The 72,089-nt window shown below is 46.7% G+C and overlaps 2 protein-coding genes across 2 annotated transcripts; one reads left to right on the top strand and one right to left on the bottom strand.

The window, feature by feature from the left end:
- Positions 1-8,502: 8,502 nt before the first annotated feature.
- On the top strand, positions 8,503-9,360 carry LOC120844632 (the record flags this gene model as incomplete). Its single annotated transcript, XM_040216694.1, has 1 exon — positions 8,503-9,360. A coding segment is annotated over one exon (858 nt), but the record flags the coding sequence as incomplete, so codon positions are not given.
- A 54,059-nt stretch (positions 9,361-63,419) lies between these two features.
- LOC120844280 lies at positions 63,420-64,094 on the bottom strand. Its single transcript, XM_040216163.1, has one exon. The coding sequence runs from the start codon at positions 63,954-63,956 to the stop codon at positions 63,420-63,422; it is 537 nt and encodes a 178-aa protein (XP_040072097.1). The 5' UTR covers positions 63,957-64,094.
- Between the last annotated feature and the right edge of the window lie 7,995 nt (positions 64,095-72,089).

Genomic DNA, 72,089 nt, shown 5'->3' on the forward strand with positions numbered 1-72,089 from the left:
TTTCATTCATTCGCCCGGCGGAATGCAACGGATCGACATCCAAATTTCGGTTCTTTCCTTTTATTGGCAGGCTCTGGCAAGAAAATTATATAATGTTATTCCTCGGTGGCTTAAAAAGCTAACGAATTAAATATCTCCACGTTTGAACGCAAACTTTGAGTCAGGCGAAAAAGAAATATGCCCGTAGCAGACAATGCGTACCCTCAACAGTGCTCCGCGCCGACAGCGTTGCGTCAAAACCCTTCCACAGCCCAGAAAGGAAAAATGGCAGCTTGCAGAGGACTTCCGTTGGACATGTACGCACGCACTTGCCGGAACGTCTTGTTTTGGTTTCGTTTTAATATTAGCGACAGGTGGATGTCGCACTGTCGCCCTCATCTGTTAATCCCAAAAGTGACTCAGTCTCGATTTCAAAGAATAATCCTCGAAATCGGAAAACTAATCAATGCTAATAAAAAAAACAACATTTGCGGTGCCATTTTATTTTGTCCTTCATAACGAATTACTCGAGAACTGGTCTTTTTTCATTTTTATTTATGTTTATTACAATGTTATTTGTTACTCCATACTATTTCTATGAAGTATGGTTTAATGGAAATAGCAAAACATGGCAAAACGAAAATTTCGTAGAATCTACTGATTTTTGTGCAAATCTACTGACTTTTTGGGGATCAATCTGCTGACTTTTTTTTTCTCCGTCTGGCAACACTGCATGGCGGCCAGCAGCCGAGAACAGGCGAGGGACGAGCCCAGCCAGCCGCGCCTTTCAGCCGAACTGAAAGCATACAGGACGCGTTCGTTCTCGTTCGATGTCTTTTATGCACAATAAACAGTCTCCGAGCGGCGGACGTAGCTACGTGCAAAGGTACCTACGTGCATCGTCGGCGGTCGGTGGCGTCGGCAGCTACGACAAAACCGCTAGACAAAAAAAAACAAAAAAACAAAAACAAAAACGAATATTGAATTTACATGGATAAATAGCTCAAGCAAACTCTTGTAATCGGGCGGTAACTTGCGCCACCTAGTGCGATTTCTAGCAACCAATGAAAAAAAAGCAGGAGTCGGTAAATACGGGTTAATACGCTGGGAACTATCACGAGTAGACTGCTACTCTCATACATCACAGACAACACGAGCACCACGTAGGACACAGCAGCGACACATACACAAACACAACACCGACACTACGCCCGACACTTCCTACTAACAACGGACTCTCCCCGCGGCGTATATATGCTTGACATGTACGGGTGAGCTCTTTGGTCGCTGATCGTTACCGATTTATAGAAGACGCAAAACACGGCACAATGGACAGCCGTATGTAAGAACTGTTTGCATTTAAAAAGTATGGAGGCAAAATCTGTAAAATTAGTCCTTTGCGAAAAACAACGATGTACTAACAATAAATCTTAAACCAGCCATGAAAAAGTTCAATTTTTTGTTATTTTCATGCTCGACCAGTGTTATGAGCAGTCCGACTCGCTTGAATCAGATAGAAAAACAAATGATTGGGATTTTATCAGTACGTATTCAATAATGAATGGAAATTATACTTGCGCAAGGCATTTTTTATATATATTATTGTGAAGGACATCCGCCCAACACTTCACTTCCGCTAGTTGTAGTACGCGTACGGGAGCAGACGCCTTCACTTTTGGGGCAATTTGATGCAGATTGTTGTCGTATGTCGTGTTGGTGTCGAGCGAAGCGGTGAGGCTTGGGAGTTTGTGACCGGTGTTATTCGTGATCATTAATGTGGCGCTGATGCTTTTTTTTTTGTTTTTTTTTAGATATTTCTATATAGCCACATTGAAAATTCACGAGCCCGTGGCACTGCATTATGCTAAAATCGCGAGCTCCTTCTCTGTTGACGTCGTTTTTCTGGTAGCACCCGTGGATACTGCAAGCGTTTAAACAGTGCACAGTCTCGCCTACATCCGCGGTGACGTAATCGACCCGTTGAAACCTATTGCTTGAGTCATTGTGGAGTACGCAAGGCAATTATCTCGCTGCTCTGGTTTCGGTTATAAAAGCAAGGCAAAACGCTCGTAGTTCCCGCCCTCAGTACACGTTGGACATCTTCCACACTTTGACACTGGATAACTGGATGAACGAGGATTTACATTTACTTCAGAGGTCACACTCGCCGCTTCCTCACCGTCGAGCAGCAGGAACAGCTGGCGACAAGCCGCGTATGAAAGGCTCGAGCATCAACAGCCCAAGTGCACTCGGTGCCGATGCGGGCGATGCGGGTTTCTGTCAACCGCTAGCCCAGCACAGACCGTGACCGTTCCAGCTCTTCGTCATGACGCGGTGTTGCAGAAAGCAGCGTATAATACCACTACACGGACCACCGAAGCGAACGCACTGTTATCGTAAATCTTGGCTTGTGATTGCGCCTAAATTTGTAAATAATCTTATTCTTTTTTCTGGAGACGCAAACGAAGGGCATAACAAAATCGTTTGCATATTCCGCATACCTCGCAAAAGCATCAGTCACCTTGCGATAAGCGCAAAACACGGTGTCCGCACCGTCCTGACTTCCCAGTCTTTTACCTGCTTTAGAGCAGTTTGTACCTGTTAGAGATATGTCTACTGAAACTGCAACTTGAAACTTGGGGCAGTGCCAGAGGGAAAAGAGACAAATTCGGGCCTCTTCCCAATGTAAAGAAAAACCACTATGTTCTCTACGTAAAAAATTGGTCTCAGTTCATGCATCTGTGGGCAGGTAGAAAATCTTGCCCTAGTTTATTCACACCGCATGATAAGCGCAACAAACTCACACGAGTCACACGAGATTTACAGGAAAACATCGGTGGTGACTTAAGTTTCCCTGAAATTCTGTATAAACGGTCGTTTACGGGACCGAAACATCTACTCGAGCGGTGTGCGTCGCTGTGCGAACACGTCGCTGTGCAAATGCAGTCTAACGACACGAAGCATAGAAACGGCAGATTTAGGGAAACTATCCGAAGTCCCTTGTTCAATTAAAACGACGTAATTTTGTTGAAAACGTCCGCAGCATTTTACTCACGGTATGCGTCGGGAATCTTTCACATTTTGAAACGGAACGAAGGAAGATTTACTTTTAAGAACGCTCGCTGCGTCCTCCCCGACCAGCTGGACCGGATCAGCTGACGACGACGGGGCTAAACCCGTTAAACGCAACCCCACAACAACCAATAGGAGCTCCGCGTTAGTGCGGGTTTCTACCTACAAGCACCGCACCACACACCACGAACGTTTCGGCCCTTTCTCGCATCGCCGTGTTGCCCCAAACAGAACGAGATCGCCGAAGAACGCAGCGCTGTCGTGAACCTTGGCTTGTGGTTGCGCACTCGTGGACCCTATGACTCCCCTCGCTTTCAAAGCACACACGACGAATGGTACTTTCCGTCGTCCGGGAACATCACAGGGGCAATTCTCCGGTCACGTCTTCACTATGTGCTCGCAAACTGCGAAGCTCTATGCGAAGCTTCTCGCGTCCCGTCAAACCAAAACAATAGCGGCTGCCAGAAATTTCTCCGGTCAAACAAAAAGAACGAAAGCCAACCGGCTCTTGCTTCCCCCGTACATCGACGTTGCGCTTGCGCCATGGCCAGATCGGCCATATCGCTTGCAGTTGAAGCAGTTGAAGGTTGAAGCAAAAACGAAACCAACTGCAATGTCACGTGTTCACATCGAAGACACGCTTTTTATATCCATTTTAACTGTTTTGAACGAATAATTGGACCCATGACTTTATTTGTGGTGTGTAAGAAGCTATTATAAAGAGCCCTAAACTAAATGCAAACATGGGCGACATGAGGGAAGCCGCATTGCCATCGACCAGAAAATGGCGGCGAGCCACGGTAAGCGCGGGTTTCGCCAACGTCCCGCGACATGCGTAATTGCTTTTGGTGCTTATCTGTTTCCGAGACATGTTTCTTTCCGCGGCATTTGTCTCGACGGTCCTTTCTAAGTGTGTCCCCAAGCATTCCGGTGCTTCGATAGCCGGCAATGCCGCGGTCGTCGCTGGAGGCGATGCGTGTTATCGAGGTCGGCTACACGGTTATGCGTGTATGACCGAACCAAAACACGTTTTTTACAACCTCGCATGATATCTGAACTTATTATCCGTTACTCATGGTGTAAATTTATGGTAATTTGTGTAAATAGCGTGTTTTTCACCCCAAATATTCACCAAATACACGGCACTTGCTAACAGTGTAGCGAACAGCCGGCGCGTGAAGCTCATGCGATATAAACATTCGCCTCCCAATCGTTCCAACCCGTTACGCAGCAGTATTAATTAACATTGCGCTTGTGAATACCACAAGGGACTTTAAAGAAATCGCGAAAGTTCGGATTTGTAAGTTACAACTCTCTAATTTGCCCGAGTTCGGCTGAAGGTAAAAATAATATTTAAAAATGCAAAAAAAAACAAAAAAACACTTGCCTTAGTCAAAGTTACGAAGGAAAACTTAAAATCCTATGTATTCTAATAAAAAAAAATTGTGGGTGGGGTTGGGAATGCGGAAGGGAACGAAAGTGTTCTCACCTTGCTAACGTTCTCTGTTTTCCTTTATCACCCAAAAAAAACTTTTGCTAGCTTTGAGAAGAAAATGACTGCCCAAAGAACTGTTTTTTTTTAGAGCGGCAAGTTTTTTTTTTTTTTGTTTGTATAAAGATTCACTACCTGGACGAACTTATATGGTGAATTAGTGTCGTAGCTTACAAATTCGGCTTTTACACGCCTGAGGAAAAAAATAACGAAAAAACAGACGTCTACAGCTTGACACACGTCTGTTCGGTTGTTGCGGAACGCGCCGGAGAGCCTCAAAGCTTCGTGTCTGGGACTGACCCGCCGCGCGAAAGCGCCAGCACTGTACGTCACTGGCAGCGCGGCGTAGAGCAACGCCGCTCCATCCACGGAGCAACGATGACAATTTAGGCCTAGCGACGAGTGCGGGAGACCGCACGCACGCCGACAGCTGCCGAGTACGGTACCGAACGGGTTCACTCGTTTTCCAGTCGCTAGCTTTTGGGTATACAAGCAACAAGTACGGCACGGCATAGCGCACGCGCGGCGGCGGCCGCCGGGTACGCCACCGAACGAGTTGACGGGTTTTCCAGTCGCTAGCTTTTGGGTATACGCACTAACTCTTGCTACATATGCTGGATAACTACCACGTATACAGAGTTAAAACAAAATCAGTTTGCCTTCTATCTTTAGACGACTAGCGCAACAGAGGTAGGTGCCGCTTGGACTGCGTACTCGCTGAACGAGGACGATCTTGGCGTCACGTCCACATAGCGGCTGATTTCCAGTGTTGCCGGAACCTCGAGCGGCTAGTTTCGGTTTTGTCGGCCGCGCCCCAAACAAAACTTTGAGACGTCGATATCTTTAAAACTACGCACAATAACGAGAAAAAAATTACACCTTGCAACTCAGGGGCGCTAACTGCACTAAAAAAAGCCATAATCCCAAAATCGAAAGTATGGACCGGAGTTGCCCTTTAAGCACACGCGAAGAGATGCCATCTGGGCCATCTGCTTTAGTTCCGTCGATACTCTTTAGTAACACTTCGATACCACTCACGCTTAGTTCGACTGGCTGCATCATTGGGACAGTGCTCGTGGGTGAAAAACAATGAGCGTTATATTTGGGTAAGAAAACAGATTGAAAGTAATTATTTAGACACGAAGCTTTTTCTGCATCATCTACAATTACCTGCTGGTTATAGGTAATTTCGTTTATTCCTGCAAAATTGGTGCCACATCCCTTTAAGTATTGCCAAAACATTTTAGAATTTGTTTTTATCCTATAATTTAGTATACAAAAATAATTCTCCATCGCACTTTTTATATTCAACTCGTATTCCCAAGTTACCTCAGCAAGTTTCTCTAAGTGATTGTTACTTTTTTTTTTTAAATCTAACAAATGCTCGCCTACGTTTTTTTTGTTTTAATTATTCCAAGGACACGTGAAGTCCCGCATGTTTTTTTTTTCTCGTTTTTTAAGCATCGCCGATTAAATGCTTGGGATATACTTATTCGTAAGTTCAAGTAACTTCCTTTTAAAAACCGACCATAATGCTTGGATATCATAATCTTCAGACAGACACTCAAAGGCAGGTAAGTAGTCAAAAAGTTTACTGGAGAACTACAGTAATCACCTTTCTCAAACAAAAAGACATCTTGATGCACACGACTTCGATTAGTTTTAGCGCTTATGCGTGCCACGACCGCGTGATGATCATTATTACCCGGAATGACGTCTACCGAACTAACGAGATTTGGTGAGCTACAAAAAAAAAAAAAAAACAGAGGTCTAGAACACTCTTATCCCGAGTTGGCTCTTTCACGTGCTGTAACAATCCGAAAGTGTCCGCTATGCTTTTAATTTCAAGGTTGACGCGGCTATTAACCTTGTTTACACAAGTGCCCTCTTGCCAGTCTATTTCTGGCGAATTAAAATCTCCCGCTAGCAAAATAGTTTGGCCAGCGGCCTCGGAGACAATATCGTGCAGTAGCTGCATGTGCCGACATCCGAGTTTGGTGGTGGGTAAAACGCACCAACAACACTTGAAAAATTATCAGTTAAAGTGACGGTGCACCAAATTGACTCGACCTTGTCGTGACCAAGATCGAGTACAGGTGACGTTAGAGAAGAATGAATTAGCAAAAAGACCCCTCCACTGAGGCGGAGCCTACCCTTCCGGTAAGCAATAAATTCCTTCGAAAATAGTTCACTATCGCAAATAGAGGCATTCAGCTAAGATTCTGTCTCAAACACAATATCAGCCTTGACGGACGCGATTAATCCTGCAAATTTATCCACTTTATTTACTATACTTCTGCAATTTACGAGAACAGCAACCAATTAACAACTAACTGTTTTTTTTTTTTGTGGGGCGTCAATGTTTTGGTGCAGGAACAACTTCCTCTTTCTCTTTGTCCGAAGTGAAAACGTTGCCAATAACAATTAGTTTGGCAAAATTTAGTTTTTCCTGATTGTCTCTATCTGTCTTTTTTAATTTTTGCGAATTTCCATAGTCGCCTGCGGATGTCTCGAGTTTCGGGTGAGTAGTCCTGGTCTACGCTCTACGTTGTGCCCTTAAACGTTTTGGCGTTCAACATAATGTCCTGCTTTTCTTTGTAAGACGCAAAATTTACAATAATCACTCTTTTGTTTTCGTGATTGTAACGACCAATTCGATGCGCCCTTTGTACCGATGTCAATTCGATACTCACGAGGGCTTTACAAATGCGCTCGATTATTTTTTCGGAACGATCCCACGTTTCTGAGTGGTTGACTTCTACACCATAAGAAACAAGATTTCGCCAGCGACTTCTATTTTCTAAGTCTACGCTCTTGTCTTTCAAGTCCTTAATTTGTTGGCAGTGATGTGATTGCTGCGCCAATTGCGCCAAACTGCGCCAAGGGGCTAATCCTGATACATCCTGCTACATTTTGCCGAAATGTGGGGAATCTGCGCCAAGTCTGCGCCAAAGCACCGATTTCGGTCGCCTTTCAACACGGAAACTTGTGGGGACCCTCTCCCTGGCTCCCCCGCGCTCCGTGACCTTCCCGGTCCCCGCCGCCGTACCGTCGGACGCTCCTTCGTTCCCCGTGACCTTCCCGTTTTCCGTCGCCGTCCTGTCGCGGAAGGTCCGAGCTCTCCGGGAAGAACGGGGCAAGCGCCCCCTCACCCAGCGCTGACGTCGGAGGGTCGGCTCGCGGCAAGGTTCCCGATTGGACGGTCGGCAGGGACAAGGACTTGGGAAGGTCTTAAAAGGGGAACGGAGACAAAGGAAGGGGTCTTGGGCTGCCGACTTCGAAAGGGACCGGTCAGGGATGTCATTGGGACGACAGCGACGAGCGGCTCTTCAACGACGTGAGTTTGAGTAAACTCTTTTGAACACGCACTGTGTGGGTGACTTCTTGGGGAGCGAGCGAGGCACGTCCCGATCGGGCGTCGATCAGGTAGCGACCCACATAATCTGGCGCCCAACGTGGGGCCCGATCGGTTGGCCGTTGCTTTCGCTCCTCCCTGAGAGGTCGTGCACTTTGCGTTTTCGCGGATTTTGGAGGTTAGCGTGCTCGAATTTTGCGAATTGTGTTCGAGTTGGTAGAAAGTGACAATGCTCGACACCAGGTCGACCACCGGCGCGAGTAAGGACGGTTCGTCGGAGGACGAGCCTGGGCGAGATAGCGCGGGGGCTGCTCCGATTAGCGGAGACTCGGGCTCACGCGCGCCCCCGGAGACTGGGACTTCGCCCCCAGCTTCACCAGCGACGGAAGGCGTGCTAGACGCCGGTGAACTGATGCGCGCAATGACGCGGATGTTGGACGCGATGTCGCGGCAGATGGGGACAGCCCCAAGCGTCGCGAGTGCCGCGCCTTTGCCGATACCCCGCCCGCGGTTGAGCGTGCCTACGCCGACGTACTCGGGGTACTCCGACGGGAAATCGGTGCACGATTTCCTGCAGGATTTAGACGCGTACGTAACCGCTTTGGGGGCATCGGACGCAACAGCCCTGCTGCAGATCGTGCCGATTGCACTGACGGGCGACGCCGCGCGTTGGAGACGGCTGCAAACGCCGTTTCAATCAATGGCGGACTTCTGGGCGCGGTTTCGGGAGGAATTCCTTCCTCCCGACTACGAGATGCGGATTCGCGACGAGCTGGCGAGCCGCACTCAGCACCCGGATGAGAGCCTCGTGGAGTACGTCCGTGCACTCCAGGAGCTCTACTCGCGGGCCGAACCCTCCGCGCCTAACGCGGAGAAAGTAGCGAGAGCGATCCGCCAGTGCCACCTTAGATTTAAGGCGTATCTTCGAGGACGCGATTTCGCAGACCTCGAAGCACTGGCGAGAGAGGCGCGCACGGTTCAAGCGGGCTTGCTCGCTGAGCTGCAGTATCGGCCCCCTCCAAGAGCCGAGGAGTCCTTGGAGCCGGGTTGCGCGTGGACGGGACGCGCCGCGGACGGTTACGTCGAGTCGCAGACGGCGTACGTGGCCGTCGCGGATCGCGGGAACGGCGGAGCAATTCCACCTCGGGCCCTCGACCCATTCGGCTTCGAGCAAAGGCGCAGGGTAGCCAGCGCAAACTCAGCCGGGGCGCAACCCCGTAGGGGGGGCGGCGCGGTCGAATACCGCGGAGACGTGACGCGTTACGACGCTCGCGGCAGCGACAACAGCGCTCGGCGAGGCGGCGCGCCGCGTGCCGTTAGCGACAGATCAACTGTAGCACGCGACGACCGCGCCCAAGTCCGGTGCTTCAGGTGCCACCAGCCTGGGCACATCAGGCGGCAATGCACGTGGGCAGCGGCCGAATCCGGATACTCGGAAAACGCGCGGGGCCGGCGCCAGTAATCGGGTTGCCCGAATCAAGGTTGCCGGCCGCTGCCGAGGCCCCGGGTCAGTTCGCCGACAGGGCGGAAGTCGCGGGCAGCGATCGGGTAGCGTTCGCGCCGTCGGCATGTCGGGCTCAGGACTCGACACCTGAAAGGGGTCCGTACGTGCGGGTAGAGATCGGTGGTAAAGATTATCTAGCATTAGTCGACACCGGCTCAACCCTCTCTCTCATCGGAGACTCCGTGTACACGGACTGCCGCAAAAGAAACCTGTGCATGCGCGAAGTTGCAACTCCGTTGCGTTTAGCGGCGGGATCGGCCGAGGCGCAATGCGCAGTTCGCCTTCACCTCGGCCTCGACGGCAAGCGAAAGAGGCAGCGCTTTGTTTACCTGCCGGGCATGTCAATCCCAGTTATTTTGGGACAGGACTTCGTTTGCCGAGAGGGGATCATTCTAGACCTAAAGAATAACGGGTACCACTACAACCCGCTGACCCCTCTCATCCCCTTTGTAGCCCCACCTAGTTTGGGGAAGGGATCGGGATGTGCGCTCGCTAAGCTGCGCGAGGAGCAGGTGTTAGCTGCGCGGGCCGTACCACATAACGTTGAACAGATCGTGGCTTCTTTCGACGGGCCGGCCGAACAAAGGCGATCGTTAGCGGACGCTTTGTCTAGACACGCAGCTATGTTTACTGAGAGGCCGGGAGTCACGCATGTTTTACAACATGAGATAGACACGGGAGACGCTAGGCCGTGGGGTTGTAACCCCAGACCGCAGAGTGTGCACAAGCGAGCTCTCCTAGATAAGGCTCTCGATGAAATGTTGGACACGGGGCCGTACGGCCGTCGCAAAGCCCGTGGGCATTTCCGGTAGTGCTAGCGCCGAAGAAAGACGGGACAGCCCGTCTTTGCGTAGACTACCGCCGACTCAATGAGATGACCAAAAGGGACGCGTATCCTTTTCCATCTATTGAGTCCATCATGTACTCGCTGGGTAGCGCGAAGGTCTTTACCACGCTGGACTGCAGCAGAGGCTTCCTGCAGATCCAGGTAGCACCAGACGACGTCCAAAAGACAGCGTTCACTTGTCACAGGGGGTTGTTTGAGTTTACCCGCCTGCCGTTCGGATTATCGAATTCGCCGTCTAGTTTTCAGCGGCTGATGGACATCGTGCTGGGGGACGCGAAGTTTAACTTTGCCATGGCTTACAGGGACGATGTCGTAGTATTCTCGAACTCGTTCGAAGAGCACCTAACTCATCTCGAGATCGTTCTGAGTAGAATGTGGGAGGCTGGGTTGACGATCAACCCAGATAAGGTACAGCTCGCAGCCTCGAGGGTTAATCTCTTAGGCTTTATCGTTGACAACGGTACGTTGAAGCCGAACGACGATAAGTTGGGGGCCATCCTCAATTATCCAGCGCCGTGTGACGTAAAGAGCCTTCAGAGGTTTCTAGGGATGGTCGGTTTTTATCGGCAGTTCATTCCGGGATGCGCGGAGCTAGCACAGCCATTGAACCAATTGCTGCGGAAAAACTCAAGGTGGATCTGGAGGAGGGAGCACGACGCGGCTTTCGCGTCTCTCGCGAAGGCAATAGCTGATACAGCGAGCTTACATTTACCAGATCTAAACCGGCATTTCGTCGTACAGACGGACGCGAGCGACTACGGTGTCGGAGCGGTGTTGTTACAGGAGCACGATGGGCAGTTGCGCCCTGTGGCTTTCGCGAGCCGAACGCTTACACCGCCCGAGCGCAACTACAGCGTAACGGAGAAGGAGGGGCTGGCCGTCATGTTCGCTTTGAAAAAGTTCGATCTCTATCTAGACGGTACGACTTTTGTCATTCAGACGGATCACGCTGCGCTAGCATAGATCCAGAGGTTGAAGGAGCCAGCGGGAAGGCTGGCTCGCTGGGCTCTGACCCTGCAGCGCTACTCCTACACTGTCGAATACCGAAAGGGCTCGAGCAACAAGGTTGCGGACGCGCTCTCTCGTGCGCCCCAGGACGGTGGTCGGGAGGAGGAGACGCGACCGTTGGGGGGCGAAGAGCGCGGGAGAGGAGGGAGAATACCTCCGTGCGCGGGGGAGAAGCCCCCCGCGATCGCGGGAAAGCGAGAGAATGGTTGGGAGGAGGGGAAGCAGCCGGAGTTCGTAGCAGCGGTGGGTCACTCTACGAGGGAGCAAAGGATCGTGGCTTGGGGGGAAGTGGTAAGCAAGGCAGAGCTTGTCGAGGCCCAGGGAGCAGATGGATTTTGTCAGCGGGTGTTGGGAAAACTTGCGGAAATTGCGGTTGACACCGGGAACACTGACGGACGAATCGGCGCGCCGTTCGATTCGTATCTGCTGGGCGAAGATGGGTTATTGCTCCGCTATATCCCCGCGATCGACGAAGAGGAGGGGAACGACCCTCCCTTCAGGGTGGTGATTCCTAGGAAGCTACGCAGGAAGTTTATCAGATACTTCCACGACTCGGCTCTGGCCGGTCATGGCAGCGGCAGCAAGACTTTTCAAAAGTTATGTCGCGTCGCGACCTGGCCGGGAATGAGGCAGGACGTATTTCGGTACTGTCGTAGCTGTCCAGCTTGCCAGAAGGCGAAACCGAGAGGCGGGAAACCTCCGGGGTTGATGCAGCCGGTGATGAGTCACTACCCGTGGGAGATAGTCGCGTGCGACATCGTTGGCCCGCTGCCGAGGAGTCCTCGGGGAAATCAGTACCTTTTGGTGGTCACTGACCATTTCTCGAAGTGGGTGGAGCTGTACCCCCTGAGAAAACTGGTCTCGGAGCGAATCTGGGAAAAGTTGTTAGACACTTTCATGCGTTTCGGAACGCCCAAGTGTCTAGTCAGCGATAATGCTAGTTATTTCACTAGTAAAGTCTTCGTGGACTCCTGCTTGGCCCTCAATATTAAGCACAAGAGGACGACACCGTACCATCCTCAGGCCAATATCACTGAGAGAGTGAATCGCAACCTGAAGAGCATGCTGATCGCGCTGACGGAGAGACACCGGGACTGGGACGAACACATCGTCGAGATGGGTTTCGCCATTCGGACGTCAGTGAACCGATCAACCGGGTTTACACCAGCGTTCCTGAACCTGGGTAAGGAGCTCCCGTCTCCACTAGAGAACGGGTTAAGAAACAGCGACGGGGCATCGGGTCGCCCACTCTCTACGTACGCGGCCGGGCTCAAAAGCCGCTTGACGGGCGCGTTGCACGACGCTAGAGAGAACCTCGATGCCGCAAGGATCGAGCAGGCGGCGCAGTACGACAAGAACCGTCGCCACCTGGAGTACAACGTCGGAGACCTGGTTCTGAGGAGAATGCACCCACTGAGTAATGCAGCTTGCGGATTCGCAGCATCGCTGGCTCCGAAGTGGGATGGGCCCTACGAGGTAAGTACGCGAGTGTCGCGGCTTACGTACAGACTCACTCGGCCGAACACAACCGAGGAGTCTGGCCCTGTTCACGTGACCGATTTAAAGGTGTACTACCTTCGCGACCAGGACGGCGATGGACGAGAAGCGGCTGATGAGGACGGGGAAAGCCCCGTCTCGGCCGGACGGCAGACGCAGTCCGGAGCACGGATGGAGCGGACGGTGCATGACACTGAGCCTGAGCCGGACGGTGCATGACACTGTCGGCGAGCTCACTTCTAACAGGAGTTTCTGCCGTCACTACAATCTGCGGCGCAGGGTTTAATCCATTTCTGTGTTTTTAACTGTATTTCCCCCCACAGAATGCCTTTCTGGAACGACGCCGGACGCCAAGCACGTGCCGGCGCTGGACGGGGACGACCCCTCCCAGGAGGCCCGCCAGGCCAGAACGGGGGCGCTAATGCTCCCCCAAGTACCCGGGGTGGGCGCCCCGGGTCGAGGCGGCCCGACTCCCGAGGTCGGCGACCATGGAGGTGGCCCCACGATCGGGCGTCGGACGCTGGGTCCGGACAGCGCCAGGCGGGCTCCGCGGATCCCACCAGCCACCGCGCTGGCACACCGCAGAGTGGGTCGGGCCCGCCTGCGCGGGGAGGACCAGGCTCGAGCAGGCCTCTTCGCCCCGCACGACTTCCTTCCAGGAGAAGAGAGGGACCGTCACCGCAGGGGGGACGGGCCTGGAGCCGGCGGCCATGCCACACCGTGGCAACCTGGACGACATGGGACGGGCAGCGGGACCTCCATTTCGTGTCCCGCCAGCGTTGGCGGGACCAGCCGAGACCGGTCCACGACACGCCCGGTGTCGAGGTCCCGCCGCCCTTCCTGGGGCACACGCTGCCCGCCTTCGAGTTGGCCCCGGACCTGCAGGACCCCTGCTGGCTCTGCCGGGTGCCGGTGGTTCACCGCGAGACCCACGAGGCCAGCCCACGCCACCAGGAGCTGCTGAGGGCGGTGGGCCCCCCCCACGTGCGTCGAGGCAGCGCTGCGGCTCCTCCAGAGGGACCGGCCCGACCTCCTGGCCCCGGCGGCCCGGGAGCTTCCTGAGGAGGGGGCCACCTCTGCAGCCTCCACCGCCGCTGCCTCTACCGCTGCGACCACCGCCACCGCGGTCTCGGACACGCTGCCGCCCCCGCTGGTGCCACTCGCCTGCCCGGCCGAACCCCTCCCGCCTCCGCCCGCCGAGGACACGGTGATGGCGGAGCTGGAGGAGTTCCTGGCCGGGGACCGTCCACCCTCCGCCGACTCAGGCCCCCCGGGGTCCGAGCCTTGAGGGAGGGGAGGTGTGGGGACCCTCTCCCTGGCTCCCCCGCGCTCCGTGACCTTCCCGGTCCCCGCCGCCGAACCGTCGGGCGCTCCTTCGTTCCCCGTGACCTTCCCGTTTTCCGTCGCCGTCCTGTCGCGGAACGTCCGAGCTCTCCGGGAGGAACGGGGCAAGTGCCCCCTCACCCAGCGCTGACGTCGGAGGGTCGGCTCGCGGCAAGGTTCCCGATTGGACGGTCGGCGGGACAAGGACTTGGGAAGGTCTTAAAAGGGGAACGGAGACAAAGGAAGGGGTCTTGGGCTGCCGACTTCGAAAGGGACCGGTCAGGGAGGTCATTGGGACGACAGCGACGAGCGGCTCTTCAACGACGTGAGTTTGAGTAAACTCTTTTGAACACGCACTGTGTGGGTGACTTCTTGGGGAGCGAGCGAGGCACGTCCCGATCGGGCGTCGATCAGGTAGCGACCCAAAAACTAAACTGAGTACCGTAAGCTAGGTGGCGCAAGCGGCCGCCCAACACAAAGTACCTTGCATCAATCGTCCATCTGGTCTTGCATGGTTTTTCCGTCTGCGTATTTTCGGCACCGATTTGAAATCCAAGGGCCGTGGCGAATGACGTCAGGGACGTCAATATACAAGGTTTTATTTTGAAGTTTTAGTTATTTTGACGTCAACAACACGTTTTCTTTGGATGTCGCTGACTGCATTTTAAAATGTCGGTCGCTCGCCGTGAGTGTGGCCGGGTGCTCGGCGGCTCGGCGGTGTCCGCGCTGGTGCGTGTCGTCGACGTTGCCGCCTGTACTCGTCGAGTTCTCAGGAACATCAAACTAAGCGTTCTCCACTTTCAAACTTTGCCCGGTGCCGTCCGTCACTCCTGTTGCAAATGAAGATTACGTGTACCGGAGGCGACAGAGCCCAGCCGCAGTAATTTTGTACGCACTTTTCTGGAGCTGTACTTGTGTGTAATACGACGGGTGGAATACGACCCTTGCATACAATAGCTGCGAAGGCCGTACAAGCGACAAGCGAGTGGAGTAATCTTGATTGGCATGACTGCACCCGCTGCAGGAGCGCTCGTGCCGCGTGATCCAAAGCAACTAGCCTCCGCTTCTAGCACTGTCGTCCACAACATTTTGTTTTGTGTGTTAATTGTAAAAAAGAAATGTCGTAAATATCGCGAAATGCCCCAACAAAACAAAATGTTAAAAAAAAAAAGGAAAAAGAAAGCCTCCACTGCGGATGGAACCTGCGACCACTTGCGTATGAGGCAGACATCTTAACCGCTAAGCTACGCTACTGCTTCGGAAACCTCGTTTTGGCAATTCGTTTTATACGAGACTTTCGGACGGCACAAAACACGGAGTGCCGTCGGTGAAGTACCGTCGGACGGTGGTTGAGCGCTCTGCATGGCTCTGAAAAAGTGCCCTCGGACTGTACTGTAGTCAATACGAATCTTATTTTGCAACAGAAGTGACCGACGGCACCGGGCAAACAAAATTGGAAAACCCTGTTTCTGGATGTCGGCAATTGATACGCGACGAGCGCAGGCGGCACGTCGACACACACCAGCGAGTAGAACGAGCCGCCGAGCACTGGACCACGCGCACACACTCGCCGACCGACCGACGTTTCAAAATGCAGTCAGCGGCTTCCAAAATAAAACGTGGTTACATCAAAAAACACCAAATTGGATCTGGACGTCCGTGACGTCATTGGCCGCGCCCCCTGGACTTCAAATTGGTGCTGAAAATACGCTCCTGGGTTTTCCCGCCGTTTCTCGTTTCACACTCACGTCTCATGGCTCTCGTGTCTCGTCTTTTTTAAATTTCTGTAAGGATAGATGCTAGCGTTTGCGGACGCTCCGACGCTAGCGTTCCGGGTACCAGCCATGCCGTTGTGATGTGAAATGAAACCACGTTTTTTCACGCCGGGAATTACTTTGTGAGCTGAACTACTCGCTCCTGAAAGCAACGGCCGTGGGAAAACCATATTTGGTCCCTGCCTACCAGTCACCGTGGCTGCATGACCTCGGGTGTTGCCGTCCCCATGTCACTGCAGATATGGCGCTTTCTGAACTGACACGTAAGGACTGCCGCAAGGTCACCAACATTCCTGTTCTTGTTCAAATTATATGCTACTACCAAAATCCATCTTTAACTCAAAGACTGCTGTGTCGAAGTATTGATTACCTAGGTTTCTCTCGGTGGGCTTTCTCTTGAGAGGGACGCTAGCACGTGAAAAGTTGGCCGCGAAAGAAAGTTGGTGAAGAAAAGTGAGCTGAGGCAAAAAAAGGCAATGTCTGCACGCTGAACCCGCATGACGCACTTGTTTTTCTCGAGTTCGGTCGTTGCACAAAGCACTCCAAGGTCTCTTTGACCCTGACTCGCAATGTCCTGCATCGATACGCTCAGGTTCTTTTTTTCGGTGTATAGCTTCTACCTCGCCTGCCTCCGTGGCAAACATGCGCCGCTGGACTGTTTTTTGTCATGGGCTGGACCATTACATTTTGCATACAATTTTGGGAACCATACTGCAAGGATAAGTTGACCTAGTTAATTATGATACATTATGGGTGGAACTAGCTTGAACAATGAAGGAAGGAGAAACAAAAAAGATAACCGCTCGCTGGACTACCAACTCTTTCAATCGAACGTCCTCCTCTTCTATTAAATCTTATGCGTATAATTTTTTTTAGTTGTGTTTTTTTCTTATTTCTATTTTTACTTAGCAGAGGGGGCGCCCTTCAAAAAGAGCTTTTCTTGCGGTTGCAGGGTTATTGAAGCGGAGCTCACGCAGCTTCCTTCTTCGTTGTCTATAGCCAAGGCCTCCAACATCTCCCTTGCTAGCTGGTTTTTATGGTGCCCTATGATGCTGGCTTGCTCAAGCTTTGGTTTGCACTTTCAAGTTCGACAATAGGCAGCGAGGTGTCCTGGTCCCGCGAGATTCTTAGCGTTGGCCACATGTTAACGTGCACGGTCGTTTATGCATCTCCCGGTCTGTTCAATATAGCATCGTCCACATGTTAACGGTATGCTGTAAACGACTCCTTTTTGGCACGGAAGGTATTTTGTCTTGTGTCGGGTGTCACACCTGCCTTTCATCTCCGTTTGTGTCTGATTAATCTTGCGGCATAGGAAATAAGCCTTATTGGGGGCCGAGCACACAACTTGAACGTTTTGCCGGTTTCCTATTTGTTTTTTCAATTTGTGGGTGACCCCATGAATGTACCGGATTACTGCGAAGGAGTTCTTTGTTTTCCTTGCTTGTTCTTCACTTTGGGCATTGTTGTTCTTGACACTGCGGCATATTTTGGGAACCAGTTGGCGGCGGAGCGGAGTGCCATGGTTTTGGTTTCGATCGAACAGCCGTCTCCGCTTGCACGACGAAATGCGTGCAACTGCAAGCTGCCAAAGTGCCCTCACGTGCACGCGAACATGATTGCACGAAAGAGGCACCAGCCGGGACGCTTGCAAACCATTGTTTTACGTTTGCTTGCTTTTGACGGAAAGCTGGCACGTCGGGAACCAGTAAAACGGTGGCAAGCGGTTTTTTTTTTTAATTGCACGCCTGCAGCACCGTGGACTTGTGGAATGTCTCTGTCTCTTTGGAGACATTGAAAGTGGACATTCATTACTTGTCGAAGGCAAAGCGAGGCTTGTAGCAGCCTTTCAGGAAGTTTTGAAATGAAAAAGAAAAAGCACCCGCTAGTCGTGCTGCACCTTTTTCTTGTGTGCAGTTTCGTATTGAAATTGAGTAGTTACATGTTTTATCAGTCGGAGGCTGTTTCAATTTATTATATAACTAATCAACTTTATGCTGTGATATTTACTAATAAACTGGTCATATTCAAATATATTTAATATGTGCAGTTTGGCTCTTATTTATCTCTAGTGGGTACATATATATGTATCATTTAACTGAAGCATTGCAAAATGTGTCATGTCATTTGCATTTCAGTTACATGTTGAACGACTCCCAGGTGGTCTAACTTGAGAATAATTTGTTGATTGTGGCGAGCAAAGTGTGCTTCATTTGTCCAGCACTTAAAACAAATATTTTTCTTTTTCTAAGAATATCTGCTCCCAAAGACACTTTTTGCTGTTCCGAAACACTGTTTTGGCTGCTCCAAAAGCCACGTTTACTGCTTTAAAAGACTGTTCTGGCTGCTCCAAAAGCCACTTTTGCTGCTCCAAAACACTGTTTTGGCTGCTCCAAAAGGTGGTCCAAAACGGCTTAGGCCAATCACATCACTGTGTTGGGCTACAGATTTGTGAGAATTAACTTGTTTAGATACCAGTTTGTTAACGGCTTCAACCTGTCCCTCGGCGACTCCAAGTTTATTGTTCATTTCGGCTAACATAGTTTCGTGCTTGGTGAACCTGCTTTCTAAAAAGTCGAGTTTCTTCATAATGTCTGCCTGACCACTCTGTAGACTTTTTAGTAAATCTACTTCTACAGAAATAAGAGGACCCGGATTTAGTTCGATATCCCCAGAAAGCAACATCAATATATTCAGGTATAACACGCGGTTTGCAAAGAGGCGAAATCGTCTGCGTGACAATTGCACATTGATTCGCTTACAACAATCGGTACCGACACTTGGCATGAGAGGAGCCGGCAACGCACAGAGCAGTTTTCGAACGTAAATAGTATAGTACATACTAACCTTCATCAGTAACAGTGGCATGAGCTGCATGTCAGCAAGCGTGCCGGCTCCGAATATCACGAAGCCATTGTGACGCTCGTCTATATAGCCTCCGTCGTGGTCACATGGTTCCTCGAAGACCGGCAGAGCGCCATCGTTGAACGGCTTACCCAAGGGAAGCTTGCAATCGGTGATGACTGGCAGTCCGATAACGCTGGTGCCCGTCGACACGTGCCATCCAGTTGTCGTAGAAGCATCGGGAAAGTACAGGGCTGATGTCGCTTCGTTGCCCACGCCGAGCAAGACAGTGGTTCCGAGCACGAAGAAACCTGCATCAGAAACAGTGACATGAACTGCATGTCGGCAAGCGTGCCGGCTCTTCACACGATACGCCGAGACAAAAGCCCTCCCAAGCAGCACCAGAAAGTGAATTTCGACCGGCCGACGGTTGGCCAGTGTCTGGACAGCTTGGCCAATTTAAGTGCTTGGCCACCGGAGGCACAAACAAGGCCGGCAAGAGTCCGGCCACAAACTAGTTGTTTTTAGCTTGTCCGCCGGAGACATAAACACTGCCGGCAAGCGCCTGGCCAGAAGTGCTGATTTTCAGCTTGGCCGCCGGAGACATAAACACGGCCGGCAAGTGTTTGGCCAGCAGTGGTGATTTTCAGCTTGGCCGCCGGAAACATAAACACGGCCGGCGAGTGTTTGGCCAGAAATGCTGATTTTCAGCTTGGCCGCCGTGGACATTAACATGGCCGGCAAGTGTTCGGCCAAAAGTGCTGATTTTCAGCTTCGCCGCAGGGACACCCATAATCTAAACTTTCATCGCGTTGACGAAACTTTGGCATAACGACGGGCAGCGAGAGAAGCATCATGAGCGAGTGGTTGGCAGGATATTAGTGCGTGCACCGCGCGAACACTGTTAGCGCAAGCAAACGATCACCGTTTTATTCAGTTTTTTTTTTTTTGTTAGACTTGAAAGGCTATTGTCTTAACTAGGGCTGTCGTGTGATATGTTCATTTGGAACATTACCAGAAGTGGGAGAATATTGTGCCCGTCGTTGTTATATGAGAATAAAATACGAAAACAGCGCCCACGTCATTTTCGCGCTAACAATACCGCTCTGTCACTGCGCGGCACTCTTAGCGCGAATACCACATCCGCGATTTTTCGGTTAGTGCTCCACATATTTACTTCCCAACTGCATTCGAAGAAAAAAGGTTGTAGTCGGGTGCATCGTGCGCACATACTCCCCTTTCCTGGAAGACGCGCCCTCCGTTACCCAGCCAGTGTATACTTGTACACCGACCATAAGCCCCCTTCTCTACCTTAAAAACCTATAGGTGCATCAATGCACTCAGCTTAGTAAACCGCCACGCTAGACACGCTTCCCGATCAGCTTGTGCTTAAATTGGATAAGATTGGATATTTCAGGCTTTGTGTTTTGGAAGAGCCTAAACGAGACGTCTCTCATATATTGATTAAACTTAAGCTAGTCTCAGTAATGTTTTATATAGGTGCTAGGATACTGATTTCCTGAGTCACCGAAAGCTAACAGCTTCGGTTAAAACCGCAACGGAAACGTTCAAAATCGAACCACACGTAAAAGAAAAAGAAAATGAACATCTCGACCTAGATGTGCAGAACGCTGGTTTTGTTGTTAACAACGTGGTTGTTGGCGGGTGGTGGGCAACGCCGTGACGCTATTGACGCTACCGTGGTGATTGACGCCAGTCATGCTCGGCCGTACTACACAGTAAAAGTGTTTACACCTTTAAGGGTGTAAAAGGGGTGTTGTAGCAACTTACACCCTCGGCTACACCCTTTTAACACCCTAAAAACTAGGAATAAAACCTCATAATTTTAACGAAAAGGGTGCTGTTTCGTGTTACATCCTACATTTAGTGAAGAATGTAAGAAAGGTGCAGGAAGAGGGTGCTAAATAAATAATGCGAAATGGTTTTGGAAAGCTTATATATGGCTCCGTCCATAATGTACAGGTAAGATTTCTGCTTGAAAAGCAACAGTTGTTAGCAGTCTAGTTTTTTATAATGTCAGTTGTAATTCATGCAAATAGCTGATAATAAAGTGCCTCTTTTGCATACAATTTTTATCTTTGCAATCAAAATTTTAGGGCTGGGCAATTGATCGATTAACTTACCGATTAATCGATTAATGCTTTAATCGCGATTAATTTGTTTAACCCGTTAATCGGCCAAATTTAAACGAACCAAAATTAAATAAAGATGAAATGTTTTCACCATGTAGACACGGACCAGCACACCTATATGAAGTGAAAAATTTAGGTGAAGTATTAACTTAAGGTAAACTGGAAGGGGGAGATTTGTAACTTCAAACAAGTCCAGAAGGTTACACATGTCCCAGAGACTTCAACGCCGTGCGAGTGTCTGTTTAGCGCAGCAGAGACTGCTGTGAGCAATCAAAGGAGGCCGCCCTTTTCGGAAAATATCAACGAACATTTTTGCCTCATGGAGCAGAAGTAATAATATGTGAGTGTGAGTGTTTTTTAACTGTTCTCAACTGTATATCGAAGCTTATTCATAATTGAAATTATTGCGTCGTTTAACACATATTAAGCAAAAAGAAATAAAATAGATGCAATTTTTACTTTTGAGCCATATTATATGCATGGAAATAAACGAGACTGATTAATCGATTAATTAATCGATGAAAGGCTGGCGATTAATCGGGTTAAAAGTTTTAATCAACGCCCAGCCCTAAAAATGTTATATATGAGTTGATATTTAATTTTCTTACAAATCACTCCATGCTCAGTAATTGAAAAGTAGGGTGAAATGCTCTATACTAGCATTTTTTACAAATATTTATTGATGGAAGTGTACAGTAAAAAAATCAGTTAGTCTCGAGTTTATATCTGGCAACATGAAATCAAAATATAGTGAAAATGTTTGACAAATATTCATGACATGCTGTTAAAACCTGTCACATGACCATGTCAACCTGAGTAAAATATTCATTTGAGAATATGGTGACATGCACAAAAACTAACACACATAAAGAGGCAAATCCCATAGTAAACCAGTCCGAGACATCCCATACAAAAATGGCCTATGGTCGTCTATGGAAAATTCAATGGCAGGCTATCACTTCCTGTAGCTTTGCATGGTCGGCCTTAGAAATTTATAGATACAGCTACAGCCAGCTATAGACCTTTTCATTTTAGTAGTTGCCTCACCGGCGGATAGAGGGCGCTGACGCACTCTGCGCCATTAGGTTGCTTCAATTTGGTTGGTTTCGGTTTCAACGTGGACGCGGCTATGTTGCTGTTTTACGTTGTTTTTGCTTAATTTTGTGATACGATTATTTTCCTTGTGGCACACAACCAATTAAACAGTGGCATTGAGCCACTTTGAGGACTACGAGGCGTATTTGGGCCTAAATTGCGGGCTTTTTTTACCAACTCCTTTGATGTATCTGATTATGGTCGGATGCGCAACGCCTGCATGATGTACAGGGAAGATTACCATCGTCTACGGCCGTACCCGATGACACCAGTTTCCAGAAAAACAAACAAATGAAGAGACTAACAATTTAATGTTAAGAAGCATATTGACAGCTTGATTAGCAATGTGCTCAATCAGCCAGAACAAATGAACTCGCGAATTTATTACTCACTGTTTGGTTTTCGTGGGCACACTCAACCTTTAGTGATTTTCGCAGACTAAAAACGTATCGTGTAATGACGTAGATAATTTATATAAACAAGTAGTATCGTCTCGGCCTCTTTTTTTAAAATTCAGTTCTTGAGCATGTTTTCACAGGCCGAGTAGAAAATTTCTTAAATTATCAACCCTGCTAAAGTACTCATAAGCAGCATTTCGCTATATTGATCCTCAGAAATAAATTATTCTATATGAACATTTGCTTACTCAACATATGGTATAAGTGGCAGGCCCGTCAAATTCAATCTGACATTTGTCTTCCGTAAAATTGGCCAAATAAAATTAAAGGGCGCAGGAGGAGAAATACCTCGGAAAGTTTGGCAGAATTCTACCGCTAGGCAACACTTCACAGACCTCCGTGAACAAATATTTCTTTGCTTGAACAGATTCGCATTGCAAATTTCGGCTTCGCCAGCCACCAAAAGCAAAGCTCTATTCGCCATCGACAATCCTGGACTCAAGTAATTGTTATGCAAACGACTTTTTTTTTTCTTTTTTTTTTCGGCGTTAATTATTGCAGATTTTAGATACTGGCAGAAATTAAAACAGCGTACGGAAAAGAAAAAAAAGCGTCGTCATTATTGCGCATGTCCCGAACCCAAACCGCGTTTTGGATTAGCAAATAGAAACGACGTTATTTCTTTGTGCACGCTATTCCAAAACTCGCTACTGTTGTGGCAGTTTCTTACGCGGGAAGTCCCAACTGGTTATCTAAATATAATCAATAAATCACTTAAATGACTGTTGAAAAGGGAGCGAGCACTGTATACGTTTTCTTAAACTTCATAAGTAAACCGACCAACCGAACGGTTACGTCGTAAAAAAAAGTTTGAGAACCTCATACACATACCTCATACACATACCAACAAATCGCTTGATGTTGACGTAGCAGTAGTTGTAGCCTCGGATAAAATACAAGTTAAACGTTCGGTGTCTATCTCCTCCGCGAGTTTCGATCCTCACATAATCAAAATACACAGATTCCGATATATTATAAATGCCAAGAACGATACTTTTAAGAAATACAGATAGTCTCATTGCGCTGACTATTCTTGACGCCTTCCGATCCTAAATGCACGATATAAATATACGCGCTTCTTACTGAGAATGTTCCACCACTATAAGTAAACAAACCTCAGTTGTCATAAGGACCTTTGAACCCTCGTGATCTCTTAGTCGTCAAGTAGACGTATCGGGCTACAGTTTCCGAAGTAAGGCAAGAAAGCGCGGCGAAACGCCATGAAAAACACGATTACAACCAATACAACGCATCCACCAAGGCGCGGAGGGGAGAGCGGAGCAGCAACTTGAAGCAACCTAATGGCTGCCGCGTCACGTGATTCCAAGATGGCAGCGCCCATGCGGAGTAGGGTGAAAAGGTCTATAGAAACGTTTAGGGCCCTGTGCCTAAAGACTCAGGGCTATGTTTCAATAACGACAACAACAATAATAATAATAATAATATTAATCAATAAGTTAGTGTTTTAACAGTGTCCAGGGACATCCAATTGTTCTTCTTGCGGGCGCAGTGCAATAGAACGCACAAACAGACGCGCGCTCGCAGTCGCACACATACACGCGCGCACGCACGTACACACACACACGCATGCACACGCGCAAACCCACGCCCGCGCGCAGACGCACACGCACGCACAACCAGAGACGCACACACGCATGCACCCGGACGCATCCACTCGCGCGCACACAAACACGCACGCGCCCATACACGCACACACACGCAAACAATTACGACGAAGGAAACGTTGCTCAAGTTAGTTTTGGTTTCGGTTTACACAAAAAAGAAACAACCTAAAGTTTAAATAAAACCTAAGAGTTACTCACTTTTTGTAATGTTTTACATTATTATTCTAAGGACATTCTTATTGTTACTAATATAATAATAATTTGCTTAGTATCGTTCTAAAAAATAACAATAAATAAAAAGGAAAAGCGACTCTTGAAGACTGCGCAAGGCAATCGCTATTGCAATCAGCTTCCGTTGGGCTCGGTTGAATGGTCGTTGAAGTTCCAGAAATTTCAAAAATCTTTTTTTTTTTTTTTTTTTTTTTTACGTTTTAGCCGTTTTAGTTGATATTTTAGATATCTTCCTTACGAATACCGTGTTCAAGAATAGCAATCGATAACTGAGAGCTGGGAGACGCTGCGTCTTGCCAACGCCCGTAAGTTCAGAACCGCCCATGCACGGCTCGTGCAAACGCCTGTAAGCAACTTTCTTTTCTTTCTGCGAAGCGGGCTGCTGTTTCAAACTTTGTCGTGTACCGTGCGCTTGCTAAGCAATGCTTGATTCTAACTATGCTTCTGCGCTGTGTTATTTCGTTATTTGAAAAGAGCGTATCTTCTTCAAAACCTGTGGCTCGCTCCGCAGTGTGAGAAAGATTCCCGTGCGGCGGAACCGTGGGCATGTTCTGGGCGCCGTCGTGCGGCGCTCGTCCGACGACGTTTGTGCGGAGCGTTCAAGTGCCGTCTGACGGCAGTTCAAGCATTCAGTCGCCTTCCCAAAGTGTTAATCACAGGTCATGCTAGTTCTGACGTCTTGTCCTGACAGCCGCTCGCCACCGATTTGTTTCAAAGGCGGGAGCGAGAAAAACGTTACAAGAGCGAGCATGCAGCATGATTTTTTGCATAAGCTAATTAATGCCTGTGCCGTAAAGACGCGCGGTCTCTTCGTCATATTTCCGTGGGTAAAAGCGCTGAAAACATCAGACAAACAACGCCCTGTGTTGTTTGTTTCTTTTACTTTTCTGTTGTTTTTAGAGCTTTTACCCTCTGAAATTAGGTCTCTTCGCGTTTACCGAACCGGCACACTTTTTACGTTTACGATTGTGTGATGCAAAAAATAAAAGGAGTTTAGATGTCACGTTTTTTAGTAGTGGCGAAAGCCCTTACAAAAATCAGAGCAGCTGGAAAAAGCAAAAACATGAAAAAAGGCGGAAAAAATTAACTGATGTCAAACCTGAATGTTTGATGGAGTTCAAACACTACCACCGTACCAACTCGCCCGGTTATTCTTTCTGTCAAAGAATAATAGCCAAAAGTAATAAACAAATAAATGTCAACTATTAATTGGTTACAAAGTTGTAATTGGTGCAGTGCAGCCCTACGCTACTCTACTCTTTTGATATCAGGTAATGTGTAAACGTATAGGGCAGTTCATAGCAACCATTTATGCCCGACCCATTATATTGAGTTTTTTTTTATATAAAAGTTATATGAAAAAAACTGCTCTTCCTAAATTAAGCCGAACCACTGTATGTACAATAGCGTGTAACGTTTATGTATGTTCTCAGCAAAAGAAAAGGATGCATTAAAAAAGGCCAATCATTTTGTTTCCTCTCTGTTAGAGCTTCTTTCACGTACTTGCAAAATGTGGGTGTCTACATCTAAAAGAGTGGAATTGACATTTCCTGCAGGGCTGGAAGGCCTGACTCAGTTTGGCTGGCAGCTTAAAACCTATGGGAACCTGGGGAACTGAACCACAAGAGTGAGAGTGACACCCGCCTTGCACTTCCTGAACGATGGCACCATGAGGAAGGGGGAGCTGCCCTAAAGTGAATGCAATAGCAGGTGGGTCGTTCCAGTGAACCCCTATACAGATGATACCAAGCAGAAAATTATTAATAAATGTGTTATTAAAAACATGGAATGTGAATGGCACGGACAGAAAGGAGGAGATCAACACACCGCTGTGTTGTGTTCATATTCTCCGTTCCGATATTCTTCATGATTTCTTTTCAATAATTGGCTACTAACTAGTCCAATCATCAGCACTAGTCAATAAAAGTATGCTGCTATTTAGTAGTATGCATTAACACCGTGCTTGCAGTTGAATCCTACAGTCATTTCTTAATAAACAAAAACGAGGGTGCAAGCTAGCTAAACAGGCTAAACACATAATTTATTAAAGACGGATTCTCTGAAGGACGACACAAACGCAGAGAAGTATCAGACACAGCTGAGTATTAATGGGCAAAAAATGAATATTCGACTCAAAAAAGAAAACGTAGGGGAAGACATGAAGTCAGTCTTTACGATTTCTCTTCCGCTTGCCACCACTTTACAAAGGGAATTCCTTCCTGGGCCTTACAGCGTTTTACTGTTCACAACCCCTGACATACGCAAGGACAGTAAACATAAAAAAGCAACCTACTAACATTTGGGTAAATGTGATTGAACAAACAACAGGGAATGCCTTGAGCTTTAAACCTAGGAAATAAAAAATTTGCACAACATCAAGATTTAAAAAAAACGGACGGACGCATCACACCTGTTTCTAACAAAAATATAGGCCAAAAAACTTCTTCCACTCGATGGAAAAACACAGGGAAGGCACTAATAGATTTCTAGGTTTCATCATTGTTAGTGATTCTTTCAGTATACACATGTGGTCACTCTCTTTAGTTAAAATTATTTCAGTAGTCTTCTATAAGGCCACACAATTATTACATTAGATCACGTGTTTTGACACAGCTGAATACAGATCCTTATTTTTCTGCAATATTTATACTAAGTTCAATCGGTCCTTATTGCAGGGTTTTATCGCATGAAGTGTTCTATGAATCGAGCGAGAATTTCTAGCGGTCCTTGGGACATGTCGTGCTGTAGAGTTATCTATTACTGGCTTTTCTTTGTTACTTTGTGGGATATGGCAAGCGTTATTGAATTTATTGCAGGTCCCAGCTGCACCAAGCGAGTAGACTCACCGTCAAAGACCGCAAGGCGCTATCTTCAAGTAGCGCAGAGTGTTCTATGATGTGAGCAATCATGTTTGGCAGTCTTTGGTACATGCAGTGCGGGGGGTTTATGTAAAACTGGCCTTGTCCGTTTGAACCAGTTTTACTTCAGAAAAAAGTGGACCTCTATAGTGGGATGGTGCACGGCTGCATGCACATGCACCCGGTATTTATTATATGTATATATACATAAATACAAAGCTTTCTATTTTGATTCAAACAAAGTAAAAAAAAAAAAAGAAAGACGGCGTGAGTGTTACTTGGATGTTGACTTCAATGTGTGTTTGTGGGGCTCAGAGGACATTACATAAGGGGAAAACCCTTAGCAGAATGTTATTCAAAACTAATTAACCAAAATTTGTAATAATGGTTTTATGAGGTATGTTTCAATTCTAGTTTCAAAGGCAGTGAATATTAAAGACTAACACAATTGACACAATTCACGAATGGCAACAAGTTTCGAAATATTCAGTGATAAAAATCTGCCTTTTTGTCGCCCAATTCCAAAATCTTGCGCGCAGAAGGCCTCAGGATGTCGTGGAGACCTGGTTGCTTCGGACGCACCTTCACTATCCTGGAAGTATGACGCCGATGCTTCCGCCAAGGACACACTGTCGAGATAGTGACGACGTACTCGGTATGACTAGGGGACTCTTCTGCCCATTATTAACGGCACGAAATCTTGAGCTGAAGCTGAGCACGGTTTTTGCATCCGACATTAAAAACGCAAAAGTTGGATAATGAATACCTCCAAGCCGCTTGGCTTTTTGTGAATGGTTTAAATAGGGATAGCCTTTAATATTACCGGCTTTTAACACTGCAGTTGCAACATGGTCCATAAAGCCATGAATTACAAAGCTAACAGATTTTGGTCAATTAGTCAACGTACTGTGACAGTTATCCCCTTTACTAATGTCCGCCGAGTCCCACGAACACGCAGTGAAGACATCGACAAAACTCTCACGGCCTTTTTTTTTAAATTTTGTTAGCTTCCAAATAGAATGCTGTGCAGAGTGTATACACGTAAAAGGACTTGTAGAATGTAGTCATGCACATAATTGTTACAAAACTTTGCTTTTCACCCAATTAAGTATTGCATTTGTCATTGCAACCTTCCAAACATAAGCAAAGCATCCAGTTTGGTACTCAAAGTGTATTCTATTCGGCAATAAATCAACGGACTACTACTTGGTTCGCCTTTGGCTTCATTGTGAAAATAATAGGCATCTGTGAATCATGGATTTTGGCTTAAAATGGATAATAATTTGAGCTTATTAACTTTTCAGTTGAATGTCACATAGTTTCTGCACCTCTCTCCAAGCCCGTGAATTCTGGGTCCGTTTACATGAAGTCATCCAGCAGCCGCTGGTTACCTTTTGGGCCACCGAGATTGCTCCTCTCTTGACGCAGACAGCTCATTGTATATTTTGTCAGAACACCTTTGTCTGTTACGAATTCGAGGGGTGCATTGAGGTGCAAACGCAACAATGTATCACAGATAGCTGTAGAAATATATTATCACGAGCGCCTTTTAATGTGTAATCACCCCCTCCACCGTTGAAAACCGCAGCCGTCAACCTCGACACGCTGCATGCTGGATTTTTGCTGCACCGGTTGGTGATTGGACGGGGGAGTTCATATGGCCGGCGACTGTATTTAAAATGTAGCTCTTGAAAATTAATTTTTACAGCTACATGCGAAACATTTTTATGTTGGCTGTTTTCTGTAACCTTTATCTTTGGGTTTTTCAGTGTAGAGGAGGAGGCAAAAAAATTAACATTGGCCAAGAGACAAATATTAGCATGTACCGTTATGGTCAGTCGCAGCCCTATACGGTTCATAAATGCAGGGTGGCGAGTTGAGAAGGGTGCGTCTGTGGCAAACATAGATTGTAGCACCTAAGCTCCCCGCCTTCTGTGGGTGTTTGTCCTTTTTTTTGCAACTTGACTTCCCTTGGCTATGTTCGCTGATACCGAAAAGAACCCATTATCGCACCCAATGAACGCTGGCCACCGATGACACCGTTTGACAAAGCGTGTCTGCCCAAACGCCCCTGCTTTTTGCCTTCTTCTTTTAGACATGTTGTTTCTCACCTGTGCATTTGTTTCTCATCTGGGCATTTGTCTTACCCATACAATAACCTCAAATGTACACAGGAAGACTGCTGTCAGCAGAAAGAAAACCGGCCGTTGTAGAAGTTAAAAGTGAGAGCAAAGCAAAAAATCACACATTGCAAAAATAAACCAGTGATGCGTCGGATTTTTTAGTGGCTTTTTCTTATCTCCAAACCTGTCACCTCATTTCTAACAATAAATATAACAAGATACATAAGTCAAGCAGCGTATCATAATACATCGCAAAAGTATTTCACTACTGAAGCACAAATAGATTTCGGAAATGCATTTCGGCACAGAAATAGAGATGCTCACGAGTGCCCCTAAGATTACATGGCAATGCTTGCATGTTGTGATGTTGCCCCGATTGTAATTCTTCATTCGTTTTACATTGCTGCAGACGCCGGTTACTTGTTCCAACATAAGCACTGTATGCCTGTGTGGAGGCTGATGCTCATGGCCTTAACTGCAGTGAATAATAGCAGTTGACAAGAGTCAACATGTTTTGGCCTTCTACATTAAAATATGTTTTGCTTTATCCTTTTAGCTAACGCAGGACGAGAACACCCCACCGACACCATGTGTCCTCTACAACAAGCATGAGCTGGACGATGCAGACTTTCTTTACCTTGTTGAGGATCGTGAGCGCTTGTTTTTCGTTTTTAATGCAGAAGAGGGGCTGTGCATGTTGTTGGCAGCATATTGGCTTTTCAGCATCCAGTACGAATGCAAGGCCTCCAACACACTGGTTGCTCTGGAGAGGATTTTCCTTGGCTTGAGCGACGCCGATCCAAGGACAGTCGTAATTAAATTTTTGAACAATGTTTGCAGAAAGGTATGTGGTTGAAGAGACGTTTTGTGAGCCGTTTTAAAAGTGTATAATCCCCATTTGTTGCCAGTATTATCGGGTTAATTTGTATTTTGCTTCTAGAACGAATGATAGAAAGTTTTATGGGGGTATGTTTTCTTTTTCTTTCTTTAAATGTTGGGCACTTTCTGTGATAACTAATGCTGACCTCCTGTAGACGAGGTGCTTAGAATTTAGCTCTACGAGTTCCTTATCCATAGTCGTCTTCCAGAACTTTATAATTTTCTTTGTACGTGAGCAAGAGGAAAGCGTCTTCTACTGAAACGTTTGCTTTTTCGCCGTAGAGTGCAAGTTCATTCTGTAATATTTTTCATTACGTTTTTGCAGATAGCATTCTTTATCTCATGGAATGGCATACAATCTATTTTCCATTTCTCAAGGTTCAATAAATTTCCAATTTAACACATTCTAATTGATGTCATAATGAGCTTCACCTAATGAAATACTGCTGTGGTTCAGTCAAGCGCTAAACTACCCCCCTCTACCCTGCTTCCAATTAGTAAACAGATGCGCGTAGGAGACAAGTGATAAGCGAAGCGTGGGTTGCCTGCAATCCTCTGAGACAAACAAAACATGTCACTTGATCTCCAAACAGGAAAGCTTTACATGCTTCGTTTGTGGCAGACCATGATGTTCACAATGGTTCAGCCGTGCAGTGCGATGCTTGGGGCCACTGCTTGCTCACTTAGAGTTCGAGAAAGGGAGGTGCTGTAACACTTCCCAAGTGCCCACGGGGTTATGATTACTGTATTACTCTATGCTTATATGTATTACTTCTTCATGAAGTGAGTTGTGTTTAGTGTGACTCATTATTTCTTTATCGCGTGCCTCGTATGTGGTGATGTGGCAATCCCTCTAAGTGAAAAAAAGTGTAAATGTGTTCAGTACACATGATAAGCTGTAAATCATATAATAATAATATAAGAATATGCAACACCATATATGATTTTCGTACAATTTACAAGTTCTGATATGTGTATTAGACACATTCCAATGAAATGTTCACTGGGGTCTATACTCATTTCACAATTCGTCCGAGCGCGGCGGACGCTACCAGCCAATCCAGCGTCGAGAGAGCGTCATGTTACCTTGAACTGCACATAACCAAAACGTCGCATGATACTCTCCCGGCACCAGTTTGGCTGGGGTGGCCCAGCATCCACTGGGCCACCCCAGCAGGTGCCCATTTCATGCCAAGCACCCTTGACCAAGGGTGTTAGCAAGCACCCTTTGTGAAGGGAGCTTGCCTGAACGCCATAAGGGTGTTAGCCCAGGGACAAACTGATTTACACCCTTTGAGTACACCTTTACGGTGTACTCAAAGCTTCTCTTTTTCATTTGTGCCAGTAAGCTTGTGTAAAGTGAAAAATATTGTAACTGAACAGTAGATAGTTTTAGTAGATCGCTCCCATGACTCCGATAACGATACCCGATACTCCGCCACCGCCTCCCTTGCGCATGCATGGTATCGTTATCGGGACTATCGGGGGTATCGGAACGATCTACTAAAACTCTCTATTGTTGCACTGTCCCTTCACCTAAAGTTACTTCTTATTTTTTTTTACTGCTGCACTACCGGGGGATCTTAATGGTGGGACAACAGACCATCCCTGAACCTACGACGACTGGAATGGTGGTCGCAACCAGTGTCGTAAGACTTAGTACTCAAAAAGTCCAATAAATATTGAGCAGCCTTGCAGCAGCTTTGCGTGTCATTACTATGTAAGAGTTTCTGGGGTTGAGTTATAAAACATGACCTCCCGAAACTCTTGACAGTCTTCTGAGGAACACTGAGGCAGTCTGTGATAAATTATGTATTAAGTGTGTAACTACAGCCACTTTCGGCCAGTGACTGGCCGTAAGTCAATGGCCAGTGGCTAGCCGAAAGTGACTGGCCAAAGGTGAATGGCAAGTCACTGGCCTAAAGTGAATGGCTAGTCACTAGCCAAATGTGAATGGCCAGTCACTGGCCAAAGGTGAATGGCCAGTCACTGGCCAAAGGTGAATGGCCAGTCTCTGACCTAAAGTGAATGGCTAGCCACTGGACAAAGGTGAATGGCCAGTCACTGGCCTAAAGTGAATGGCCAGTCAGTGGCCTAAAGTGAATGGCCAGGGACTGGCATAAAGTGAATGGCAAGACACCAGACGAGGACGAAAGCACTTCTATTGCCGAGCACTTTGGCCAAGCTTGGGCCATCGAAAATCTGGTTGGCTAGGGTACAGTTGCCAGCGATGGCCCATTCACAACGTGCTGCTTGGGCTGCCATTGGGAACAGCGGCGGAAGTCGTCGTCGAGTCCATCATCCTTCGACACGGCGCACCTGAAGAGCTGATCGCAGATCGAGGATCATCGTTCATGGCACAGCTGATTCAAGAGGTTCTTCGGCTCAGTCACACCCGCCATCGACGAACCACCGCTTATCATCCGCAGACCAACGGACTAACGGAGCGGCTCAACAAGACGATCGCCGACATGATCTCTATGTACGTCGACGTAGAGCACAAGACGTGGGACAAGTGCTGCCGTACGTTACGTTTGCATACAACACAGCGGTTCAAGAAACCACGGGAGTGACGCCGTTTCAACTGGTACATGACCTGGCAGTTAGCACGATGCTCGACACCATGCTGCCTCACGTGCCGGCCGAAGATGGCAACTATGACGCTCAACTGATCTCTCAACGCGCGGAAGAAGTTCGTCAACTGGCAAGAATCAAGATTCATGACCAACAGAGAGTCGACGCACGCCGGTGTAGCCTTCGTCGCCGGGACGTTCACTTTCAGCCCGGAGTCGCCGGTTATGGATCTGAACGCCAATTCGGCGACGTGGGCTCAGCGAGGATCTTTTCAAGCACTGGACCATACAAGGTTCTTCGCCGTCTCAGGGACTTAAATTACGAGGTGCTTCCAGACGGAACTCGACCATTAAGACGACGCCAGCCGCGACCCGAAGTAGTTCACGTCGTGCGCCTGAAATCGTATTACGAGCGATAGAACTTTGGACTCTCGCCAAACTGCGAACTGTGAACTGTGGCTTGCGATGCTGCTGTACTTTCCCAGGCAGCACAAAATATTAGCCAGCCATCGGCCAATGACCGTTATCAGCCTGGTACCTGGCTGGCCAGCCTGGCCGCCGGCAGGCAACTGGACACCTACGAATAAAATGGGCCCAGTAAGAGACTGGCCACTGACTGGTCGTTTCATCTCTGGCCATGGATGACAAAAATGTGTCTGGTAAGAGGCCGGTCAAACTGTTCAGTTCATTGCTGGCCACACATTATAAAAAGTGACCAGTAAAAGGCTGGCTACTGACTGATCGTTTAATTCCTGGCAAACTATGACAAAAATATGTTCGGTGTGAGGCCGGTCATCAACTGTTCGGTTCGTCCCTGGCCGATGATGACAAAACGTGCCCTGTAAGAATCTGGCCTCTGATATGGTCGTCACCGCCGACAAAAATATCTGTTCGGCAAGAGATCGGTCTCCAACTGTTCGGTTCATGGATGGCCACGGATGACAAAAAAGAGGCCGATCACCCACTGATCCTTTTATCACTGGCCCCCAATGACAAAAATGTGTCCGGTTAGGGTCCAATCATGAACTCATTTTGTTTCATCGCAGACCACAGAATACAACAACGTGAGCTATAGGGTCACCAACCTCTTTTCTTTTTGTCTGGCCACCAATGAAAAAAATATTGAAAGCATTTGTGTTATTGCATATTCCCAGAGCTATAGATGCAGTTGAAGATCGATTTAACAAACTCGGTAAAATCTGCGATTTACATGGTTACATTGAAATTTCTTTCCATCGAAATTCGGTGCCTAGCACGTAAAAAATTAACGAGATGTGTGACGGGTGCAAATACTCACCGGACGCCTGCTGCTTCTGCTATATTACTATCGACGTCACACGGCGTTTGAACGCCCACAGTGCATGCATCGCGTCTTGTTTCTGATGTGCACTGGTGTACCACCCCATCACTTCAATTGCGTCAAGCACTTCATGGCTGCTCGGCACCTCGCAAGGGTCTTCGGCGTCCGCCTCGCTGTCATCATTTCCGATTCGCCGAGCACGTCCTTCACGATGAAATTATCGGTAACTTCTTCCGTCGCGACTACACACGATTCCCCATAGAGAAAGTCCTCCAAATCGACACCACCCGGAACGACTCCGTCACTGTGAACGGACTGCCATGCTCCCGAAAGAGCCTCTGGGTCTTGCTCTTCTTCTTCCAGGCGAGCTTCTTGGCTTTCATCGCGCTCACTTTCTTTGGGAATGGTAGAGGAGGACGAAGCACCTCCGTTTGTTTCCTCGCTGTCCATTGCCTCGAGGGCACTGGCTGCGGGTGTTTCGAACCCAGCTTTCCTCAATCAGTTCTTCATTATCGCCTTCGTTGTGACCTTCCACGAAGCAGAGAGGATCTAGAGTTCTTGAAAGATGTCCACTTTCGTTTGGCGCTTCAAGCGAGATTGAGCAGAAGCTTGTCAATCAGCCGCCACCGATACGAGCACTTGACGCTGTTTATGATGCCCTGGTCGAGCGGCTGGATCAGTGACGTGCAGTTGGGCGGAAGGAACTTTAGCTCCACGTTCGTCTGTTCCAGGTCCTCAATGTGGTGGGCGGAACAGTTGTCGAGCACCAGGCACACACCGCCCCTACCATAAGAATGTGAAAAATATAGTCCTATAAATGCACGTAAAAACTCCCAAATAGATGTAAAATAATAGTCCCATAAATGCACGTAAAAACTCCCATATGGATGTGAAAGAATAGTCCCACAAGTGCACATAAAAACTCCCATTTGGATGTGAAAAATAGTCCCATAAATGCACACATAACCTCCCATATGGATGTGAAAGAATAGTTCCACAAGTGCACAAAAACTCCCATGTGGCTGTAAAAAAAATAGTCCCATAAATGCACGTAAAAACTCCCATATGGTTGTGAAAGAATACTCCCGTGGGTCCACGTAAGAACTCTTAGGTGGATGTAAAGGAATATTCCTGTGAGTCCACGTAAAAATTTCCAAACGGATGTGAAAGAATACTCCCATAGGTTCACCTAAGAACACTCTGGTGGAAGTAACTAAATACTCTCAATAATCTATAAACAGACTCCCGTGCTGATGGGAGTTCTGTACTTACCCCCTTCCACCCGCCAAAAAGCTCTGGCCTTCATGTTAGTTAACTCTGAGCTCCCTTCCCGGCAGAGTATATAAAACTCCCATATGGGAATGCGCTAGAGGACAATCGAGTTACCCTCATCTGGATATATTTTCGTTTAGTGTGTACTAAAGTTGAGGCTTGGGCAAGTTGGTACATCCTTCGAATTTAAAAACAGCGCGAAAAAACGAGGACCAGACAAAAAACTAACACGGGAACAGCGCTGCGTCCGTGTACAGTTGACTGCTTTCTTAGTAAAAATATAAGAAAAATAAAGTGATTCTGAGGCCGGCAGTAATGAAAATTAGTTTAAGACATTTTTTATGGCGGCCGCAACCAAAACTTTAGCTCAGTTTAGCGTAACTATCTGAAGATTTGATATGGTCACATGAGGAGTAGCCAAAAGTGTACAGTCAAAGGCGGGGAAGGGGTTCATTTCTGGCTCGCGTACGGAATTGTGGTTTATCGCCTTAAACGCCTTTGCCCCTCGGAAGGGGCGAAATTCGGCAGTTGGTTTTGCGCACTGTAAAAAAAGAAGGTCCGTCCTTGTTCCAGTTGTCGAAGAACTTCCGTGGAGGGATAAAATGACCCTCTGTGCGCCTGCGGCGACTTCACAATTTATAAATCCAGTGCTTCGTCGTCATCATCGTGATGGCAGTAACCTCTTCCCATGATCTCGCACAAACCATCACTAAAATGGATGATAAATCTACAATCTTGAGCCGGCTGGACAGCGTTGGATGAAAAGTGTTTCGACGATACTGACATTGGTCCCTTTCCTGGGCCTGTAGAACAGGAACGCAAATTGATACTTATCAAAGCTGAATGCTGGGCTAGTTGGTATTGGTCTTGGGTTGCCAAAGGCATCGTAGTGCTTTTTTTGATAGCTTTATGGGAAATTATACCGTTCTATTTTCACGTCACACAAACTAATATGGACAAAACCATATAGCGATATTACTTTTTGATGTAGCCCGGCTTAGTAAAGGCCAGAAAAATTGCTGCAAGAAGACGGGGCCCGCGGCTGCTGTTGACAACAGCATATGTTGCCGTTCTGAAAAAGTTTTGTTTCGGAAACTATTCCAGCCAGTGGAAGAAACTGGTTTGGGCTCATTGAATCCCCTTGAGATGCATTTGCTTGGTATTTCCCGCTGGATTCGTAACCTGTCGCCTAGTATAGTGTGCGATTTCCTAATTTTAGTAAAAACCAATTTGTAAATGAGAAGGAACTAACTGTATTAACAGGAATGAATCAAAGTTGGTTTGCACACTTGCATTGCATTTGATTGAGTGCAAATGCAACCGCTTACAACCTCATATGTAATGGCAAGATGGCAGCATCTGCGGTATTAAGCAAAGTGCAAGGTTGCCAGTACAGTTCAACAGTCAGGGGGGTGTGTATTAAGCCAGGATCGGGGATGCCTCCCCTTGCATTTTAAAACAGTTAATGCGATGTTGATGCTATTGGCATAATCCCACAGATTCTGGCATCTCGTCGTAAGTAAAAGCAGTTGCTGCCGCACTCGGTCGAACTAAACTCCAGTGTGTGAACCAGCCTTTATGAAGTACGATGTTTTCAAGCCCTTGCATACCAATGACATTTCTTAATATTGTCACGAATGACAAATGAGGCGATGAAAACTGAAGCAAACTAAATGTTTAATGGGGCGAACTTGGGCCCAAAACAAAATAGGAAAAGGCTAGCGTCGCAGGCGTCGATGTAGGCGAAACATTCGAACGCTGGGGCGAGGCTGACTGCGGCTTGCCACGCAGATAACATTATGTAGACGCATTGACTTCTGGGACAATCGGCGTAGAAGGTTCGACTACTAGAAAACCCAGACCTCGAGCAAGAAACATAGTTCTTTAATTTACCAGGACATTAAACTGAACGAATAAATAAAAGACGCGTAACTCCCAGGAGTCGAACTCTAGGCCTCCGCACGAAAGTGCGGAGGCCCAGGGTTTGACTCCCAGGGTACGTACGTGCTCACTCGCCGATGCGGGTGCATTATGTGGAAACCGTGTCAGATTAAAAAAAAAAGAGTCAATCACAAAATCTGGGAAAAAACAAAAAAAAGCATTTTTTTACAATGCTGCTTGTAAAACTTTTCTTTTTTTTTTTGCTATACTTCGTTTCAGCTTCGGTCCGAGCGCGGCCGATGTTATGAGCCGAAGGGCCAGTCAAACAGCGAACGAGGCACAACGTCATGGTGTGCTCTTTGCTGTTGATAGGTCCAGCCGGTATTCGCCGTCTCTCTCTGCGCGCTCCTCCGCCGGCTAGTCCTATCAAGTGCAGAGAGCACGCCATGACGCTGCGCTTTTTGCGCTGTTTGATTGGCCCTTCGGCTCATAACATCGGCCACGCTCGGACCGAAGCTGAAACGAAGTATATCCTCGGAGTTCTTTTATGACTTTTTAATTTGTGTCTTCCATTTCTTTTACCATGCAGGTGTTATGGCTCAACTGCTGGACATATTCAAAAGTCAAGCACAATTTCATGCAGGTAAGAAAATATTATTGGTGGTTGACCCTGCTTATTACGAAGCTTACAGCACGTAATAATCATGCAGCATATTGTACCAAGTTGCAAAATAGCTGCTGTTAATTTTGGTTAGTTTTGAGTACAAATCTGAAGCAACGAAGCTATTTTTTTTTGTTGATTACTACAGCCAAGAAGTGAGTCAGTGTTAATAGGCCTGGAGGTAGGCTTGCCCTTTGACTGCTTGCGCTGCGGGAAAGCTGAATGATAGTGAGCGTTAGATATGCAACAGCATTCGCCCCGGCTGGTGTGGCTTTTGAAACTTTCCTTGAAGTATGGTCGAAGTTTGATTATCCGCTTTTCACCGAACCGCGATAACAATGTATCGTAAAATGAAACGCAGCTAGTAATGTCGCTGAGTGAGAGTAGAGAAGACAGGAAGCAACTTTCGCAGAACTGTTTGTTGCATGTGTACCTGAGCGGCCCCAGTGCGCCCGCACTCGCACAAAACCGTTAGAATCGAAGGTGCACCGAAACAAACAACGTATGTATGTCGTGCATTGTTTGTTTGCAACGTGCATTCTTGACTTGCATGTCGTGCTGACGATGTTAACACATACACTGAAATCTATATCAACTCGCGACTTGCATTTGTTTTGGATATTAAAGAGAATTGAATGGGTAGTTTTGTAGGCCTGATTTGAATATGCACCACTGTTTAGAGAACTGGGAACCCCACTAGTGGGTCATTATAAACGAACAAGCTAATTGTAGGTGTGCTTCATTCCTCTGTACCATGCTTCTGAGTGCAGAAGTGGTCTATTGTGCTGGAAATTAAAATGTATCGGGATTGTGCACGTCGTGAGAGTGGGGAAAATCATGCCAAGTGGGAATTAAAGATTTTTTTGAGGCAGCTGAATTGCACATGTGCAATATTCATGTGGCAGTTTAACGTGCAAAAATCCGCGTGCAGTTGTGGCCGAGTGGAATGAACCTCTTTTTTTCTCCTGTAGTACTATAGGTTCTAAAACATGGTACTAAAGGTTTCTAAAAAAACTTTGCAGCAACCGATAACTGCACTAATAGCATCTCCATGTAAATTTTAGATTGGGAATAGCTGCTATGAAAGCCAGCAAAAGGATACACGAAATGTTAATAACGCATTCATAAAATATGCAAGTAGCAAAATTATTTGTTTGCCATAAAATTCCATAAAAAAAGTAAAAATGGGGGGGAAAACAAGAACTGGAACTTCGTACCACATCTGCAGACAGAGGAGACCCGGATCACTCGGCCTTGTCAGCAGGCAAATTTTCATATCTCAAAAATCTATTAAGTGACTGTTTGAGAAATGCTCATGGTGATGCATCCCAAGCTTCTGATAGATGGTGCGCTAAACTACCCAAGCATCAAGGTGCATGCAGCAATTGTAGGTACAGGTGCAGCACGCGCTGGCGTGCAGCAGTCATTTTTTAAAGTAAAACTCTAACTGAAATAAGATGTGCCACGTGCATTCGTCGTCGCCTTTTTTTTTATTTACTTCAAATCTTTCATACATGCGAGGCGAGCACGTGCAACGCGTGTAACTACACTTGCCGTATGCCTGCGGGAGCTTGGAAAATTCACAAATGGTCCACTCCAGCTCAACAGCCAGTGTCATAGCGGCATTAGCCGTTAAGAATGTCAAAAGACCAAGCAGGAACATAATCAGCCACTCTCAGAATTTTGTAAGCTGTCAGGAACTTTATATAATATATTAATCTTTTAGCACGAATCACCTCAAGAATAGCTTTATCGCCCCCTTCAAACAATATTTTTTATCATTTTTTTTTCTATCAAAACGCCTCTCCTAACGTGCACAATTGCGATGATTCGCGCTCGGAAGTGTGCTACGAACGTCGAAACCTCATCGTCTGGTCTGCTACCAACTACACGCTAGCGAGGATGCCCTAATCTCTCTAAGGTCTGCTACAGGCGGAGCAACGTTTCCCTACATCTTGACGTTGCAACAGCTGCAACACGGGCCTCCCGCGTACACACGCCGCAACCGCTGAAATTCGAGTCGCGACGTTTGGTCATCATCATCATCAAAACTGAAATTGTTTCGCTTCATTCAGGTGCAAAATTACGCGATAAAAACGACCTTCGAAATAATTAGATAGCACTTGGAGTACTGATTCCCCTGAACCCATTAAAGCATACCTCCATTCGAAAGCCGCAATCGCTGAAACTCGTGCAAGGGTGGGGACTGCTATCACCGGCAGTGCTCAAATGAGTGCTCAAAAAAGCGTAGCATGGGAGAAAAAAGTGCGCAAGAAGGAGAGGAAAGGAAGGAGCAAAGCAACGTTTCGATCGCACGCCCACCGTTGCGCCGGTTGACCTGTGAGGCGTGATGACGTCATGGAGGCGTTTGCCCAGCATTCCTCCGGTTAGAAACGCCAAAGTGACGTCATGGCGTCTCGCAAAAATCGTCCCAGTTCTAGTAAACAAAACGGACAAAAAACTTTTGGTTTGAAGCGGGCGTTACGAGGAACAAATCCTCGAGTTCAACTTGCTAGACTTTGCCATCACCTTTATCGGAACTAAAATTGTTCCTCCTTATTCAGTAGGTGCAAGCTTACGGAGCACTAGTTATTCCAAAATATTTAAACAGCACTGGGAGTGCTAACTAATCCCTCTGGGCCGGTTTTCTCGAAGCGATGGTAAACCCATTTTGATAAGCCAAGGTGCCTAGGAAGGAAAAATTACCTAGGTACTGTAAGAAACGGCTGGATATAGAACAACAATAACTATTTTTGATTGGGCAGTAAGATGCGCCATCTATCGGTGAAACAAGCCAGTCATTTTGTTTATCCTCTTTTTCCGCTGGTTGTTATCGATCTAGTATGGTATTTTAAGTCAAAATATAGTAATGTTTACTTGAAGACGAATTAATTTGCTTCAGTTGGTACGAAGAAATTTTAGCTACTATGCAAGACTTTGTCGACGAATATTCGAAAATGTAAGAAACATTTCCTACAATATCCTTCGCCATAAGCAACGCATAACTTTTCCGTATGCCTTCCAGTCTGGCAACGCCGGTGCTGTAGTCTCGTTTTTGTTCCTTGCGACGCACGTTTCTGCGATTCCTACTGATCTCAAATGTTTGCCCACTCTTTCCGTTTGCCCAACCGATCCACCGGTGACAAGAAGCTAAGCTTCTCGTCACCTTTGAATTGCTGGCCACCGGGGATATCTAGAAACCTCGATGCTGTCGGCATACTGTCGGCGCACTGCGAACAAAAAAAACAACAGTCCAATGTCCTAGCTGTTCACCCGGAACGAAGACTTTATCGAGGATAACCCCCTTTCTCCGCAAAGTAATCGCTGCTCACGAGTTGGCGTGCATAGTGTAACAAATTAAACGTGTTAGTATAAATATATACCAACACTCGTTCGCAAAACATTATTTTACTCACCATAAAAACACTTGCAAGGCTTATGTACCGTCATATGTTTTGGATCCCGGACTGCTGAAGAGTGATGCGTTCGCGGAATGCTGCCGTCGGTTAGTTTAGTAGTCCCTCTGAACTACCGCTTCGCTTGGCGTGCTAATAGGTTGATGGTGCGTCATTAATATAACAGCCGAATCGAAATGAATGTTCAGCAGAACCAAGCAGAACTATTAGCCCTCATTAAGCGACGTCGCGGCCATTTTGCTTGTAGGTACTGCTCCTCCCTCGGCGCCCCTGCTCTCCCCAGTCACGTGACCTAGAATTCCCCCTTCTAGGGACAATAGTTAACTTTAACCCACGGTTCGCCTTCGAGAAAACGGGCCCTGAAACTATTACCAAGTCAATAATGAACTAAAGAGGTAAATAGAGTCAAATGTTGCCATGGGTGATTCAAGCAACGACCTGATTCCAACAGATCTCTCGAAACCCGGGCGCTGATCTATCTGGAAACAAAACGCGCCCGAGTAGCGAGCCGGACCTGATCGCTGCAATTTGTGATGTTGTGTACCGATCTAGAGAGCAACTCGTCTGCAACACGGAAATCGCAGGGAAGGTTTCTACGTCAGAAGCAGGCCTAAACATCACATATTCACATTAGGCCAATGAAAACTCCCAAGATGAATGTTCATTCAAATGGAAAACAAATATATTTATTCATTTACCCTGTTGTTGGGACAGTTTGCTTTTCCCTTAAACTATACTTCACAATCCAGCCTAAAATTAAAATCGGAACAATTTTCTTTCTCACTGGCTGACATAGTCATGAGAGGGACCTAATTATGGCTAGGGTGCCTCAATGTCCTTCTGTTTAGGGTAATGCCACCCTTTGTAGTACCACATGCCGACAGTACGCGCTCACGGGAAAAATACAAAGAAATCGACGAAAACAAAAATAAAAACGAAAATAAAAATAAACGTGTGTGACAAAATGGCGAGATGCCACCACCCTAAGCAAAGCGCACATGAAGGCACCCTAATTATGGCTATATCCACACATGTACGTAGGTAAGAGGTGTGCAAAGTTGGGCTCACGGGGTGACCTGTGGGGGTTGCGGGGCCTCGGGGAGACGACAGGGTGCCGATGGCGGTTTATGACACCGCTTCAAATGTTTTGCCATCAGCTTCGTAGAGCAAGCATTCTTCAATACGGTGCATGGCCGAACCAGTGTCAGGACACTTCATATACAGATCTACCTCATGCTGTATGAACACCCACTACGAATTCGCTTTGACGGTATTCTGAGTAGTTGACAATGGAAGCAAACAGTAAATGTCCATGAGATTCCTAACCGTCTAAAAGGAATTTGTTTTATCTGAGGCGTGTATGGGAGGGAAGAATTAATTCAGGAGCAGAATATAATAGAGCTTTTCATTGAAAGTGATACTGGGCGTTTTCAAACAAGATCAAACAATCTTGTTTAACGAGCATTTTTAATTTTGATGCTTAAAATTACTTTGCTGGCTCCATGCCCAGAAGCATAAAGCCAAAACTTGTTTCAGAAAAAAAAAATTGTCTTTGCGGAAAAAAAATGTGTAGCACCCTCTCAGTCACGAGCACGTTTAGCTCATTGTAAGTAGTTGCAGCTGCATACTCACTGCAAATGCTTGATCTCCCCTTGGAGGCAAAAAAAAAAAAACAACATATTAAGAGTGGCAACTGTTAATTGTGATTTAATACTCGTACAAAGAACACCATAGATTTTCTAACAATTCTCAAGGACAACAGCAACATGTTGGCAGTGCTACTACTAAATATGTGGCTTAAAGTCTTTGGATTCTACGAAAAAAAAAATAAGCATTATATATGGCAACTGCCGGTTTACAGCTTTAAGCTGCAAGACATCTTTAATTTTGCTGACACTCTTCTCCTTCACGAGTCGAGATGGCATGCACTGCCCTCCCGCCTCCCCATAAATATCTGGCGTACCATAGCCTGTGAGTATTTCACCTTGTTTCTTGTTACTTTTGTAGGTGGACTACTTTGCGCGAAAAGGGGGGGGGGGGGGGGGGGAGGAAAGTACCGGCAGGACGTGCGGGGTACCCTGGCTTTCATTGTGAAAAATGATGTTGCAGGCAAGTGCAGCTGGAAGGGATCGCCCGGTAGAAAAAAACAAGCTTTCTACGACCTGGAAAATATTATGGCACTACCTTTGGGGTATGTTTTCTTAATTTATTCTTTAGAAATTTGTAGTAAATCTAGAAATATTGTCAAAATGCTTTAATTGCAGGATGTCCTAACATGTTTGTTGTTCGCAAATCATTGGAATGTGTTGAGGTTATGGGAAAACGTTGCTTAGTGGTTACAAATGAAGTGATATGCTTTTTGCTTGCCTAGCACCTGGGAAGGTTACTGCTCACTGCTTGACTGCTCAGATACCCTTGAGCTCGAGTGTATCGGAGCCACTGGCAGATACGCCACCACTGGTAGATACGGGTCCTGATTCCAATAAACCATTTTCGAGGCCAAAAAGGGTGCTACATTATTAATGAAAAGGCTGGTCATGCTCTATGCTTTCATAATTCGATTACGCAGATAACAGTGCGAGTAATTATGCGTCGCAAGGGGGACGCATCCGGTGCCCTACTCTACATTACAACAAACGTTGCATGCCTTGAAATTTTTTTTGTCTCAAAAATATAGTTTATTTGAGTGGTTTTTAACGGCTCGCATCGTGAAAATCACGTCATTCAGAGCGAATGAAGTGGCCGGGAATACGAGACTAAACCATTTTTTTGTCATCTAGAAATACAGTGCTCATACCGAGACCATGATTTTGTTTGGTATTCACTGTGATGTTTCTTGCAAATTTGTTTTTGGTGCCTAGTATATTTTTATTTGCAAAATCTGAAAAAGTAATTAAAAATATCAGCATGTATTTTCTGTAAATGGCTTCTAGTACTGTTACCAATTGGCCTTTTACATCTTCTATGGCCATTGAGCAGCTTAAAAGTAAACATGGTAAAGTACAGAATCAAATAAAAAAATGTTTAATAACTGCTGTAAAATCCCGAGAGATGCCCCACCCCCAAGAGATAGCCTACCCCTATTTTTGGCTTGATTTGCTGTATTTCTTTAAACACTGAAAGCTAATCCACCCCTAGTAATAGTAGTGTTGGGAACAATGATGGCCTCGGCGTAAATGTGGGACGCTATGGTGGGATATAAACGAACATTGCTGACTGGGAAGAATAGTCATCTTACTTCGTTGACCCCCCCCCCCCCCCCCGCATCCATAACAAGCTTGGAAGGGGCACGACCTAAAATAACTATTTCTTTTTAACCTTTCTTGACTGTACATTCAAAGTTAGCCCACTCCCTATTCTCAGCCGATTTGCTCTTGATGTTAGGCGGGCTCTCTCTAGGGATTATATGGTAAGCAAAGATTGGGGGATGTCTTGAGCACACAGAGGATTTAATAACATGCGTTTTATATCAAACCCAAGAAGGCAATTAAAGGTTTTTCACTATGCTTTTTTACAGATATTATAATCGGCATGTGCGTGTCATGACTGCTGTTTTATTTTTATTTCTGGTTTATAAAAACATGGAGCCTCTTTGGGGAGTGTGAAAATTAGGCCGGGGAAGTTTGAAATGAAAGCACAGAAATTGGGGTGGTTTGTGAAACTGTACCCTTTTTGCCCTTTGCAGTAGAAAAAATAAAAACAAGATTTTGGGTTGCTATTCGGGGTTTCTCAATAATCCAGAATTATCAATAATGTAGTCGTTGTGCTCTAAAAACACAATGAACAGTGGTAGATCTGCTGTGCCAATTACACCAAACTGCACCAGAACAAATAACCTGCTACATGCTGCTCCAAAGGCTGTATTTGTGCACAATTTTTGCCAAGTCTGCGCAGAAAGGAAGCTGTTCCCGAAAAGGAAACTAAAAGTGTCTGGCACCTGACATTGTTGGCGATGCCACTGAAAATTATTTATTTTTTATTTTTTATGATTAAGTATATGCCTAAGTACTATGTCCGGAGAGCAGGGCTGCGCGAATAATGTAATTTTCTAATAGTAGTTTCAAATAATACGTTACTTGATATTCGCTTCTAAATTAACTGCGACATTCATACTTTTCGAAGTGTTGATTGCCGCGGTTTAGCCCCCTGAGTGCGCTTCTCCTCAAGCACAAGTGCACTGCGGAGAAGCAATATCCGCGGAGCGGACACAGCGATTTTGCGACTCGCTTCACCGCAGCGCAGCCGTACGCTTAGGCGAAATACACACCTTCAAAGCAGTATGGTGCATGCGCGCGCCTGGTATGTTAAAAAAAGAAAAAAATGAAACTGTGTGATTGTTGCTATTACATTGCAGTAAAATCTTCAAAATGTAGCTGTGGCTATTATGCAAGGGTATATGTAGCGACGGTCTAAATCCTGTGTTCATTATTTGTGCTCTTTTCTTTAAAATTCAGAATTGAAGAAAATAGTTTCATATAAGAAGATTTATAAATACCGTCAATTAGGTAAGTCTCAGGTCCCTTATAGGTTTTATATTTATGTAAAACATGTCATTTACTTTTCATTCCAATGTAAGTACTGGAAGTTCTGAGGTTTAAGAATATCAACATAGCTTCATTAAGTTTAACAGAGCTCATGAGTGGGCAATTAGGAACATCCTTTGTGTGTCCAGCTGAAGTTTTGTTTAAGCACTGTGTAACAGTAGTAAAAGGCGTGAAGAAAGACACAAAACCCTTTAACATTCAATTAAAAAATATTCTGCCAAAACCACTGTTCCCCTTGAATTTGCTTCGAACCCAAAATCTATTATTTCCAGATGCCAAACGAAGAGCTAACGTTAGCTTTTTGCGATTGGTGCTCACATCGATCGCAATGAATAGCTATAGTTCATGTGATGAGTTAGAGTAGCTATAGGCTCCACTTAGCTGCTCTATCATCAGCAGCAGACTGAATATGAGCGAGGGCAGCCTGAGACTTTGTTACGGGCTTAAGATGAGCAAGTTAGTTCATTGCTTGTGAATGGGGTCAGCTGAACATGAAAAGACACAGAGAAAAGAAATATAACATTCGCAGCGCTGGACTAGCAACTTCCAATAATGCCTCTTTTTTCTTTTCTGATAATCTTTAATTCCGGCTTTCTTTTTCTTCACACTAAATTAGATTTTTTTAAATTCTTTACACTTGATTTGGGTTCTATTTCTTTACACTTAATTCGGAACTTCTTTTCGTTAAGCGCATTGACCTTTGACCTTTCTGCTGTCGGAATGTTATTATCCCTTTTCTTCTGTCTTATTTAAGCGGTCTTCCTCTTCTTCTACCTTAGCCTGGAACTCATGTAACTCCTCAGGAAAATCTTCTCTGAGCTGCCTAGTGCAACGGAAGGGGCACTAACACCGTCCTCGCCTTTTTCTTCGATGGCTAGGGCTTCCAGTAGTTCACGGGCGAATTGATTTTTGTCGCCCACGATATTAACGTTGCAGAACGTTGCCTCGCATTAGCATGCGCGACAAAATGCGCGACAATGTCCGTCGATGCACGAGTCACGTGCAACGTGCAGCCCTTGGGAAGATCATGGCAGCACAGCGTAGCACTACACTGTAGTAGCATTGAGCTAGATTTCAGATGCAAGGTTCTTCCCAGAAGTGGCGCGCAAAACGTCTCTCGAGCATATTCACAACAATGAATCGCGCCACTTTTCCCAGGGTAACAGGGGATTTACCAATAGCCTGGCTAGAGCGCTACCTTGTCGTCATGAAGCAGCGGCACGTGCTACTACTCAGGAATGCGGAGCGCTCGGTACATCTACGCCCATTAGGGGCGAGATGTTTTGGTGGCGCCCTCCTATGGTTCCCACTCGTGACGTCATTGCCTTACGTTGAGCAAGTTCGATAGTGTTTGTAATTAGCGTGGTGAAAGCTTGAAATTATTGCGCTCTAAAAGCAACACTGCCAACAGCGTTAAAACTGCAGTTCTTACATTACTCTTTTTTCCGTCAGTGATACACCCTTAGCTGACGTCATAAAAAGCAATCGCCCAGTCGTGGAAAACCGACCACAGCGACGCTTTTGATCGCGCACGTCGCCAATTTCTAGCATAGCTATGACGCCAACGCTGCAGGCGCATGTGCGGTCGCGTAGTTTTGAGTGCCGGTCAAACCCGTACACGCGCTCTTCACTTCTTTAAAAATGCCCCGCGCCTCAGCACACTCACTCACGTTGCAGGAGAACAATAAATATAAAACAAATATAAGTACCACAAAAAAACGAGAGTAAACCATTCGTAGCGTTTTGATAAAACGCTAAATGTGGTGCACTTTTTTTTAGTTTACTCTTTTTAGCGCTTATGAGTAGATGCTGAACTATGCTTATACACCGCTTCTATGTTTAGAAACACAGCCTAGACTTTTTTTATTCGTTTTAAAAAGCGAGCAAAGCACCCGCCATACGCACGAACGCCGAGGATGGCACCGGCCAGAAGCTTCGTTTAAAACTGCTCTGCTGTAAAGATCGCACTGCTTTGCATGCGATATTCCCTATTCAGCACGCACGTGTTCGTCCATTCCGAAAACGGGCAAAGCACGCGCCGTTCGTACAAGCGTTGGAAATGTCACCACAGTCAAAAGCTATTTTCTACCTACGACCGTGACTCGTGCATAATCTGACGCTACTCATTACAGGCTCGCATTTAAAGGCCGAACTCAGTGGAGCAAGGATCAACAGCAAAATTTGCGCTGCGAAAATTTAATACAACACGCCGCTGTGTATTTGCCGAAAACGTAATTTAAAAAAAAAAGGGGTTTTACGTGCCAAACCAAAAACGGGAATCTGCCCCGCCTTAGCGGAGGACTGGGCGTTAATCTCGACCACCTGGGGATTTTTGGACGTGCAACTAAAAGCTCGGTTACACGGCGCCTTCTCCGCAATAAGCCTCCGTCAGATTGCGGGCACATCGACCTGGATTCGAACCCACGACCTGGAAATCCGTAAGCCGGCGCTGTGTGTTGAAGCCGCCGGGCCTAACTCCATACAACAAACAAGTGATGAACGCCGCCGGAGCCAATTCATGATATGAAGGCGTCAGTTGCATGAGTTACACATATGTAAATGCTAAAAACCCAACGCACAACATGTCACCAAATAGGGCGTTCACAAGATACGTTTGAATGGTTCGAATGTGGTTCCATTGCGAAGCCGGTCGGAAATATGAGCCATTTCTTTGACTATATTGCTCGTGACCTGTGCCGGCGTTGGGCCCTGCCGGTAGTGCACGACGCCGGGCGAAGAAAACCTACTCGCCTGGATTGGCGGCGAGTAGCCCGTGGCCCGAGCCCACCCCGAGCGCCCGACCTGCATGCGCAGCAGCGAGCATGCAGCTCGTTTTTTTCCGGGAAAAGTCTGCACCATCTATTAGGAAAGGCTAGAAATAAATCGCGAGTGAATCCCCCGCTAAGGGGGGACCGAGTATAGTTTTTTTTGCCTCAGATCACTGGTCATGTGGTACTGGAAACGCTTTAGAACTTTGGTTTCAGTGAACAAATGGACACATTTGCAGTATCTGACGTCTAAAGTCAAGTATTCAACTGGAGATGACCTGAGTGAGAGGCCGTGCTCTCGTAATTTGACTTTTACGCAGTGGCCAGATTGTACAATGCACACTATTTTGCAGGAAACTTGCTCTTCTATACGGCTCGTACGCAGCAGTTTACACAGCTATTGTTGAAGCTTCCATTGGCCTTCACGTTCTTTTGATGAGTTCATCTTAAGGCAAAGCTTCTTGACTTTATTCAGCGCTGATAATGCAACCTGTACTTTATACCTGGAAGCTACTATATTGAAGTTGTGGGATACACTATGAACGTAAGGTACAATTTCAGGCGCAGCTTCTGGCAGTCTGTTTTTGTTTAGTTCCAGGTTGTGTTTCTATCTGTTCAACCGTTTCAAAAACAAACGAACTGGGGTAACAAATTCGTGGTCTTTGCATTTGTGCATCAAAATTGATCCTGGCTGTGTGTTGACATGACTTCGACAAAGTCGCTTTTATGCAGCTATGCATTATTCTACGTTTGATTAGCTTAGAATGGGTCAAGTCATACAGAAGGAGACGTTGTTCGGAGCCTCGTGAGTAAGTCCAACACCTGTGATCGTGTTGGAAAAAAGCTGGAGGTCTAGGAGTTGGAACGTGCAGTCAGTGGTAATTAATTTGTGAAGTTTAATTGGTTCTCGTGCTTGCACCACAAAGGTTGTACGTAAGTTGTTCACTTTTGCCAAGTCACTTAGTTCAGGCTGTTCGAAAGGCAGAACTAAATATTCGTTTATGTATCTGAAGACACGTGTCACCATGGTGGAGGGAAGGTGCTTATTTTCCGGTGACATTGGGCTACAAACATGTCGCATAAAACAGGAGCAACGCAAGAGCCTATGCGAATTTTCTTCTTTTGTACGTAGGTATTGCTGTTGTGTAGGTATTGTTGCTGAATGTGACCACTGTAGATGAATGACAGAATCCCTAGAATGACGGTACCGATACGCCATATTGATTTTGAAAGACACTATTCCATCGGCTTTGGTACAATCATTGTCGGCTTCGAGCAGTTGTGTGTGAGGGACTGAATAGAATAAGTCCTCCTCGTCTAGAAGAAAACTAAACCTTACCGGCATGTTTTTGTTTTATTTCCGATAGTGTAACACCGACTCTGAATTTAGAATCAAGAAACGGTCTTTGAAGCCAATGCTTTTCAAAAGACTAAAAAACTACAGTCACATTGTACCCTGACTTGTGCCTGTCTGTCACTACAAGACGAGCATGTCTTGCAGTGACAGACAGAACTTTATTTGCGGGTCTTCGCGGTAAAATTGATTTCCAATAAGTTAGCTTTGGTAGTTCTGATCTACGTTTGCTGTGTTTAAATTCAACCTTGTTCACATTTGGAAAACCTTGGACTTGACAGATTCAAAGTGAAAAACTGGCAAGCAGAGAAAATTATTTTTGGCTGCCGTAGCTGCCTTATTTATGTAAATATGTGGCCGTACTACAAGGAAACCCCCCTCTTTGTCTGAAATTAGGAGATTTAAGTTACACTCTTTTTAAATGGTCCATATTGCGAGATGTATTTATAGTCTTCGCACTTCCTGGACATTTTTAGCAGCACTTCTACACTTTTATTGAAGTCATGATGGAGACAAGAGCAACGCTCGAACTTGAGTTGAATGAATGAAGTATTTCTCTCTCTCTCCCTCTCTCTCTCTCACACACACTCTCTCATTGATGCACCGAGGTCCATCATCTTCTTGGCTTTTAGCAGCAATGTTGTAAATGTTGGACCGCGTGTGAACTCCTCGCTGTTTGGGAGGAGTGCAAAATTATGGACGCTTATTAGCACCCTGCTAATTCCTTGGTCAAGGAGTTCACCCCAATCCGGGTACTAGAAAAACGTCATAAATTTTTCACTCCTCCAAAACAACAAGAACAAAAAAAAAAAATAATGCCTTTTCGGTTTTTTGGTAAAATAAAAAATTAAAGGAAAAACACACTCACAGACACGCAAACACACACACATACTTTTTATTTTTCTCTAAATAAATAGCGTAGATGGGTTAAGAAATTTAATGACACACACCGTTAACTTATTTTTGAGGCAGCAATCTGTTGGCAAAAAGAATAACCACCCCACTGATCAACACGTTTTGCCTCCAAGGTTGTAACTTTCTTATTGAGTGATGGAAGTGTAAGAATTCGCATTCAAATGAAACTTTGCAATATCCTTCTTTCTCAGAAGCACATGACTTTTCAATATAGTCCCAACCGGCGGCGATGAACTTCCGCTACCTTTGCACTACTCTCCGCATATCGTCGTAAATGATCAAGGGCGGTTGTTGACGAGGCCAACGCCGCGCTGTAGGAGCTGGAGTTCCAAGATCTTTTGTCTCATTCGCCTTACGGCGCGGAGTTCCCGGCATCAAACTTTTGGTTGCTTAACGAGATAAAAGAAGACCCGACGTGTGCAGTGTTTGCACCCGACTACGAGGTTAGCGATGCAGTGCATCGTTTGTGTCGTCAACAGCCGCCCTCAGTAATCTACGACGGCATGCGGAGAGTAGTGTACCGATAGCAGACGTGCATCGCCACCGGTGGGGACTACATTGAAAAGCTCTGTGCTCCTCAAAATGACAAGATCCCAAACTTTCCCTTAGATATGACGTCTTTTAAATTCATAAATAAATAAAAAGGTTACCGCCTAAAAGGCAAAACTTATTGATGAGCCCTCGTACCGTACCTCATTCTGCAGAGGCTGGCCGAGACATTTCTTTTTTTTTTTTTTAATAAAGAAGATCGTGCCATCAAAACCGGCTTATCAGATTGTGTGTCTGCTTTTTTATGAGCATGGTGGATCCTTAACAAGAAAATCCGGATCTCTAGTGACATTCTTCATGTATGATGACACTCCGCCTGTACGCCAATATCCTGCGGCTTCTCTCAGATATCCTGTTTGGAGGCACTGCTTTCTGCCATCTTCGAACTCGAGAGCAAACAATGCAACGCCCAACTGGAGGGTAGGATACCGCTTGCTGCTCAAACATATCTGAAATCGACCAAGAGCACCATCACTGTAACAGCGCACGCAAACGCACACTGACTATACATCCCAACAAAGCTGAGCAGAACAATTTTTTTTATCCATTGAGTGGTATTTTCTCTCCCTCTGCAAGTTCGCAAAAACACGATAACACTTTTTTCACATTACCCAAGCATCAAGAAGACTGCCTGGAACATAGGTAAACGCGCTACGCGAGCTCACCTACGTAGACATTGACAGCATAAAAAACGAGTATATTATTTTTTTATTTAGTGAAGATAGACATGATTCCAATTAAAATCTGCCCGGACTTCGTAAAAAAACCAAATCAGTATATTAAAAAAAATATATATAGTGCGCAGAAAGTGAGCTAATGTTACCAGTCGTGCTACAGGCGCAGGGCCCGAAATTGTATGTCCGGTTATCGCATGCCTTTCTGCATTGGATTTATTATCTCACTGGTTGCGCACATAGCTGTGAAAACCACGGGTGGGGAGAGGAAGGCCTTTTAGAGCGCAGCTCTTAGGCGCCCGTTTCCCGGTTGAACTGCGTCGCCGTCGGCGTCGGCGTAAACGCACGCGTTGCATTATGGGACGCCAGAGTTTCCCCGCTAAAATTAGCGCCGAAACTAGATTGGTGGTGAGGTCACGTGACGTCAATTTTTCCCCGGTAAATATGGCAGCTTAAGTTTCTCCGCTAAATTTAGCGGGAAAATTTCGCTAAAGTTCCCGCTAAAGTTAGCTGAAAATTTTCCCCGCTAAATTGGAGGTGAGGGTACGGAGGGAGAGGAGACCCAGGCAGCACACGATATTGGGCCAACATTGGAATTGATGGGACAAAGAATGGCCCAACAATGGCCCAACTGAGCCATGTGTTTACCAATATTGGAATTACCTGGGCCAATACTGGACTATCATAGCCAATGTTTTTCCAATATTGGTGATGCACTGGAATAAGCTGTCCAATATTGGACTGTGAAAGCCAATGGCTTGCCAATATTGGATAAATGCTGGCATAACCTGTCCAATATTGAACTGTCAAAGCCAATGGTTTTCCAATATTGGATATATGCTGGCATAAGTTATCCAATATTGGACTGCCAAAGCCAATGGCTTTCCAATATTGGATATATACTGGCATAACCTGTCCAATATTGGACTGTCAAAGTCAATGGTTTTCCAATATTGGATATATGCCGGCCTAAGTTATCCAATATTGGACTGTCAAAGCCGATAGGTTTTCGATATTGGATATATGCTGGCATAAACTGTACAATATTGGACTGTCAGAGCCAATGGCTTTGCAATATTGGATACATGCCAGCATTAGCTGTCCAATATTGGACTGTTAGAGCCAATGGCTTTCCAATATCGGATGCATGCTGGCGTAAGCTGGTCAATATTCAACTGTCAAAGCCAACAGCTTTCCAAGATCAACTCATACTGGCATAAGCTGGTCCAATAGTGAACTGTAAAAGCCAATTTGGATTTCCAATTTTGGAAGTATGCTGACTTGTGCAGGTCATATTGCACTGCCAAGGCCAAGGGCTTTCTAATATTGAATGTATGCTGTCATATGCTGTTCAATATTGGAGTGTTAAAGCCACAATTTCCAGTATTGGAAATACAGGGATGAAATTGGGCAAAGCAGCTTTGGAGAAATTTTGGGAGCAGAAAAAAACTATTTTCATGAGCTGCGTTTTGTTTTACGAGAGTCTATCGCGCTATAAAGTCATATATTAAACTCGAGTGAAGTCTCAAGAGGGTTGCTTCGACTGCCAGTGCACATGTCATCAGTGTAGGCAGAGCAACGACGTAGCAATCGCGACGCGAGAGCATACTGCGCCTCGATCTGGCCGGCCGCGCTCGCTCAGCGGAAATGTGAGCGTGGGACTCTCGAGCCCCGTTAGCTTACTGATGCTGCAAGACGCTACTTTGTTGTCGCGAATCATTTGCCCTTCGAACGGTCGCGAAGCCGTTGCGCCCGGCGTACCCTACGCAGCATGTTTCAGAAACCGTTCGCGCAGCATCGCAACCTTCTTACTGCGAGCGTCGGTGATTCATCGTGTGTTGAAAGTCGGACGATGTGCTGTTCGAGGTGTCTTTTATGTGCAACTCTTTCGTAAAAAAATTTGAAGTTTAAAAACGCGAACCTAACAGTGTACAAACAGTTTTAAATTTACTGATAAAAAATATATTTATATATTTATAGATATATTTGGGTACATCGTGCGCAAAAAATAATCGCGCTTAGTTCTTCATTCTAAATTATAATGTAAGTTATACGACGCAAAACATACTGTCGTCACACTTGCCCCGTTTAGAACCACTTTTGGACTGGACAGTTTCTTTAGAAGTTCGAAAGCTGACCTTCAAAGAGCTGTCCTGTTAAATCGGTAATGACAGCAAGGTAGACGCTATGCGCGTTTAAGGCCAATTCTGTCTCCGGTTAGGGTCACGTGACTACTGTTTCAAAGCTGGCGATAAGGCAGAGCACGGAACCTGCCTAAAGCACAAGGTCACGCATAACCTCTACTGCACTATCAACCTTGGGTAGAAGTGACAAATTCTCTCGCTCCGTTCATTGTTGAGATGCCCCTGAAGATAAGCCTTTGTAAGCGCACCCCACCCCCGTTCTGGCCTGCTTGCTTTGTACTCCTCTTTTTTTTCTCTCTCTCCCTAAGCTGAAGGCGCGGTTGCTGTGCGTACTCGCCGGACTTGAATCCGCTCTCTGTGCGCGGGTAAAGCGCGAAACACATGTACGACGAAACCGTCCGATCCGACGTGCGGACTGCCGGAATGACCTTGGGGGGAGAGAGTTTTCGTAGCATCGGAGAGCGTTGAAAACCCTCGCCTCCGACCGTCGTATTGCGCGGTCGGACGTCGGATCGGACGGTTTCGTCGTACATGTGTTTCGCGCTTAACGGCAGAAGTGTGATCATGTGGTTTGACGGATGACACATTACCCGTTGACAAACTCGGAATGCCTGCGTCGCAAGGACCGGACCTAGTTTCGCGCGTGATGCGGCCTGCGGGGTGCAGGCCCGCTGTGGATTTCGCTTCTGTGGTAAATGGTATCTCGTTCGAAAAGTCCTACCCGTGTCGATTTCTTCAAAGAGGCCCAAGACATTCTTGTGAACAGTTTAGTGTCCGGTTCGGCAAATGGCAGCGTGTGCTACATTGTGTTGAATCTTCACGGATCACTTCCTTGTAGTTTTTGTGTTTGAGTGGTTGTTCTGCAGTGCCCGTGTTGACATATAAGTCGGATTACATCTTTCAAGTCCAGTATTTTCAACGTAAGTGTGCTGCAAGCTACTTGATGATCATTGTCCGTTCTTGTATGGGCAATCTTCCGGATAACCTCTAGAATTGGGCATTGCCTATCTCCTGGCAGCTGGGAGAATAATTTTCCCGCAATCTTACCGACAGTCGCCTGCCATTATCTGTCTGAAATAATGTCACAACCGCAGGTAGAATACTGACTTTTTTATTCTACCTGCGTTTCGCAAAAACACGTTTCGTTGCTACCTTTCTGGTCGACATTTACGTTTCATCGACATTCGTTACGCGAATTGCGCGCTGTAGGGGCATTTCGTCGCGCTTGTATTCCTGAGGCGCGTGCTCACCGAACCAGCCCACCCTTTCACGCCGCTTCATGCTAATCTGCAGCGGTTCATTGCAACAAAAAAAGAAGAAACGAAAACATATTTTGAGTTTTTTTTATGAAACATCGCGTGTTGATGAAACGATCTGTCTATGAAATGTAGTTCGATGAACTGATTGCACCGCCAATGAGGGGCGACTATAGATACCCTCACCTCCGTACCCTGTCCTCCTCCTCCTCAAAAGCTACGCTCCAATTTTGCCTAAAAAAGATTTCTAAACGTGTTTCATTTTTTTCTGTACGAATTTTGAGTGTCATTAATCTCCATGTAGCAGAGAAGCGACGGGGAGGGGGAGGTATACAAAATTGGGTCCGAATAAGAAGGGGTTCTGCCCCTTGCCCTTTCTTTCAACTGCTAGTGTTACACCGGGTAGCGCTGCACGTAATGATACTTGTTTTCACATCAAGAACTGTAGTAAGAGGTCCGGCTCCTTGCGGAGCATTACTTATTTCCCTCTTTATGCAGAGACATAAGATATACATAGGTGCATCTTAGATTAGTTTTATTAGCTTACCAAGCCGTACACGTTTGAAAGGCCGAAAACACCGCTCCTTTGTACGACAACTAAATCTAGTTGGAACTACTTCGCGCGGCGTATGAACAATGCACAAAACGTTTTATATTGAGGTGAAAACAGCGTAACGGAAATACTCAGTTGGGAAACTCACCCTTGAAACTCAGACCACTTGCGTCCACAGAGATCAAGCTAAATACAAAAACAGCGCTTCCCTTTAGTGGGCCCCCGTGCTGCTGTGCGAATTATAGCTAATTTTCACGCAGATAGAGTGAGCAGCGGAGTCAAAAGCTGTGACCTGAGTGACCATCTTCCAATTTTTTTGTGTGCTAACTTTCGAGAGACTTAATGTCTCTCGAAAGTTTACAAAACAGCGACCTGCGGGTTTTCAAAACATAAATAAAAATGGCCTCGACGCGTTTAGACAGGACGTTGCAGCTGCACTTGGGACAGGGTGCTAGTGCAAAAAACTGTTGATGATGCCTATAACACATTTTTAGAGCAATCGCTTAGGCTATATAAACGCCACTTTTAATATAAATCTGTAGTGGTATCCAACAAAAGCCGTAAACCATCGGTAACAATCGCTTGCTTAGCACAATTTGAAAGAAAGTTTCGCTATATAAACGTTTCATCAAGACGCGTGACCCAGATGTCCCCAAGGAGTTTAAGTCTTTCCGAAAAAAAATTTAACCTAAGAGCTGAGGAATGCAAAAAAAGAGTTTCTATTCTTCCCTTTTTTTGACGGTAAACGGCCGCACCGACATAATGTAGAAACATTTAGTTTCGCCGGTTAAAGGTGCTCCTGCATCAAATATTATCGAAACATTGCAGCATTGAGGTGTAAAGTTAACCAATCGAGAGTTGGCCAATGTGTTCATTTAATATTTTGTAGACATAGGTGTTACCGCTGGTGTTAACGCAGATGTAGCTAAGGCTTGTAAAGATGTTTGTCTCCATAATTGTAGTTCCATTTTTTTTAACTAACTGATAGTTCGGAAATTCTTAATGTGATTACACACGTAAAAAACAGCGGGAGCTGGGATGCCAGCGGCTTACGAATTCGCCAAGTCAAGTATGTAGTTCACTTAATTGCATCAGTGTTAATATATATTTTTAATCTGTCCTTGGAAACGTGTCTGCTTCCCACAAGAAAGCAAATACCAAAAGTAACTCTTCTATATAAAAAAAGGCGACAAAAACGAGTTAGCTAACTATAGGCCTATTTCTATACTGCCGGTTTTCTCTAAAGCTTTGGAGAAAATACTTTATCAACGTCTAGTAGATTTTTCGAATAATCGGGACCTCGTATTTTCATCGCAGTTCAGTTTCACAAAAAACTGTTCAACTGAAACTGCACTTCTTAATAAAAAAGAGTATATTCAGGAAAATTTTGAGAACAAAAAAAGAGTTTAGGGGTCTCTCTAGACTTTACGAAGGCGTTTGACTGCCATAGTCATGTGGTTCTACTTAAAAAGCTTGAAGCCTATGGCATCCGCGGAGAAGTTTTGCTATTTTTACAGTCCTACCTAGAATATCGCCAACAGTATGTAAATACAAACGGTTATTCATCTACTGTAAGGTTCCTCACGTCAGGGGTCCCACAAAGGAGCATATTGGGACTTTTACTATTTAATTTGTGCATTAATTATATCGCTAACGTAAATAAGCACGCAAAATTCGTGGTTTACGCGGACCGATACGAGCGTATTTTTTTCTTCCGATACTTGCGACGATTTAATCGACATGGCAAATCTTACCTTATCAAAGATAAAAAGTTGGGAAAACAGCAGTTTTTGAAAATCAATATTCAATAAACAAAAGCTGTGATTTTTCGTCCAAAAAACAAGCGCGGTGCTGTCTAATGTACTCACATTTATCTCTACTCCAATCGAAATTGTTCGTTGTTTTAAAACTCTTAGATTTATTTTTTAGGGAGGGTATGTCTTGGTATATCCATATAAATTATCTGATCCCAAAGCTAGCTCGAGTAGTGGGGATTATAAATGGATACAGATCTGTGTTACCAACGAATGTTAAATTATTGCTTTATAAATAATTATTTTTCTCTACTTAACGTATTGCCAGCTTGTTTGAAACATCAACATTTACCAATTTTGAAAAACTGTTTATGTTACAAAACGAAATATTGAGATGTATATATAACGTGCTACGCGACTTTCATACCGCTGATTTGTTTATGACCTTTCAAATAATCCCTATTCACAAGTTATATTAGTATAGGCTTTTTACTAGTTATAAAAGTGGAAAGAAAAATAAGAAGTAGATGTGTTTTGGAAAACCTTGCGTCGCTGAGGGAAACTTCTCCTCCGTATCCTACCCGTAACCCAGAGAAATGGAAGATGGTCACGCAACGAGCAAAGTATGGCTCTCGAATAATAAGGTTCACACTCCGGCATTTGTTAACAGCCTTAGCAGAAATAACTTTGACCTAGAAAGCCTAACCTTTAGAGACTTGTGCTTACCATATGCTTGTGCGTGATAATTTTTTCTCTTAACATTTGCAAAAGGTTCTTTTTGCTTTGTGCATTAATTTGTTACATCGTTGCCTCTAGCACGCTAATATGTTGCTTTTTGTTTGTCTTCCCGCACGCTTTCTGCTGTCCATTGTAGGGGCCCAGGGACTCGTCAAGCTGGTTACTGCAGCTTTTTTTTTCTTGGGCCCCACCATTATAAAGGATGGAAATAAAGTATTATTGTTATAATTATTATTACTATAAGCCCGACAAAAGGGGCAGAATGTTCCGAAAAACTTCCAAACCTCTCACCGGATTAACTCACACACTAGGTTAGAGGCATAGGGGTACGTAGGTGTCAAACTTCCAGGTGAAAACTTTGAAAAAAGGACGAAGCCAATGCTACATTCGTCCGCTCGCTTCGGCGGCTCGCAGCGTGTTTCGCTTAAAATCCCGGGAACATAGGTGCACGCACTACACGGGCTCCCCTACGTAGTCATTGACAACACAAAACACTTCTTCATTAGTTTTTTTATTTAGTAAAGATAAACATGATTCCAATTAAAAAAAAACTTACTGAGATTCATCGAAAACCAAATATGTACATTTTAGTAAAAACAACACAATAAAAAAACATGAAACTTCCAAAACTCTTCACTAATGTTACCAATTGTGCAACATTGCCGAGGACCGAAAATGTGAGTCCGGTTGTTGTGTTCCTTCGTGTATTAGATTTATTCTTTATCTCACTGGTTCCACACGTAGGTGTGGAAGCCGCGGGTGGGAAAGAGAGGAATGCCTTTTTCTACGAAATTTCAGCGACATTTAAATCTCCAAGGAGGAGAGGATATCTTTGGAATAAACACCGGCAAAGAAACTTGGACAAGAGTAGAGGAACAAACACAACAGGACGGCGCTAACTAACAATAACCGTTGTTAATTACACAAAATCGGAACGAAGAAAACAAGAAGCATCTCAATCAGATTAAAGTATAGAGACACACACAAACGTCCCAACCAAGCAGCATACTATGTCGCGACAGGTCCAATCAGTGGCTACGTACTGCCGGTAATAGTCGATCGCAGGTACCCGAAGTCTTCTCAGATAACTCCACTGACGGTTCGCTGACGCATCTCCTGCAAACTTCTGAGATAGAAAGGCCTCGATACTTTCTTGTGTCACCCTGTCTCCATGTCTGTCCAAAACAGTGGCTTCACTAAAATTAGGCGGGCACATGCAGTCCCTGCAGTGTAAAGGTACCAACACCCCCGACTGTAGCCCTTAGGGAATACGAATGCTCCCTAAGTCTATCATTTAGCCAGCGGCCCGTCTGTCCAACGTACACCTTGCCACAAGACAAGGGGATCTTTTAGATTACGCCAGACACAGGCCACAAACGGCACTGTACGTTTTTTGGTGAATTTCTTTCTTGACCGCTTTTCGGCAATAGCACCCACCTTTGCACATATCTGACCCATTTTTTGTGGGGCAGAGAACACAACCGGTACACCATAGCGACCTCCGACTTGTTTCGGGTTATGGGAAACGTGATGAAGATAGGGGACGACCACCATTCTTTTTTTTTTGTTGAGATCATTCTTTCTCTCTCTCCCTTTAGCTTTTTGAAACAGAGAGCTAGCCACCTCGGTCAAAAGGGCTGATGGAAATCCTGACAGTTTTAATCTGTTAACCTGGACGTTGAAGCTTTCGTTCATTAGGTGGACGCAGGAATTTTTTATAGCGGACCCGAGACAAGAGACCGCTATACTCCCCTTTACCAATTTAGAGTGGCATGACCTATAATCCAGAATTGCCTTCTTGTGCGTGGACTAAACAAACAAGAAACACGTTTTTCTTCAACGTGCAACGAAAGGTGCAGGAATTGAAGAACCCCTTCGTTGGGTTCTTCAAACAGGAGCCTGAGTCCCCCACCACAGTTCTCAAAAACAGAAAGTACATTAGCCTACGTGTCGTCCCCATCAGCGCGTTCAAACACAACCAAAAAATTACCAACATAGCGAAACACGTTTTTGACGGCGGACACTGCAAGAGCACTGTTTGCACTCCTATCCACTTCGCCAAGATAGATGTCACTCAGTATTGGGGCCACACAAGACCCAATGCAAACTCCCGCTTTTTGGAGAAATATTTTCTTGTTTCATCCAACCACCATCGAGTTGATGTAAAAACTTAGAAGCTCTAGAAAGTTTTCCAGGGTAATACCGCTAGAATTTTTAAATGTTAGTTCTCCGTTGCGCTGGATACAGGACTTTACTGAAGAGAACAACTGATCATGAGGCAGAGAATAAAAGAGGTCCTCAACGTCTATACTAAATGCCGACAAATGTACTTATTTCTTTCAACGAAATCCGCCACAGCCTCAGAATTAGTAACTCTGAAAGGGTCTCCATTGTCCAATGGCGACAACTGTTTCTTCAGATATGACGACAATTGGCGCTGCCAAGTACCTCTCTCAATTATAATTGCCCTAAACGGGCATTAATCTTTATGTGTTTTAACACTAAAAAAGACTTCTAGGAGCAAACCATCCGATTTTTTAATGCTCTCTCCCAACTTTCTCAAGGTCCGGTTCTCGCACATTTCCATGGCCCGAATCTTTGGTCCCTTCGGCGCAATGTCTACGCTCTTGAAATTCTTTCAAATGGCAGAATTTGCTTTGTCACTGCCGCTGTTTACTCGCAAGATGTTCACCTCAAACCAACTAGCCCAACACGTCACATTGTTGCAGGAGAGAATCCATGCGGAGGGGAGGGGGGTGGGGGTTACAAAAGTGAGTCCGAGTAAGAGGGATTATTTTGCCCCTTGCCCTCTTCTTCAAGTGCTAGTGACACCAGGTAGCGCTGCGCGTAAGAATACTCGTTTTCACTTCAAGAACCGTAGTAAAAAAAGTCCGGCTCCTCGCGCAGCATTACTTATTTCCCTCTTTACGCAAAAGAATCAAGATCTATGCAGGCGCATTTTAGATTAGATATGTATTATCTAATCAAGACGTGTATGTTTCCACAGACAAAAACATGGCTCCTTCCTCGATAACCAAATCTAGTAAGGACTACTTTGCGCGGCGTATGAATAGTGCGCAGAACGTTTCTTCTTGGGGTGAAAACGAGTAAAGTGAAACAGTCTGTAGGCGTTTAAAAGAGTGGCTCCACGGAGCTTTGATTTTGGATTACGGAGGTGCCGCCTGATCTACAGCGTGTTTCCTCCATTTGGAGGTGGGGAGATTTACCAGCCTCCCAGCAAGCCCTATATGAATGCTGCCTGGAAAAATAATTTTAATTTTGGCCGGGCTTGGTGGCTCCTAGCTTTTAATTAATTGTTTTGAACGTGGTAGTTACAGTTGAAAACGAGCGTGTTGGTTAATAGATACAAAACTTGAAAGATGTCCTGTTCCCGTCCTCGTCCTCTCTGTTTTTATACTTTCAAGTTTTGTAACGTGGTAGTGGCCACAGTCACTGACTAGATATTTTTAATAGGCCTGCAAGTGTCATCTCACCAATAATCTTCGAATCAAGAACATCAAGGCGCTTGACACACTCCTCCGCACACAAAACCCCGAAAGTTGTATCACTGGATTCCGGGACAGGCAAGTATACCACGGAACTACCGGACCCGCGAGGCAGCACGAGCGCCGATCCAGAACCCTCCAACGCTACTCGCCGAATCACAGGTACAGCCCTCTTTGTACAACCCATATGAGATCGCCCATAAGGCCAAGATGGTGGGAAAGGCCCTTCTGGCTCAACGTCGAGCTAGGGTGTATTGAGCCACTCCCACCGCCAGTTTACCCCAAAGCACGGCAGGCACTCCTTCATAATCATCGGGCTGGTACACTTCTCTCCCCGGCGCTCCAAACAAAAGTATTCGGGGATGCCCGAGGGCTGGGCGGGCTCGCGCCGCTGCCAGCTGTGCTCAGCTGGCAGCGGTAGGAACGGCCTTTTATCGTTTATCGGCTCCGGCCAACTGCAGTTTATTTGTTACGAAAGTGTGCGGTACGGTACGAGGAACCAGCCGATACCAACATCGCGCAAGTGGTATGTGAATTTTCGCCTCTTTTGGGACTTCGAAAATTCGAGGCGAGCAAGCGTTGCTAGGCCTTAGGCTTAGCGCACGAGTACGGCCACCGGGGCGATCGCCCCCGGTGTTAGGCCTACCCGACGAGTACGAATAAGATGGCGTCGCCACCGACGATGGAGGTGTGCGAGAGCCCGGCAACCAAAGGCCTGCAGGCAACGATAGTCGGCAACGATGAAGGGAAGATGTACGTTCAAGTAGGAGGCCGCGACGCGACACCCGGCGAGTCGAGCGGATGGACCACGACGAGTAGAAGAATGCGCAAGGCCAAGGAGCTGCAAGGTGAGAGACCATCTTTAACCGCGGAACGGCAGTCGAGACCCAAGGAGAGAGTTAACTTTGTCAAGCGAGTTACCGAGAATATCAAGAAAGCAGCCCGTATGCCGGCGGCTATCCCCAGAGACGACCATAAGATCGTGATTAGGCCCAGGGGCGGCCTGAACATAGCTCGAATCGAGACGCCGGTCGTCATGGACGCCATTATGGCGGCCGCGGGGACGGCGAAAGAATACCAGGGCGAAGACATGGTGTGCATCAATGCGGCGCAGAACATCTTAGTCGTGAGCACGCCGAGCGAGCAGAGAGCCGAAATTTACACTAAGATCAGGACCGTCGAATTCGGCAACATGGAATTTGAGGTTTCCGCCTACCGAACCGCGCCCGAAGGGACGGCGAAGGGAATCATCAGAGGTATCGCAATTAACGACTCGCCCGAAGACATAAATGAGGCGGTCGTGACAAAGTATAACCCAACGGCGCTAGAGGCGCACAGGATTGGAAATTCTACAGCGGTCATCGTCCTCTTTGAAGGACAGAGAGTGCCCCGGTACGTAATATACCGAGCGGCACTGCTCAAGTGCGGGCTTTACAGGAAACATCATGAAGTGTTTAGATGTTGCGGAAAAGTCGGACACCGCATCGACGTATGTCCAACCCCGGAGACCAGAGTATGCTTCGCGTGCGGGGAGGCCAACCCCGACGCGGACCACGAGAAGGCATGCAAGCCAAGTTGCAAGCTATGTGGAGGAGCGCATCCGACGGCAGATAGAATTTGCAAGAACAAGTTCAAGGTCCCCTTCGTCGTCACGAAAAGACAATGGGAGCGCCGAGAGGAACGCGAAGAGCAACAGCTCCTAAAGACAAGACCACCAATGACGTCATCGGACTTTCCACAGCTGCCGAGCAGGGAGAAAAGCGAGTGCAGCGAAAGCCAACGGCGCACCGACAGCCGCGAAAGACACAAGAGCCAGCAAAAACACCTGCCGCCGTCGCAGCAGGAAGACGGGAAGCTTAAGTGGTTGGCTGCAGTTAAGGGAAGCAAGTCGAAAGAAACGCCCCGCAGCAAGCAGCAGCCACCATGCCAACACCATAACACCGGAGAACCGCCCGTGACAAGGCGAGAAATATACGACATGATCAACGAAAACAACGAAAGGCTACTACAGAAGATGGAAGAGAAGATGGACGCAAGGATCGACAAACTACTAGAAGCAATAAGGGCGAGTCAAGCGCCACTGTCACTGCCGACCCCGCAACAGGAGCAAGAGGTGGAGCAGATACCCCGCCCATCCTCGAAGAAGAAAATTCCAGCAAAGCCACCTAAGAGGAAGGAGGAACCAGCCATCGCCGAAGAGGAGGCTACCAAAAGCAGCATCGAAAGCGACGAGGAACAGCCAAAGGAGCCCAGCAACAAAAAGAGGATTATCGAGAATACCAAAGAGAGAAAGCTCATGGCCAGGCTCGACCGCATGGACAAAGAGCGGGAACAAATTGCACATTCGATGAAGGAAAAATTCAACAAGGTAGAGATGACGCTGGGAGAAATACAAAGCGGAATGCTACAACTACAAACGCAGATGCAAACGTCCCTGCAGAGTATGGAAGCCAAGATGCAGACATTCGTGCAGAACGCCCAAACCCAGATCACCACCCAAATACAGCAATTATGAACCCAACAGCGAAATCGAACGCCAAGCCAGACAAAAGGGCAGTAACAGACCAGCAGCCGGTCAGGGACCTCCTGATTTGGCAGTGGAATTGTAACGGCTATCACAATAAGAGGGCAACTCTAACACGGCACCTACAGGGAATGGAGAGGAAACCGGACGTCATTATGATTCAGGAAACACTATGCACTGACACACCCCAACTTCAAGGATACAGAGCACACGCCAAGGCGGCCAAGCCCCTAAACAAAAAAAAGAAAAAGTTTGGAATACGCAAGGGCATCGTATTCCTCGAGCACGAGCTGACCACCGGCGGCTGGACCGATAGCAGCGCGGTGGAGGTGATCGTTGTGAAGAAGAAGAGGAAAACCAGCGTTCTCGCGGTCAACGTGTACAGCAGCCCCAGACATAGAAAGCAAAAGTTCCGCACGCTCATGCAAATTGCACTGCGTGCGACGAAGAAAGGCACGATCGTAATGGGGGGTGACTTTAACGCACCACACTACGACTGGGGATACGATAAGACAACCGAAAAGGGGAGAGACCTATTGCAAGACGCCACGGACGCGGGGCTAACGCTAATCACGAACCCGGAGACCCCCACAAGAACGGGTACTTCGGTCGCCAGGGACACCACCCCGGACCTGACGTTCGTCGAAATAAATGGGAACGACACCGCAACGTAGAAAAACACCAAACACGACTTCGGCAGCGACCACATGGTCATAGAGATCCGGGTCCCGCTGGGGAACGGCGCAAGCCAAGAGAAACGAACACACAGATACACGAACTGGGAGGAGTTTCGGCGTCAGCTCCAAAGCCAGCATGGTAACACTGAAGATATAGAAACGTGGTCGAAGGCGATAGTAGAAACGACCGAGGAGGTGACGACAGAGATAGAAACGGACGAAGACATACACGAAATGGACAGCGGATTGGCCCACCTCATCGAGGCGAAGACTGCCCTCAAGAGAAGGTGGAACCAACAACGAACAAACAGAAGGCTCCGCAAAAAGATCGCGGAAATCAACAGGGAAATAGAGAAACACAGCAAGGAGCTCGGCCGGCAGCTGTGGGAGCAAACGTGGAGAGAGGCGGACGGCCAACTCCATCTGGGCAAGACGTGGCGACTGCTCCGGCACCTCCTCGACGACACCCAGACCAAGGGAGAACAACAGTACAAGCTCAGCAGAATTATACACAAGGCGGTAGCGGAGCACGGGGAAGCGGAGGTGAAGAGGAGACTCGACGCCAAATACCTCCCGGTTTCCCCAAAGGAAAAGCACCCAGAATACCAAAGGGCAGAGAACATCGAGGTTGACCAAGACATCGAGGAATGAGAGGTCCGAAATGCGATGCAAGACCTGAACAGGCGTTCGGCGTCGGGCCCGGACCGCGTCAGCAACAAAGCGCTCAGAAACTTGAACGACGCGGCCGTGACGGCACTGACGGCGTACTTCAATAAATGCTGGAGGGCCGGAAAGCTACCACGCCAGTGGAAGGAAGCCAAAACCATCCTCATTCCGAAACCAGGCAAGTCGCCCGACATCGAGAATCTACGCCCAATATCCTTAACATCGTGCGTGGGTAAACTGCTAGAGCACATCTTAATGACCAGATGGCAACAGTACCTCGAAGAGGCAGAGCTCTACCCGGATTCTCTCGTCGGCTTTCGAAGCAAGCTTTGAACGCAAGACGCCATGCTCCAACTCAAGAAGGAGATAGTAGACTACGAAACTCACACCAGCGACAACAGGGCAATACTGGGCCTGGACCTGCAGAGCGCCTTCGACAAAGTCCGGCACTCTGCGATCCTCGCCCAAGTGTCGCACCTGAACATGGGACAGAGATCTTACAATTACATTCGGGATTTCCTGACCGACCGCACGACTCACATCTGCGCCGGGGATCTCCAACTACCAGAGAAAACGCTCGGCAGCGCGGGGACACCACAAGGCGCGGTAATCTCTCCGCTGCTCTTCAACTTGGTCATGATCGAAGTCGCGAACCGGCTGCGGAGCGTCGATGGGGTACGCCACACGGTTTATGCCGACGATGTGACGCTGTGGGTCACCGGCAGCAGCGACGGCCACATAGAGAATACACTACAAGAAGCAGTAAAAACGATGGAGGACCAACTGAAGGGATCGGGGCTGGTGTGTTCCCCCGCAAAGTCGGAGCTGATGGTGATTCCACCCAGGGGAGCGAGCCGCAAGAAGCAAACTATCCGAGACTGCGATAAAATCCGCATACGAACGCAAGGGGGGCACATCATCCCCGAGGTAGCCAAGGTTAGAGTGCTGGGCATGATCATCGAACGCAGCAAAGTCAACGGGGCAATGGTCTCCAAGCTCGAAGCTAAGACCGGCACGGCACTGCGTCTCATACGCCGCGTCGCCAATAGAAGAAGCGGGATGAAGGAAGCAAGGCTCGTCAGACTGATTCAAGCCTTCGTGATGAGCCATATCACCTACGTCGCCGCCTTCCATATTTGGCGGCAGTGCGAGCGGAAGAAGATCGACGCGATGATCCGCAAAGCTTACAAATCAGCATAAGGACTCCTAGGATGCACGAGCACGCAGAAGCTCGAAGCCCTGGGACTCCACAATAGCCTGGAAGAGATCGCCGAGGCACAGCAGACGGCGCAGCTCACCAGACTGTCGGGAACCAGGACCGGCAGATCTATCCTCAAACAACTAGGCATCGGAGCCAAGGAAGACGACCACCGGATGCAGGAGCAGATACCGCGGGAGCTGGGCAAGCACATCGTCGTGAGCCCAATCCCGCGGAACATGACTCCCACATGCCATCAAGAAAGAAGAGAGGCGAGAGCCAAGGCGCTGATCGCGCTACACGCCGGCGATGAGGGAGCCGTGTTCGTGGAAGCGGCCAGTTACAAGAACATCGGCGACGCCTTCCGCGTCAGCGTGATCGGAGCCAAAACGGGTGAGATCAGGATGGCGGCCAGCGTGCGGACCACTGTGCCCAGCCAGGCAGAAGAAGTGGCGGTAGCCCTCGCCATCGCGGACCCCAGAACGAAGACGGTGTTGTGCGACTCGCGAACGGCAGTGCGCAACTTTGCGAAACAGCGAGTGTGCAGTGCGGCAGCGCGCATCCTGCGAAAGGCCGAAGTCAACGGAGTCATCACCAGTGCGGTGATAAAGTGGTTTCCCGCCCACGCGGGCGCGGAAGTGGCGGGCTCGCTGGGGCTCACCAACCACAACGAGACGGCCAACTCCGTGGCGCGTGGACTCGCCGGCCGCGCCCCGGTAACGGCCGCCGCCGACGTGGTGGATTGCCCCGAGAAGGACACCATGGACGCTTACAACGAGGTAACCCTGTGGTACCGGTTAGCCAGAAGAACGATGGCCCTGCCCCATCCCCGTCTGACGCGGGAGGAGGCGGTGGTATTCCGCCAGTTACAGACTAACTCCGTGATAACCCCAGTGTTAGCAAAGCACCTGTGGCCGGAGGTATACGTAACAGACTTATGCAGACTGTGCGGGAAGGAAAGAGCCACGTTGGCCCACATCCTGGAAGACTGCGAATGCGCGAACGCGGACAACAGTGCAGACGTTCTCCCGCCCCTCATGGAGGAGGCGAAGAGATCCGAAGACTACGACGTCCAACACACGGCCGTCCAGCAGATCCTAGCGGCACTCGAGAAGCAGCGACCGGACGGGATGGAAGCAGAAAGGGTTAACCCGAGTACGCTGAAGTCCGCCGCGAGCGGCTCTCCCCGCTAAGAAGACGTCCAGCCACGTCGCCCCAAGAACCCACCTGAGAGGGTGGGACGATAGGGGTTACTGCAGGAGACCCATTAAAGTTGCTCTCTCTCTCTCTCTCTCTCTCGGGGATGCCCCGGACGAAGGTGTGTGAAAGACCTGTGGGGACCCGGCAAACACAGACCATGTGCTCTTGTGCAAACTACAGAGCGCTAACCGCACGGGGGCCCTGCAAATGATCCCCGCACAACATAGACAAGGATCCTTCCAGGAGTACAATCATCCAGATACCAACCCCGAAGACACGTGGAACCCACCCCTAGCCCTTATCGTGGACCGAGCCGCCGGAATCGGTGTATAACTTCTGACAACCCGTCCACAAGAATCCCAAACTTTTAAGTCTGAGCCCTGGTATGGGTCGAGACCCAGGGCAGCAAACCCCCTCTCAATAAACGACAAATTGTCAGAAATCGAAACATAAACTTGAATAATAAAACTTAAAATGAACGTTGAATGCAGTGAACTTGCGTCATGGCATTAGCGTCACGGCAAGTTACATAGACCCTACATGTTTGGTGAAAGTAAAAAGGAACGCCAGAGCGGCGACCGAACTAAAGGCTCTTCATGTTTAAAAAGTAGCGCAATGTTCGTCGACGCACGCGCAACGTGCATACCGTGGGAAGATCATGGCAGCACAGCGCAGCACTGAGCTAGATTTTAGACGCCATGAATTTCCCAGAAGTGGCGCGGGGCACGTGCCTCAAGAATTTCTACAACAATGAATGGCGCCACATTTCCCAGGATAAAGGGGCTTTAGATTGGCCGCTGCTTCGGAGATCCGTTTTACTTTGAGCGAACCTGTACATACTTTGACGAAGACTGAGAGATGACTGGCTTAAAGGAGCGAGGCAACAATTTTTGTACTTTGCGCAAATACCGCTTAAAACGGATCCCTAACGTTAATGACCTATGAAACACGCGTTCGTTTTTCACCCCACGCAAAAGAAGTCCCAGAAAAAAATTAAAGAAAAACGAACAGAGTTCTCCCCCTCAACTCACAGCCAGAACAAGCGGCCACGTCATCTGGGGCCGATTATATGCCGCCAGTGTTGATCATAGCCACGAGCTGGGGTTGGCAAAGCGCAGGACACGCGCTGGGTTCCAGACATTGTTATGGCTCGGCTGTTGTCGTCGTGGCAGCGATTGGACACGAGTCCCTACCCGAATGCTTCTCGAGCTAGCAATTATCACGAGCCCAAGTCGAGTGCCCAAGCGATGCTCGGGTATTATCTATGAACCGCATTCAAATATCCTCACTTGGGTGTACTGCGATCCCCACGTTACGTCATCCAATTTTGCAAAGGAGATATTGAATGAAAATGATCACTTTTGTCCTTGAAATTACACCGCAACAAAGGAGTTTCTTGGCCAGTGGCGTTGCGTGTGAGTATCCTTGAGTCCCAGGTGTGCCGTAAGCTCGTGTCAAGTGAAAAACATTCCAATTGAATATCGTTGCACAGCTCCTTTAAGCAGCCATGCGAAGCTCATTTTCTAATTGCGGGTGTATCTAGAATTTTCCGAGCTGGAACAACCAACAACATTTCTGAACCATCTGGAACATATCCCAATCATTCAAACGAAATTATGATAAAAAGGACAAGCTCTGACAGGGAGCAAACACCAGCCATCGGCGTGAGAGTCGAGCACACTGCTGACTTAGCTATTCGCAAGCGGTGATATTCAAAAGCATAGATCTTGAGTTTGAGCAATTTGAGAAAATTCAGCGGTCAGCCTGAACATATTTCTGGCAAGACGTCAACGTCCGAGATTTTTTTTAAATATGTAGTGATTTTTTTAAAAATTTGTGATGCTTTTGTAATGTTAGGTAGGCACAAACCTCCACCCATCCCTTCAGCCCGACCTTCACGCCTCTCGAAATCACATTTTTAATACGAAAATATATCCCATTTTTAAGATTGTGTTCATGAAGATGGGTGATTTCAGATAAGATCGACCAAAGGGTGGCTGGTCTACATTTTAAAGTCAACTGATGTTTTTTATGCCATTGCCTAGTGTCCGGTAGAAACGAATCCACACTTAGTTTTGACCAGAAAAAAAAATTGGAGACAGGAAAAATCGCAAGGCATGGAGAGGTGGACAGTTGATTTAAGTGAATAACTAAAACAATAAATTTAGAAGAATTTTAATACTTCTTAGAAACAAACTAATGTACAGCTTGGTTGTAATATCAAGTAATAATATTTATTTTAAATTTATTTATTTTTCAAAAATTTGCCAAACATGCCTGCTCGAACGACAGATGGCAAAATTTAAAAGTATGTGTCTCATGAAATAATTTAATCTTTATTATACAATTCGCAGATAGTATTCCACTAATATATTTCTATTATTTACAAATTAAATAAGGTATCTGAGTGATACAATAGTTAGGATATATTTAGGCAAACATGGGAAGAAAATCAAGCAAAGAATTATTCTAATGCGAATAAAAAAAACACCACCTTTGATTTTTTTAAATTTGGGCTTCCTGTTATACTCTATTTCGGCATTAATTTCTGTTAAAAACAGGGTGCATCATTTTATTCAGAAAGAAGAAACAGCACCCCAAATAAGGGTCCTTTGTCGAAGGCTACACTTAGCAGTGTCCTATGCAAGAAGTGACTCTGAGTTCCAGTTTCATGAAACTTATACAAATATTTTGATATATTTCTGTTCCTATGAGGTCATTAATAAGTAGACCAGCCTGTCACACAGTCAAGTGAATGAAAAACTATATACAGCTTTTTACATAAGCGTACAAAGTGGTATCATATTAGAGACTAATGATTCGAGAAGAGATGATGCAGTGTGTGAAGTTTTACATTCCGGTATAGTTTACATTTAAAATAAAAGAAATAACTTTACTTCCACACACAGAAATAAAGATATCATAATAAAATTGTTTAGGCTGGCTATGTATTTTCGATTACAAACAATTTCAGGTGAGGCATCCCGTTGTGCCTGACTGGAGCAGCTCCGATGCTCCCGGTGTATGAATGAATCGCGGCGACCCGATACATTTTATCCTGCTAAACGATAACATTTTGTGATTTTCCTATTTTGATCAGATAAAAATTACTCGCAACCACCGACTAAAACAGTATACGTTAAACACCCCGTAAAGAAAAGCGTGATAAATAAGACGTCCCTGCATTCAATATAAGCCGTCATTGGGAAATCAAATTCGGCACTTTACGCTAAGGTTTTCCTCGCTGTACCCATTTAATAAAGTTGCTTCCAAGCAGATCCGACTTTCCGTGCTACATATACGTCGCAGGTCTCTTCTGTTGATGACTTGCTGAGCCGCCACTCGTGCCAAGACTGAATGCCAGGGAAAACGCGCACCGTCAGCCCCTCTTTTTTTTTTTTCTTTCGTTTACGAAACCGAACAATTTCATTTTCGTCCTGATACACAACATGCACGCGTTTCAGTTTCTCTGATAGAACGCTCACCATTGTCCTGGCCGTCTGAATTGCGCTTATTGAATGTTCTCTCAGGTTGTTCAGCGTGCCCTGGTGCGAGTCCACCAACTCCGTCACATGCGTTTTTCCCGTGTTTAGATGCAGAAAATAACCACTGGGCTTGGGGGCAATCGTCCTTTGCAAACTGGTGAAGCTGGTAGCGATTCTTGTAATGACTGGCGGCCCCGTCACTTACGTACGTCACGTACGAGTATACCGCAACGTTGTCTTCAACCCACTTCTTGACTTTTTCTAGAGCCAAGCTAGCGTGAGCGGCGTCGTGACACAGGTACTTACTGATGATAGAAAAGCTGTTTGCAGATTTTGTTGTCGTCACTACACATGTAAATATCG

The sequence above is a fragment of the Ixodes scapularis genome, unplaced genomic scaffold (assembly GCF_016920785.2).
Source record: "Ixodes scapularis isolate PalLabHiFi unplaced genomic scaffold, ASM1692078v2 PGA_scaffold1__304_contigs__length_218370807, whole genome shotgun sequence".
Lineage (NCBI taxonomy): Eukaryota > Metazoa > Arthropoda > Arachnida > Ixodida > Ixodidae > Ixodes > Ixodes scapularis.

Coding starts and splice junctions, on each gene's coding strand:
- LOC120844280 (XM_040216163.1), bottom strand. CDS start 63,956: ATGTCGTATATTTCTCGCCTTGTCACGGGCGGTTCTCCGGTGTTATGG.